At 42.6% G+C, this 72,089-nt stretch overlaps 3 protein-coding genes across 3 annotated transcripts in view; 1 reads left to right on the top strand and 2 right to left on the bottom strand.

Moving 5' to 3' along the window:
* Positions 1–33,955: 33,955 nt before the first annotated feature.
* Positions 33,956–43,023, top strand: LOC308363521 (transmembrane protease serine 9-like; the record flags this gene model as incomplete). The annotated part of the gene is made up of 12 exons (XM_080836326.1): positions 33,956–34,048; positions 37,361–37,425; positions 37,531–37,688; positions 37,977–38,045; positions 38,145–38,307; positions 38,404–38,672; positions 39,125–39,270; positions 39,460–39,763; positions 40,388–40,550; positions 40,644–40,912; positions 42,390–42,535; positions 42,799–43,023. The coding sequence occupies 12 exons, from the start codon at positions 33,956–33,958 to the stop codon at positions 43,021–43,023; spliced, it is 2,070 nt and encodes a 689-aa protein (XP_080692452.1).
* Positions 43,024–48,252: 5,229 nt separating this feature from the next.
* On the bottom strand, positions 48,253–55,509 carry LOC308363520 (IgGFc-binding protein-like; the record flags this gene model as incomplete). The annotated part of the gene is made up of 10 exons (XM_080836325.1): positions 48,253–48,408; positions 48,718–48,795; positions 49,113–49,173; positions 50,402–50,670; positions 50,824–51,201; positions 51,295–51,494; positions 52,818–53,385; positions 53,576–54,186; positions 54,408–54,987; positions 55,258–55,509. 10 exons carry the CDS (start codon positions 55,507–55,509, stop codon positions 48,253–48,255), a joined length of 3,153 nt encoding a protein of 1,050 aa, XP_080692451.1.
* An 11,027-nt stretch (positions 55,510–66,536) lies between these two features.
* The window catches only part of LOC308364317 (semaphorin-6D-like), an 83,199-nt gene continuing 77,646 nt past the window's right edge, over positions 66,537–72,089 (bottom strand). Inside the window, exon 20 of the mRNA XM_080837416.1 lies at positions 66,537–68,156. Within this exon, the coding sequence (XP_080693542.1) occupies positions 66,715–68,156 (1,442 nt within the window). The 3' untranslated portion in view covers positions 66,537–66,714. The remainder of the gene's footprint in view (positions 68,157–72,089) is intronic.

Below are 72,089 nucleotides of genomic sequence, written 5' to 3'. Positions count from 1 at the left end.
CCACACCTATGGCTGAGTAACCTCCTTTGGACCAACCCTTTTGACACTTGCGCTGGACGCAAGTGTGTTTTTTCCGCCGTTAAAATAGCAACTGCGCCATAGAGCCGCCCACACAGGTACTTGCGCTTGGCGCCGTCCTACTTGCGTTTCTGATCGGCAAGATAGGGCCCATAGTGTTTAGTTTCCTTTGCTCAGGTACACAAACATTGAACACTCTCGCCACTACATCATCAATGACAGATTAAGATCAAGACTTCCTTTTCTCTATACTCTAAAGTCATTGTCAGATTTTCAGAATATATGCTTTTTCAAGAGTTCTAATTCTTCTTCTGCCATTCCTCTTCTTTCAGACAAGGCTCAGTGATTGTGGACGTACAGCTTATCTTCAATTCTGTAGAGTCTGTTCCTGAAAGTCAAAATGTGACCGACACCCTCATTGAAGCTGCTGCCTCTGGCAACACTTCAGACTTTTCTGTACTGGGCCTCAATACCAGCAGCATAAAGGCTGAACGTAAGAACAATACTAGCAGTTTGTAAATCTTTACTAGCCTAAAAGCTGACTTGATGTCTATTTCAATCAATGTGTACAAATGTATAATAAACTATATGATACATACATAAATTAATAGAACAACTACAACAAGAATAAACTTGACCTTGTAGAGAAATCCTCATATTATGAACATCGAAATTATTATGTTTTCTTTCATGAAACAGGTGAATATAGTCCAGTTGATATAATGATGTATAACTGGATATAATTTATTATTGCAGAGGTCTTCACTGCAGTAGCAGCTGCCACAAAGCCAAGTCCAACTTTGACTACAACATCAGCATTGCAACAAACAACCTCACAGACAGCTGCTGCAACAACCTCTGCCATTACAACAGCATCAACTACAGGTGCTACAACACCTGTGACTACTAAATCTGCTCCTACCACAACAGCAGCAACATCTACAGCTGCTACAACATCTCCTCCTACCACCACGGCAGCAGCAGCAACATCTACAGCTGCTACAACATCCTCTCCTACCACCACAGCAGTTGATACTACAACATCTGCTCCTACCACCACAGCAGTTGATACTACAACATATGCTCCTACCACCACAGCTGCTGAGACTACAACATCTGCTCCTACCACCACAGCAGCTGAGACTACAACATCTGCTCCTACCACCACAGCAGCTGAGACTACAACAACTGCTCCTACCACCACAGCAGCTGATACTACAACCTCTGTTCTTACCACCACATCAGCAGCAGCAACATCTACAGCAGCTACAACATCTCTCCCTACAACGACTGCAGCTGAGACTGCAACATCTGCTCCTACCACCACAGCAGCAGCAGCAACATCTACAGCTGCTTCAATCTTTGGCCCTACCAGCACATCAGCTGATACTACAACATCTGCTCCTACCACCACAGCAGCAGCAACAACCTCAACAGCTGCTACAACTTTTGGCCATTCAACTACTGCAGCTGAGACTACAACATTTGCTCCTACCACCGCAGCAGCAGCAACATCAACAGCTGCTACAACATTTGGCCCTACAACTACAGAAGCTGAAACTACAACATCTGCTCCTACAACCACAGCAGCAGCAGCAACATCTACAGATGCTACAACATCTGCTCCTACCACCACAGCAGCTGAGACTACGACAACTGCCCCTACCACAACAGCAGCAGCAGCAACATCAACAGCTGCTACAACATTTGGCCCTACAACTACTGCAGCTGAGAAAACATCTGCTCCTACCACCAGTGGCGGTTCTGCATGGAATTACGCCCCGGGCGATATCCTCTCCGAACGCCCCCCCCCCCCCCCCCCCCCCCACCCGAAAAAAAAATCTTACTTTTTCCAATTATAACAATATAAGTGAAAGAAAAAATGAAATGTATCAATTGCACAAATCCTTCAATAGAACATTTGAATAACACACTTAAGATAATTATTGCACACATAATTTACATTAATGTTAGCTAACCAGCCATCTGCAAGTTATGTTGTGCAAGTGCAACGCTTGCTAGTCTAGTGGTGTCAAAAGGAAATCTATGGTCTAACCAGCTAGCTATCGACCTGTTAATTATTAAGATTATACTTGTACTCTGTATGCTTTTCAATTGCACAACTCTTTCAATAGAGCATTTAAATAACACACTTTAGATAATCAATGCACACATCATGTGCATTAATGTTAGCTAACACCAGCTTTTTGCAAGTTATGTTGTGCAAGCACTCAACATGCATTATAGTTAGTTGAGTTTGCTAATAGTGGCTAATGGGATTTCGCTAACGCTTGCTAGTCTAGTGGTGTCAAAAGGAAATCTGTGGTCTAACCAGCTAGCTATCGACCTGCTAATTATTAAGATTATACTAGTACTCTGTATGCTGTTACATTATGTAGTTGTGGCTAGCGGGATTTCGCTAACACTTTAGCCTAGTGTCAGATGAATGAACATGTTCATACCCTATGGTCAAATCAGCTAGCTAACGCTAGCTAGCAAACAACTCAGTTGGTGCTCAACATTAGCTGGTTGCCTTACAGTAATAGAGTATTGGTTAAGCTACACTTGATAAAATAAAACACATTTTTACCTTGTCCACTCGAGCATCCTTCAATAGCTTTATCGATAATGTAATAGACTACTCTGTTAAAGATGTATTACATTTCCCTCGGGATGAATAAAGTATCTATCTGACTATCTATCTATCTATACTCTGCTCACTATTACCTTCACCAGTTGGATAAATTGATGCAGTTAGTGGTCTCCTTCCACCAATTAACCTTGCCCTTGGTGACCACATAATCGTTCTGTATTACCTATTTTTATAAGCCATTTCACACAATTCAGAAAAACAAAAAGTATAGGGTAATTATAATGTTTATTGGGAGACCCAGAGCTGAACTGCCCGCCGCCCCCTCTCTCTTTCTCCCTTTCACCCAGGATTGCGCTGCACCTTCTTAGCGAGCAGGTGCGCCTGCAGCTGCAGGGGGCGCCAATTTGCCAATTCCTCACGCAGTGATATGATATATAGAAATAGAAAAGCGCTTCGCGGCCCAGATTATTATTACTATTTTTTTAAGTGCTCGTGCCGCCCCTCACGTGTCATGTAAAAGTGCCGCCCCGGGCGCCTGCCCGGGTCGCCCGTGCCTAAAACCGCCACTGCCTACCACCACATCAGCAGCAGCAACATCAACAGCTGCTACAACATTTGGCCCTACAACTACAGAAGCTGAAACTACAACATCTGCTCCTACAACCACAGCAGCAGCAGCAACATCTACAGCTGCTACAACATCTGCTCCTACCACCACAGCAGCTGAGACTACGACAGCTGCCCCTACCACAACAGCAGCAGCAGCAACATCAACAGCTGCTACAACATTTGGCCCTACAACTACTGCAGCTGAGACAACATCTGCTCCTACAACCACAACAGCAACAACATCACCAGCTGCTACAACATTTGGCCCTACAACTACTGCAGCTGAGACTACAACATCTCCTCCTACCACAACAGCAACAGCAACATCAACAGCTGCTACAACATTTGGCCCTACAACTACTGCAGCTGAGACAACATCTGCTCCTACAACCACAACAGCAACAACATCACCAGCTGCTACAACATTTGGCCCTACAACTACTGCAGCTGAGACTACAACATCTCCTCCTACCACAACAGCAACAGCAACATCTACAGCAGCTGAGACTACAACATCTACTCCTACCACCACAGCAGCAGCAACATCTACAGCTGCTACGACATCTGGCCCTACAACTATTGTAGCTGAGACTACAACATCTGCTCCTACCACCACAGCAGCAGCAACATCTACAGCAGCTACTACATCTCTCCCTACAACTACTGCAGCTGAGACTACAACATCTGCTCCTACCACCACAGCAGCAGCAGCAACATCTACAGTTGCTACAACCTTTGGCCCTACCACCACAGCAGCTGACACTACAACATCTGCTCCTACCACCACAGCAGCAACATCTACAGCTGCTACAACATTTGGCCCTACAACTACAGAAGCTGAAACTACAACATCTGCTCCTACCACCACAGCAGCAGCAGCAACATCAACAGCTGCTACAACTTTTGACCATTCAACTACTGCAGCTGAGACTACAACATTTGCTCCTACCACCGCAGCAGCAGCAACATCTACAGTTGCTACAACCTTTGGCCCTACCACCACAGCAGCTGACACTACAACATCTGCTCCTACCACCACAGCAGCAACATCAACAGCTGCTACAACATTTGGCCCTACAACTACAGAAGCTGAAACTACAACATCTGCTCCTACAACCACAGCAGCAGCAGCAACATCTACAGCTGCTACAACATCTGCTCCTACCACCACAGCAGCTGAGACTACGACAGCTGCCCCTACCACAACAGAAGCAGCAGCAACATCAACAGCTGCTACAACATTTGGCCCTACAACTACTGCAGCTGAGACAACATCTGCTCCTACAACCACAACAGCAACAACATCACCAGCTGCTACAACATTTGGCCCTACAACTACTGCAGCTGAGACTACAACATCTCCTCCTACCACAACAGCAACAGCAACATCAACAGCTGCTACAACATTTGGCCCTACAACTACTGCAGCTGAGACAACATCTGCTCCTACAACCACAACAGCAACAACATCACCAGCTGCTACAACATTTGGCCCTACAACTACTGCAGCTGAGACTACAACATCTCCTCCTACCACAACAGCAACAGCAACATCTACAGCAGCTGAGACTACAACATCTACTCCTACCACCACAGCAGCAGCAACATCTACAGCAGCTACTACATCTCTCCCTACAACTACTGCAGCTGAGACTACAACATCTGCTCATACCACTACAGCAGCAGCAGCAACATCTACAGCTGCTACAACCTTTGGCCCTACCACAACAGCAGCTGATACTACAACATCTGCTCCTACCACCACATCAGCAGCAGCAACATCAACAGCTGCTACAACATTTGGCCCTACAACTACAGAAGCTGAAACTACAACATCTGCTCCTACAACCACAGCAGCAGCAGCAACATCTACAGCTGCTACAACATCTGCTCCTACCACCACAGCAGCTGAGACTACGACAACTGCCCCTACCACAACAGCAGCAGCAGCAACATCAACAGCTGCTACAACATTTGGCCCTACAACTACTGCAGCTGAGACAACATCTGCTCCTACAACCACAACAGCAACAACATCACCAGCTGCTACAACATTTGGCCCTACAACTACTGCAGCTGAGACTACAACATCTCCTCCTACCACAACAGCAACAGCAACATCTACAGCAGCTGAGACTACAACATCTACTCCTACCACCACAGCAGCAGCAACATCTACAGCTGCTACGACATCTGGCCCTACAACTATGGTAACTGAGACTACAACATCTGCTCCTACCACCACAGCAGCAGCAACATCTACAGCAGCTACTACATCTCTCCCTACAACTACTGCAGCTGAGACTACAACATCTGCTCCTACCACCACAGCAGCAACATCAACAGCTGCTACAACATTTGGCCCTACAACTACAGAAGCTGAAACTACAACATCTGCTCCTACAACCACAGCAGCAGCAGCAACATCTACAGCAGCTACGACATCTCTCCCTACAACTACAGCAGCTGAGACTACACCATCCGCTCCTACCACTACAGCAGCAGCAGCAACATCTACAGCTGCTACAACCTTTGGCCCTACTACAACAGCAGCTGATACTACAACATCTGCTCCTACCACCACATCAGCAGCAGCAACATCAACAGCTGCTACAACATTTGGCCCTACAACTACAGAAGCTGAAACTACAACATCTGCTCCTACAACCACAGCAGCAGCAGCAACATCTACAGCTGCTACAACATCTGCTCCTACCACCACAGCAGCTGAGACTACGACAACTGCCCCTACCACAACAGCAGCAGCAGCAACATCAACAGCTGCAACAACATTTGGCCCTATAACTACTGCAGCTCAGACAACATCTGCTCCTACAACCACAACAGCAACAACATCACCAGCTGCTACAACATGTGGCCCTACAACTACTGCAGCTGAGACTACAACATCTCCTCCTACCACAACAGCAACAACAACATCAACAGCTGCTACAACATTTGGCCCTACAACTACTGCAGCTGAGACAACATCTGCTCCTACAACCACAACAGCAACAACATCACCAGCTGCTACAACATTTGGCCCTACAACTACTGCAGCTGAGACTACAACATCTCCTCCTACCACAACAGCAACAGCAACATCTACAGCAGCTGAGACTACAACATCTACTCCTACCACCACAGCAGCAGCAACATGTGCAGCTGCTACGACATCTGGCCCTAACACTATTGTAGCTGAGACTACAACATCTGCTCCTACCACCACAGCAGCAGCAGCAGCAACATCAACAGCTGCTACAACATTTGGCCCTACAACTACAGTAGCTGAGACTACAACATCTGCTCCTACCACCACAGCAGCAGCAACATCTACAGCAGCTACGACATCTCTCCCTACAACTACTGCAGCTGAGACTACAACATCTGCTCCTACCACCACAGCAGCAGCAGCAACATCTACAGTTGCTACAACCTTTGGCCCTACCACCACAGCAGCTGACACTACAACATCGGCTCCTACCACCACAGCAGCAACAGCAACATCAACAGCTGCTACAACCTTTTGCCCTACCACCACAGCAGCTGATACTACAACATCTGCTCCTACCACCACAGCAGCAACATCAACAGCTGCTACAACATTTGGCCCTACAACTACAGAAGCTGAAACTACAACATCTGCTCCTACAACCACAGCAGCAGCAGCAACATCAACAGCTGCTACATCTTTTGGCCATTCAACTACTGCAGCTGAAACTACAACATCTGCTCCTACAACCACAGCAGCAGCAGCAACATCTACAGCAGCTACGACATCTCTCCCTACAACTACAGCAGCTGAGACTACACCATCTGCTCCTACCACCACAGCAGCAGCAGCAACATCAACAGCTGCTACAACCTTTGGCCCTACCACAACAGCAGCTGATACTACAACATCTGCTCCTACCACCACATCAGCAGCAGCAACATCAACTGCTACTACAACATTTGGCCCTACAACTACAGAAGCTGAAACTACAACATCTGCTCCTACCACCACAGCAGCAGCAGCAACATCTACAGCTGCTACAACATCTGCTCCTACCACCACAGCAGCTGAGACTACGACAACTGCCCCTACCACAACAGCAGCAGCAGCAACATCAACAGCTGCTACAACATTTGGCCCTACAACTACTGCAGCTGAGACAACATCTGCTCCTACAACCACAACAGCAACAACATCACCAGCTGCTACAACATTTGGCCCTACAACTACTGCAGCTGAGACTACAACATCTCCTCCTACCACAACAGCAACAGCAACATCTACAGCAGCTGAGACTACAACATCTACTCCTACCACCACAGCAGCAGCAACATCTACAGCTGCTACGACATCTGGCCCTACAACTATTGTAGCTGAGACTACAACATCTGCTCCTACCACCACAGCAGCAGCAGCAGCAACATCAACAGCTGCTACAACATTTGGCCCTACAACTACAGTAGCTGAGACTACAACATCTGCTCCTACCACCACAGCAGCAGCAACATCTACAGCAGCTACTACATATCTCCCTACAACTACTGCAGCTGAGACTACAACATCTGCTCCTACAACCACAACAGCAACAACATCACCAGCTGCTACAACATGTGGCCCTACAACTACTGCAGCTGAGACTACAACATCTCCTCCTACCACAACAGCAACAACAACATCAACAGCTGCTACAACATTTGGCCCTACAACTACTGCAGCTGAGACAACATCTGCTCCTACAACCACAACAGCAACAACATCACCAGCTGCTACAACATTTGGCCCTACAACTACTGCAGCTGAGACTACAACATCTCCTCCTACCACAACAGCAACAGCAACATCTACAGCAGCTGAGACTACAACATCTACTCCTACCACCACAGCAGCAGCAACATGTACAGCTGCTACGACATCTGGCCCTAACACTATTGTAGCTGAGACTACAACATCTGCTCCTACCACCACAGCAGCAGCAGCAGCAACATCAACAGCTGCTACAACATTTGGCCCTACAACTACTGCAGCTGAGACTACAACATCTGCTCCTACCACCACAGCAGCAGCAGCAACATCTACAGTTGCTACAACCTTTGGCCCTACCACCACAGCAGCTGACACTACAACATCTGCTCCTACCACCACAGCAGCAACAGCAACATCAACAGCTGCTACAACCTTTTGCCCTACCACCACAGCAGCTGATACTACAACATCTGCTCCTACCACCACAGCAGCAACATCAACAGCTGCTACAACATTTGGCCCTACAACTACAGAAGCTGAAACTACAACATCTGCTCCTACCACCACAGCAGCAGCAGCAACATCAACAGCTGCTACATCTTTTGGCCATTCAACTACTGCAGCTGAAACTACAACATCTGCTCCTACAACCACAGCAGCAGCAGCAACATCTACAGCAGCTACGACATCTCTCCCTACAACTACAGCAGCTGAGACTACAACAGTTGCTACAACCTTTGGCCCTACCACAACAGCAGCTGATAATACAACATCTGCTCCTACCACCACATCAGCAGCAGCAACATCAACTGCTACTACAACATTTGGCCCTACAACTACAGAAGCTGAAACTACAACATCTGCTCCTACCACCACAGCAGCAGCAGCAACATCTACAGCTGCTACAACATCTGCTCCTACCACCACAGCAGCTGAGACTACGACAACTGCCCCTACCACAACAGCAGCAGCAGCAACATCAACAGCTGCTACAACATTTGGCCCTACAACTACTGCAGCTGAGACAACATCTGCTCCTACAACCACAACAGCAACAACATCACCAGCTGCTACAACATTTGGCCCTACAACTACTGCAGCTGAGACTACAACATCTCCTCCTACCACAACAGCAACAGCAACATCTACAGCAGCTGAGACTACAACATCTACTCCTACCACCACAGCAGCAGCAACATCTACAGCTGCTACGACATCTGGCCCTACAACTATTGTAGCTGAGACTACAACATCTGCTCCTACCACCACAGCAGCAGCAGCAGCAACATCAACAGCTGCTACAACATTTGGCCCTACAACTACAGTAGCTGAGACTACAACATCTGCTCCTACCACCACAGCAGCAGCAACATCTACAGCAGCTACTACATATCTCCCTACAACTACTGCAGCTGAGACTACAACATCTGCTCCTACCACCACAGCAGTAGGTGCAACATCTAAAGTTGCTACAACCTTTGGCCCTACCACCAAAGCAGCTGACACTACAACATCTGCTCCTACCACCACAGCAGCAACAGCAACATCAACAGCTGCTACAACCTTTAGCCCTATCACCAAAGCAGCTGATACTACAACATCTGCTCCTACCACCACAGCAGCAGCAGCAGCAACATCAACAGCTGCTACAACATTTGGCCCTACAACTACAGTAGCTGAGACTACAACATCTGCTCCTACCACCACAGCAGCAACATCAACAGCTGCTACAACATTTGGCCCTACAACTACAGAAGCTGAAACTACAACATCTGCTCCTACAACCACAGCAGCAGCAGCAACATCTACAGCAGCTACGACATCTCTCCCTACAACTACAGCAGCTGAGACTACACCATCTGCTCCTACCACTACAGCAGCAGCAGCAACATCTACAGCTGCTAAAACCTTTGGCCCTACCACAACAGCAGCTGATACTACAACATCTGCTCCTACCACCACATCAGCAGCAGCAACATCAACAGCTGCTACAACATTTGGCCCTACAACTACAGAAGCTGAAACTACAACATCTGCTCCTACAACCACAGCAGCAGCAGCAACATCTACAGCTGCTACAACATCTGCTCCTACCACCACAGCAGATGAGACTACGACAACTGCCCCTACCACAACAGCAGCAGCAGCAACATCAACAGCTGCTACAACATTTGGCCCTACAACTACTGCAGCTGAGACAACATCTGCTCCTACCACCACAGCAGCAACATCAACAGCTGCTACAACATTTGGCCCTACAACTACAGAAGCTGAAACTACAACATCTGCTCCTACCACCACAGCAGCAGCAGCAACATCAACAGCTGCTACAAAATCTCTCCCTACAACTACTGCAGCTGAGACTACAATCTCTGCTCCTACCACCACAGCAGCAGCAGCAACATCAACAGCTGCTACAACATTTGGCCCTAAAACTACAGAAGCTGAAACTACAACATCTGCTCCTACCACCACAGCAACAGCAGCAACATCAACAGCTGCTAAAACTTTTGGCCATTCAACTACTGCAGCTGAGACTACAACATTTGCTCCTACCACCGCAGCAGCAGCAACATCAACAGCTGCTACAACATTTGGCCCTACAACTAAAGTAGCTGAGACTAAAACATCTGCTCCTACAACCACAGCAGCAGCTGCAACATCTACAGCAGCTACAACATCTCTCCCTACAACTACAGCAGCTGAGACTACACCATCTGCTCCTACCACTACAGCAGCAGCAGCAACATCTACAGCTGCTACAACCTTTGGCCCTACCACAACAGCAGCTGATACTACAACATCTGCTCCTACCACCACATCAGCAGCAGCAACATCAACAGCTGCTACAACATTTGGCCCTACAACTACAGAAGCTGAAACTACAACATCTGCTCCTACAACCACAGCAGCAGCAGCAACATCTACAGCTGCTACAACATCTGCTCCTACCACCACAGCAGCTGAGACTACGACAACTGCCCCTACCACAACAGCAGCAGCAGCAACATCAACAGCTGCTACAACGTTTGGCCCTACAACTACTGCAGCTGAGACTACAACATCTCCTCCTACCACAACAGCAACAGCAACATCTACAGCAGCTGAGACTACAACATCTACTCCTACCACCACAGCAGCAGCCACATCTACAGCTGCTACGACATCTGGCCCTACAACTATTGTAGCTGAGACTACAACATCTGCTCCTACCACCACAGCAGCAGCAGCAGCAACATCAACAGCTGCTACAACATTTGGCCCTACAACTACAGTAGCTGAGACTACAACATCTGCTCCTACCACCACAGCAGCAGCAACATCTACAGCAGCTACTACATATCTCCCTACAACTACTGCAGCTGAGACTACAACATCTGCTCCTACCACCACAGCAGCATCAGCAACATCTACAGTTGCTACAACCTTTGGCCCTACCACCACAGCAGCTGACACTACAACATCTGCTCCTACCACCACAGCAGCAACAGCAACATCAACAGCTGCTACAACCTTTGGCCCTACCACCAAAGCAGCTGATACTACAACATCTGCTCCTACCACCACAGCAGCAGCAGCAACATCAACAGCTGCTACAACCTTTGGCCCTACCACCACAGCAGCTGATACTACAACATCTGCTCCTACCACCACAGCAGCAACATCAACAGCTGATACAACATTTGGCCCTACAACTACAGAAGTTGAAACTACAACATCTGCTCCTACAACCACAGCAGCAGCAGCAACATCTACAGCAGCTACGACATCTCTCCCTACAACTACAGCAGCTGAGACTACACCATCTGCTCCTACCACTACAGCAGCAGCAGCAACATCTACAGCTGCTACAACCTTTGGCCCTACCACAACAGCAGCTGATATTACAACATCTGCTCCTACCATCACATCAGCAGCAGCAACATCAACAGCTGCTACAACATTTGGCCCTACAACTACAGAAGCTGAAACTACAACATCTGCTCCTACAACCACAGCAGCAGCAGCAACATCTACAGCTGCTACAACATCTGCTCCTACCACCACAGCAGCTGAGACTACGACAACTGCCCCTACCACAACAGCAGCAGCAGCAACATCAACAGCTGCTACAACATTTGGCCCTACAACTACTGCAGCTGAGACAACATCTGCTCCTACCACCACAGCAGCAACATCAACAGCTGCTACAACCTTTGGCCCTACCACCACAGCAGCTGACACTACAACATCTGCTCCTACCACCACAGCAGCAGCAGCAACATCAACAGCTGCTACAACATTTGGGCCTACAACTACAGAAGCTGAAACTACAACATCTGCTCCTACCACCACAGCAGCAGCAGCAACATCAACATCTGCTACAAAATCTCTCCCTACAACTACTGCAGCTGATACTACAATCTCTGCTCCTACCACCACAGCAGCAGCAGCAACATCAACAGCTGCTACAACATTTGGCCCTACAACTACAGAAGCTGAAACTACAACATCTGCTCCTACCACCACAGCAGCAGCAGCAACATCGACAGCTGCTACAACTTTTGGCCATTCAACTACTGCAGCTGAGACTACAACATTTGCCCCCATCACCGCAGCAGCAGCAACATCAACAGCTGCTACAACTTTTGGCCCTACAACTACTGCAGCTGAGACTACAACATCTCCTCCTACCACAACAGCAACAGCAACATCTACAGCAGCTGAGACTACAACATCTACTCCTACCACCACAGCAGCAGCAACATCTACAGCTGCTACGACATCTGGCCCTACAACTATTGTAGCTGAGACTACAACATCTGCTCCTACCACCACAGCAGCAGCAGCAACATCTACAGTTGCTACAACCTTTGGCCCTACCACCACAGCAGCTGACACTACAACATCTGCTCCTACCACCACAGCAGCAGCAGCAACATCAACAGCTGCTACAACCTTTGGCCCTACCACCACAGCAGCTGATACTACAACATCTGCTCCTACCACCACAGCAGCAACATCAACAGCTGCTACAACATTTGGCCCTACAACTACAGAAGCTGAAACTACAACATCTGCTCCTACCACCACAGCAGCAGCAGCAACATCAACAGCTGCTACACAATCTCTCCCTACAACTACTGCAGTTGAGACTACAATCTCTGCTCCTACCACCACAGCAGCAGCAGCAACATCAACAGCTGCTACAACATTTGGCCCTACAACTACAGAAGCTGAAACTAAAACATCTGCTCCTACCACCACAGCAGCAGCAGCAACATCAACAGCTGCTACAACATTTGGCCCTACAACTACAGTAGCTGAGACTACAACATCTGCCCCAACCACAACAGCAGCAGCAACAACATCAGCAGCAACATCTACAGCTGCTACAACTTTTGGCCCTACAACAACTGCAGCTGAGACTACAACATCTGCCCCAACCACCACAGCAGCAGCAACAACATCAGCAGCAACATCTACAGCTGCTACAACTTTTGGCCCTACAACAACTGCAGCTGAGACTAAAACATCTCCTCCTACCACCACAGCAGCAGCAACATCTATAGCAGCTGAGACTACAACATCTCCTCCTACCACCACAGCAGCAGCAACATCTATAGCAGCTACGACATCTCTCCCTACAACTACAGCAGCTGAGACTACAACATCTGCTCCTACCTCCACAGCAGCCGCAGCAACATCTACAGCTGCTACAACATCTGGCCCTACAACTACAGTAGCTGAGACTACAACATCTGCTCCTACCACCACAGCAGCAGCAGCAACATCAACAGCTGCTACAACATTTGGCCCTACTACTACAACCATTAAGGCTAAGACTACAACTTATACAACACCAGCACCTGTGGCTCAGCCGAAGGTTAAAGTGGAATTCAAGCTTGAAAGGGAATTTACACAGGAACTGGAGAACACCTCCTCTCCAGAATTTAAAAGTCTTGCAACTACAATTTCCACCGCGGTAAGAAAAAATTCAAACAATAGTTAAAGCATTAATCCATTCATGTCTTTTACAGAGAAAATGGCATGGTGTCAAGTAGTTCTACCGTGATTGTGCAAAATGTTCTTGTGTTAGTTTTCCCTCGTTCATATAAGTTACTTCTGTTGAAGATTTCTTTCTCCTCAGAGCAGTTCCCTGAAAGAGCTTTAGCCAATAAACACTTGATGTATTTCTTTCAGATGGATTCAATATACTCTGCAAAGTTTGGCTCAAGTTTCAATCGCACCGAAGTGACAGGCTTGAGGTAAATATAGTATGTCCTTGTTCAAATAGTCCTCAATTATACTCATGGTAATCAGTAAACAATACTGTGCGGGTAACATGTCTAATAAGGTCAATGGTGATCTTAATAACAGGTACTGGTATCTCTGCGATGGGAAATCACAAAACACAGTATGAGGGTTAGCAGTGCATTAGACACATTATTTCACTGCTCCTAATCATGACCTTCAGCTGATTCTTAAAGAAACTGTAAATGGTGGCTACATTGCATATCTCTCCCCCTTGCCCCAAAGAGGAGAATAGTGCTACACAGATTGCAGACTGATTAATTTCTCTTCTGGGTTTGCTCATCATATACATTTAGGAGTTCATGAACTCATAGTGTTTAGTTTCCTTTGCTCAGGTACACAAACATTGAACACTCTCGCCACTACATCATCAATGACAGATTAAGATCAAGACTTCCTTTTCTCTATACTCTAAAGACATTGTCAGATTTTCAGAATATATGCTTTTTCAAGAGTTCTAATTCTTCTTCTGCCATTCCTCTTCTTTCAGACAAGGCTCAGTGATTGTGGACGTACAGCTTATCTTCAATTCTGTAGAGTCTGTTCCTGAAAGTCAAAATGTGACCGACACCCTCGTTGAAGCTGCTGCCTCTGGCAACACTTCAGACTTTTCTGTACTGGGCCTCAATACCAGCAGCATAAAGGCTGAACGTAAGAACAATACTAGCAGTTTGTAAATCTTTACGAGCCTAAAAGCTGACTTGATGTCTATTTCAATCAATGTGTACAAATGTATAATAAACTATATGATACATACATAAATTAATAGAACAACTACAACAAGAATAAACTTGACCTTGTAGAGAAATCCTCATATTATGAACATCGAAATTATTATGTTTTCTTTCATGAAACAGGTGAATATAGTCCAGTTGATATAATGATGTATAACTGGATATAATTTATTATTGCAGAGGTCTTCACTGCAGTAGCAGCTGCCACAAAGCCAAGTCCAACTTTGACTACAACATCAGCATTGCAACAGACAACCTCACAGACAGCTGCTGCAACAACCTCTGCCATTACAACAGCATCAACTGCAGGTGCTACAACACCTGTGACTACTAAATCTGCTCCTACCACCACAGCAGCAGGAGTAACATCAACAACAACATCTAAAGCTGCTACAACATCTTCTCCTACCACCACGGCAGCAGCAGCAACATCTACAGCAGCTACGACATCTCTCCCTACAACTACAGCAGCTGAGACTACAACATCCTCTCCTACCACCACAGCAGTTGATACTACAACATCTGCTCCTACCACCACAGCTGCTGAGACTACAACATCTGCTCCTACCACCACAGCAGCTGAGACTACAACATCTGCTCCTACCACCACAGCAGCTGAGACTACAACACCTGCTCCTACCACCACAGCAGCAGCAGCAACATCAACAGCTGCTACAACATTTGGCCCTACAACTACAGTAGCTGAGACTACAGCATCTGCCCCTACCACAACAGCAGCAGCAGCAGCAACATCTAAAGCTGCTACAACATCTGCTCCTACCACCACAGCAGCTGATACTACAACCTCTGTTCCTACCACCACATCAGCAGCAGCAACATCTACAGCAGCTACAACATCTCTCCCTACAACGACTGCAGCTGAGACTACAACATATGCTCCTACCACCACAGCAGCAGCAGCAACATCTACAGCTGCTTCAACCTTTGGCCCTACCAGCACATCAGCTGATACTACAACATCTGCTCCTACCACCACAGCAGCAGCAACAACCTCAACAGCTGCTACAACTTTTGGCCCTACAACTAAAGTAGCTGAGACTAAAACATCTGCTCCTACAACCACAGCAGCAGCAGCAACATCTACAGCAGCTACGACATCTCTCCCTACAACTACAGCAGCTGAGACTACACCATCTGCTCCTACCACTACAGCAGCAGCAGCAGCAACATCTACAGCTGCTACAACCTTTGGCCCTACAACTACAGAAGCTGAAACTACAACATCTGCTCCTACAACCACAGCAGCAGCAGCAACATCTACAGCTGCTACAACATCTGCTCCTACCACCACAGCAGCTGAGACTACGACAACTGCCCCTACCACAACAGCAGCAGCAGCAACATCAACAGCTGCTACAACATTTGGCCCTACAACTACTGCAGCTCAGACAATATCTGCTCCTACAACCACAACAGCAACAGCAGCAACATCACCAGCTGCTACAACATTTGGCCCTACAACTACTGCAGCTGAGACTACAACATCTCCTCCTACCACAACAGTAACAGCAACATCTACAGCAGCTGAGACTACAACATCTACTCCTACCACCACAGCAGCAGCAACATCTACAGCGGCTACGACATCTGGCCCTACAACTATTGTAGCTGAGACTACAACATCTGCTCCTACCACCACAGCAGCAGCAGCAACATCAACAGCTGCTACAACATTTGGCCCTACAACTACAGTAGCTGAGACTACAACATCTGCTCCTACCACCACCACAGCAGCAACATCAACAGCTGCTCCAACATTTGGCCCTACAACTACAGAAGCTGAAACTACAACATCTGCTCCTACCACCACAGCAGCAGCAGCAACATCAACAGCTGCTACAAAATCTCTCCCTACAACTACTGCAGCTGAGACTACAATATCTGCTCCCACCACCACAGCAGCAGCAGCAACATCAACAGCTGCTAAAACATTTGGCCCTACAACTACAGAAGCTGAAACTACAACATCTGCTCCTACCACCAAAGCAGCAGCAGCAACATCAACAGCTGCTACAACATTTGGCCCTACAACTACAGTAGCTGAGACTACAACATCTGCCCCAACCACCACAGCAGCAGCAACAACATCAGCAGCAACATCTAGAGCTGCTACAACTTTTGGCCCTACAACAACTGCAGCTGAGACTACAACATCTCCTCCTACAACCACAGCAGCAGGAGCAACATCTACAGCAGCTACGACATCTCTCCCTACAACTACAGCAGCTGAGACTACACCATCTGCTCCTACCACTACAGCAGCAGCAACATCTACAGCTGCTACAACCTTTGGCCCTACAGCTACAGAAGCTGAAACTACAACATCTGCTCCTACCACCACAGCAGCAGCAGCAACATCTACAGCTGCTACAACATCTGCTCCTACCACCACAGCAGCTGAGACTACGACAACTGCCCCTACCACAACAGCAGCAGCAGCAACATCAACAGCTGCTACAACATTTGGCCCTACAACTACTGCAGCTCAGACAATATCTGCTCCTACAACCACAACAGCAACATCACCAGCTGCTACAACATTTGGCCCTACAACTACAGAAGCTGAAACTACAACATCTGCTCCTACCACCACAGCAGCAGCAGCAACATCAACAGCTGCTACAAAATCTCTCCCTACAACTACTGCAGCTGAGACTACAATATCTGCTCCCACCACCACAGCAGCAGCAGCAACATCAACAGCTGCTAAAACATTTGGCCCTACAACTACAGAAGCTGAAACTACAACATCTGCTCATACCACCAAAGCAGCAGCAGCAACATCAACAGCTGCTACAACATTTGGCCCTTCAACTACAGTAGCTGAGACTACAACATCTGCCCCAACCACCACAGCAGCAGCAACAACATCAGCAGCAACATCTAGAGCTGCTACAACTTTTGGCCCTACAACAACTGCAACTGAGACTACAACATCTCCTCCTACCACAACAGCAGCAGCAACATCTACAGCTGCTACAACATCTGCTCCTACCACCACAGCAGCTGAGACTACGACAACTGCCCCTACCACAACAGCAGCAGCAGCAACATCAACAGCTGCTACAACATTTGGCCCTACAACTACTGCAGCTGAGACTACAACATCTACTCCTACCACCACAGCAGCAGCAACATCTACAGCTGCTACGACATCTGGCCCTAAAACTATTGTAGCTGAGACTACAACATCTGCTCCTACCACAGCAGCAGCAGCAACATCAACAGCTGCTACAACATTTGGCCCTACAACTACAGTAGCTGAGACTACAACATCTGCTCCTACCACCACAGCAGCAGCAACATCTACAGCAGCTACTACATCTCACCCTACAACTACTGCAGCTGAGACTACAACATTTGCTCCTACCACCACAGCAGCAGCAGCAACATCTACAGTTGCTACAACCTTTGGCCCTACCACCACAGCAGCTGACACTACAACATCTGCTCCTACCACCACAGCAGCAGCAACATCAACAGCTGCTACAACCTTTGGCCCTACCACCACAGCAGCTGACACTACAACATCTGCTCCTACAACCACAGCAGCAGCAACATCAACAGCTGCTACAACCTTTGGCCCTACCACCACAGCAGCTGACACTACAACATCTGCTCCTACCACCACAGCAGCAGCAGCAACATCAACAGCTGCTACAACATTTGGCCATTCAACTACTGCAGCTGAGACTACAACATCTGCTCCTACCACCACAGCAGCAGCAGCAACATCAACAGCTGCTACAACCTTTGGCCCTACCACCACAGCAGCTGATACTACAACATCTGCTCCTACACCCACAGCAGCAACATCAACAGCTGCTACAACATTTGGCCCTAAAACTACAGTAGCTGAGACTACAACATCTGCTCCTACCACCACAGCAGCAGCAGCAGCAACATCAACAGCTGCTACAAAATCTCTCCCTACAACTACTACAGCTGAGACTACAATCTCTGCTCCTACCACCACAGCAGCAGCAGCTGCTACAACATTTGGTCCTACAACTACAGTAGCTGAGACTACAACATCTGCCCCAACCACCACAGCAGCAGCAACAACATCAGCAGCAACATCTACAGCTGCTACAACTTTTGGCCCTACAACAACTGCAGCTGAGACTACAACATCTCCTCCTACCACAACAGCAGAAGCAACATCTACAGCAGCTGAGACTACAACATCTCCTCCTACCACCACAGCAGCAGCAACATCTACTGCAGCTACGACATCTCTCCCTACAACTACAGCAGCTGAGACTACAACATCTGCTCCTACCACCACAGCAGCTGCAGCAACATCTACAGCTGCTACAACATCTGGCCCTACAACTACAGTAGCTGAGACTACAACATCTGCTCCTACCACCACAGCAGCAGCAGCAACATCAACAGCTGCTACAACATTTGGCCCTACTACTACAACTATTAAGGCTAAGACTACAACTTATACAACACCAGCACCTGTGGCTCAGCCGAAGGTTAAAGTGGAATTCAAGCTTGAAAGGGAATTTACACAGGAACTGGAGAACACCTCCTCTCCAGAATTTAAAAGTCTTGCAACTACAATTTCCACTGCGGTAAGAAAAAATTCAAAAAAATGGCATGGTGTCAAGTAGTTCTACCGTGATTGTGCAAAATGTTCTTGTGTTAGTTTTCCCTCGTTCATATAAGTTACTTCTGTTGAATATTTCTTTCTCCTCAGAGCAGTTCCCTGAAAGAGCTTTAGCCAATAAACACTTGATGTATTTCTTTCAGATGGATTCAATATACTCTGCAAAGTTTGGCTCAAGTTTCAATCGCACCGAAGTGACAGGCTTGAGGTAAATATAGTATATCCTTGTTCAAATAGTCCTCAATTATACTCATGGTAATCAGTAAACAATACTGTGCGGGTAACATGTCTAATAAGGTCAATGGTGATCTTAATAACAGTTACTGGTATCTCTGCGATGGGAAATCACAAAACACAGTATGAGGGTTAGCAGTGCATTAGACACATTATTTCACTGCTCCTAATCATGACCTTCAGCTGATTCTTAAAGAAACTGTAAATGGTAGCTACATTGCATATCTCTCCCCCTTGCCCTAAAGAGGAGAATAGTGCTACACGGATTGCAGACTGATTCATTTCTCTTCTGGGTTTGCTCATCATATACATTTAGGAGTTCATGAACTCATAGTGTTTAGTTTCCTTTGCTCAGGTACACAAACATTGAACACTCTCGCCACTACATCATCAATGACAGATTAAGATCAAGACTTCCTTTTCTCTATACTCTAAAGACATTGTCAGATTTTCAGAATATATGCTTTTTCAAGAGTTCTAATTCTTCTTCTGCCATTCCTCTTCTTTCAGACAAGGCTCAGTGATTGTGGACGTACAGCTTATCTTCAATTCTGTAGAGTCTGTTCCTGAAAGTCAAAATGTGACCGACACCCTCATTGAAGCTGCTGCCTCTGGCAACACTTCAGACTTTTCTGTACTGGGCCTCAATACCAGCAGCATAAAGGCTGAACGTAAGAACAATACTAGCAGTTTGTAAATCTTTACGAGCCTAAAAGCTGACTTGATGTCTATTTCAATCAATGTGTACAAATGTATAATAAACTATATGATACATACATAAATTAATAGAACAACTACAACAAGAATAAACTTGACCTTGTAGAGAAATCCTCATATTATGAACATCGAAATTATTATGTTTTCTTTCATGAAACAGGTGAATATAGTCCAGTTGATATAATGATGTATAACTGGATATAATTTATTATTGCAGAGGTCTTCACTGCAGTAGCAGCTGCCACAAAGCCAAGTCCAACTTTGACTACAACATCAGCATTGCAACAAACAACATCACAGACAGCTGCTGCAACAACCTCTGCCATTACAACAGCATCAACTGCAGGTGCTACAACACCTGTGACTACTAAATCTGCTCCTACCACCACAGCAGCAGGAGTAACATCAACAACAACATCTACAGCTGCTCCAACATTTGCTCCAACATCTGCTCCTACCACAACAGCAGCAACATCTACAGCTGCTACAACATCTCCTCCTACCACCACGGCAGCAGCAGCAACATCTACAGCAGCTACGACATCTCTCCCTACAACTACAGCAGCTGAGACTACAACATCCTCTCCTACCAACTACAGCAGCTGAGACTACAACATCCTCTCCTACCAACACAGCAGCTGAGACCACAACATCTGCTCCTACCACCACAGCAGCTGATACTACAACATCTGCTCCTACCACCACTGCAGCTGATACTACAACATCTGCTCCTACCACCACAGCGCCAGCAGCAACATCAACAGCTGCTACAACATTTGGCCCTACAACGACTGCAGCTGAAACTACAACATCTGCTCCTACAACCACAGCAGCAGCAGCAACATCTACAGCTGCTACAACATTTGGCCCTACAACTACAGTACCTGAGACTACAACATCTGCTCCTACCACCACAGCAGCAGCAGCAACATCTACAGCAGCTACGACATCTCTCCCTACAACTACTGCAGCTGAGACAACATCTGCTCCTACCACCACAGCAGCAGCAACATCTACAGCTGCTACGACATCTCTCCTTACAACTACAGCAGCTGAGACTACAACATCTGCTCCTACCACCACAGCAGCAGCAACATCTACAGCTGCTACGACATCTCTCCCTACAACTACTGCAGCTGAGACTACAACATCTGCTCCTACCACCACAGTAGCAGCAACATCTACAGCAGCTACGACATCTCTCCTTACAACTACAGCAGCTGAGACTACAACATCTGCCTCTACCACCACGGCAGCAGCAGCAACATCTACAGCTGCTACAACATTTGGCCCTACAACTACAGCAGCTGAGACTACAACATCTACTCCTACCACCACAGCAGCAGCAACATCTACAGCAGCTACGACATCTCTCCCTACAACTACAGCAGCTGAGACTACAACATCTGCCCCAACCACCACAGCAGCAACAACATCTACAGCAGCTGAGACTACAACATCTGCTCCTACCACCACAGCAGCAGCAACATCTACAGCAGCTACGACATCTCTCCCTACAACTACAGTAGCTGAGACTACAACATCTGCTCCTACCACCACAGCAGCAGCAGCAACATCTACAGCTGCTACAACATTTGGCCCTACAACTACAGAAGCTGAGACTACAACATCTGCTCCTACCACAACAGCAGCAGCAACATCTGCAGCTGCTACAACATTTGGCCTTACAACCACATCCACAGCTCTTCCCCGTTCAACAACCCCTACAATTACAGAAGCGTTGCCAGTTTCTCTCTCCTCAACTATAAACCCTGTAGATAACTTGCCTCAGCCAAATGTTAATTTGGAATTTAAGTTGAACTTGCAGTTTTCAGATGATCTGCAAAACACTTCTTCTCCAGCTTATCAGCAACTGGCAAATTCCATCTCCTCTGCGGTACACACACTCACTCTCACACATACACCCAGAAGCATATTAATTTATGTCTAATTGTTATAAGAGTAATGAAGAGCACTCTCTGAATGTATTTTAATATACTTCTTCACCTGATCACAATTAAATGTTATGGTGCCAAGCAGGGGCGGAGTGGCCATCGGGAGCACCGGGATTTTTCCCGGTGGGCCTGTCGGCCAATTATCTCTCGAGAACTGGCCTGCAGGCTGGCCTTCGCAGCCGTTGAGTCAAAGCCATGAGCGGCCCATCGAATTTGCATGTACATGTCATGGTCCCGTGAAAATCTCTAAATTCTCCGAGAGTTACATAAATGGGTAGTCCAACTACTTTTTATAGCACTATTTGTCTCTGTACATCACACCTATGGTGTCTGTCAAACTCACTCCCATTAATCCAACCTTCTGATTTTTGTTTAGCCTCCTATATTGATGTAATTCTTTCTATTCAGACGCTCCATTACTTTCATGACCACAAATATAAATTGGCCAGCGATTTAATTCGTTTTTTTGTTGAATGTAGAATGGTCGAGCAAAGCATCATGGGAAATGCGTATCGTTCTGCCTTTATCAAGTGAACCTAGGGAGATAAATTAGCGGCTATCAGGGAGAGAGAGCAGGTGAAGCGGACCTGATGGAGGGACATAAGAGAAAGGAGAAAGGAGGGGGCAAAAAGGCCAGACTGAAAAAGAGGCGGATGCAGGAGGAAAGTGCATCAAAATGTACAAGAATTACGGATTTATTCAACCAGCCGTCAACTAGATGCGAGTGAGTTGACAGGACACATTGTTGCGAATTAGCATAACATTTGAGCCAATACGGGAGTCGATTTGTTCCGTATTTCCATAAATGTATATATACAAATACACTGTCACTGTCACTGTCATGTCTGTCACCCACACATCAACTCTAAATCTAACAATAATGATCAAAAGCCGCCCGTTTGTTTCTGTAGTTGATATATGGGAGGTGGAGGGGATGCGGGTTGGGCCAGTTGTGGGCACGTTGTGGGCACGTTGTGGGCCGGTGGTGGGCCGGTGCAGTCAGAATTGTCCCGGTGGATTTTTGTGTCCCACTCCGCCCCTGGTGCCAAGTGCTTGTAACAGATCTTTTTAATACAAGTTTCCTTTCTCAGGGCTGTTGTCGAAAAAAACTTTCTAAATATAACTGTTCATTCATCTTTTTTTCAGTTGAATAAATTATATGCAGAAACATTTGGCTCAGATTTCAACCGGACTCAGGTGATACGCTTCAGGTAGGCACTGTCTCGTACATTAGTAGAAAGACTCTCAGATGTACAGTACACTCTGATATATGTACACATACAGCCGCGGAAAAAATTAAGAGACCACTTCAAAATTATCAGTTTCTCTGGTTTTACTATTTATTGGTATGTGTTAAAGTAAAATGTACATTTTTGTTTTATTCTATAACCTACTGGCAACATTCCTACCAAATTTCAAATAAAAATATTGTCATTTAGATCATTTATTTGCAGAAAAATGACAATTGGTCAAAATAGCAAAAAAGATGCAAGGCCTGATTTACTAACAGGATTGCGCCCATTTCTGGCGTAAAATAGCGGTCGTAAACAAAAACGGTATTTACTAAGGGGCCGCAGCGCATATTAACGCCTGTGGGTGTGAACAGGGGAGGTAACGTGGAGGTGGGTGGTAACGTAGGCGTGTGAGGCGCAATTTACATGGGAGGAGACAAGGTAAGTGCGCCTAATGATGTCATGCGTGGTATTTACTAAACTGCCTGTCGAGCGCACGTCTCCAATTTGCAGGATAATTCTCCGCCTCATAAAAGCACGTCTTAACAAGGAAGCGCATTTCCACTGAGTCTGAATACGTTGATATGGCAGCAGTAATAAGAGCAAGGCGAAGACATAGACAGAGGCAGCGCACAGAAATAATTTTTTCAACTCGTATAACACTTTTTCAATTAAGCGAACCAGAAATCATTAGACGGTACAGGTTAACCAGCCACGCAATACTTCAATTACTGGACCAGATCAGAGACGACATCTAACCCTCCAACCGGAGATCACATTCCATTCAATCAGTTGGTAAACATTGCAAATATTGGCACCGGATCATTTCAAACAGTTATAGTATCAGCAGTTGATATATCTAAGCCTTCACAAATATCCACACAGGTACTCGAAGCATTGCTATGGCGCACTGGTCAATACATTTCCCCACTGCCACAGCTGAAATTATAGACATCAAACAGGACTTTTTTTGAAATCGCAAACTTTTCGAACGTAATATGAACCATTAATTGCACCCACGTCCATATATATTGTAGTGAACCCATGTCCCTTGTAGAAATAATTAATCTCGCCATGTACACATCTATATTGTTATAATAGACAGTTTATGCATTAATGCCACCAATAGCATATTCTTTATAATCATGTTCTTTTAAACATCTTGCTGTAGCTGATGGCGGGCAGAACAACAATATAGCAGCACATTGAATCAGGTTCAGTGATTGAGCGAACGTGAATCTATCTCCAATTCGCTGAAGCTTCATTTTCTCTTCCTAAATAAATACCACGGAAAATGCGGGAAAACACTGTGCGTTAATGTGCGAACGCAGTTTAAGCAGCGGTCGCAATGTTAGTAAATCAGGCCCTATATAGGGCGGAGTAAACACAGTTTGCCCAGCGCAGATCTGGTTTGATAAATACCAAGTAAAATGCGCAAAAACACTGTGCGTTAATTTGCGAACGCAGATTAAGAAGCGCTCGCATATTAGTAAATCAGGCCCGCAGTGTCTTCAGATCTCGAATAATGCAAAGAAAACAAGCTCATATTCATTTTTAAACTACACAATACTAATGCTTTAACTTAGGAAGAGTTCAGAAATCAATATTTGGTGGAATAACCTTGATTTAAAATCACAATTTTCATGTGTCTTGGCATGCTCTCAACCAGTCTTTCACATTGCGGTTGGGTGACTTTATGCTACTCCTGGCGCAAGAATTCAAGCAGCTCGGCTTCTTTTCATGGCTTGTGACCATCCATCTTCCTCTTGATCACATTTCAGAGGTTTTTTATGGGATTCAGGTCTCGAAATTGGGCTGGCCATGACAGGGTCCTGATCTGGTGGTACTCCATCCACACCTTTACTGGCCTGGCTGTGTGGCATGGAGCATTGCCCTGCTGGAAAAAACACTTCTCAGAGTTGGGGAACATTGTCAGAGCAAAAGGAAGCAAGTTTTTCTTCCGGGACAACGTTGTACTTTGCCTGGCTGAGGTTTGTAAAAGACCATAAGGATTGAACCAAAGCGGACTGGAGGTTCTTCTAAGTTTATCTTCTCTGATGAGTCCAATTTCACAGTAGGTGCAAGACTCTGTGGCTTGTAGGCCTCTCCAGGTCTCTGTCTAACCATCAGACGACCATGTGTTGGGCAAAGCTGAAGAGAAGACTAACTTAGAAGAACCTCCAGTCCGCTTTGGTTCAATCCTTATGGTCTTTTACAAACCTCAGCCAGGCAAAGTACAATGTTGTCCCGGAAGAAAAACTTGCTTCCTTTTGCTCTGACAATGTTCCCCAACTCTGAGAAGTGTTTTTTTCCAGCAGGGCAATGCTCCATGCCACACAGCCAGGCCAGTAAAGGTGTGGATGGAGTACCACCAGATCAGGACCCTGTCATGGCCAGCCCAATTACGAGACCTAAATCCCATAAAAAAACCTCTGAAATGTGATCAAGAGGAAGATGGATGGTCACGAGCCATGAAAAGAAGCCGAGCTGCTTGAATTCTTGCGCCAGGAGTAGCATAAAGTCACCCAACGGCAATGTGAAAGACTGGTGGAGAGCATGCCAAGACACATGAAAGTTGTGATTTTAAATCAAGGTTATTCCACCAAATATTGATTTCTGAACTCTTCCTAAGTTAAAGCATTAGTATTGTGTAGTTTAAAAATGAATATGAGGTTGCTTTCTTTGCATTATTCGAGATCTGAAGACACTGCATCTTTTTTGCTATTTTGACCAATTGTCATTTTTCTGCAAATAAATGATCTAAATGACAATATTTTTATTTGAAATTTGGTAGGAATGTTGCCAGGAGGTTATAGAATAAAACAAAAATGTACATTTTACTTTAACACATACCAATAAATAGTAAAACCAGAGAAACTGATAATTTTGAAGTGGTCTCTTAATTTTTTCTGCGGCTGTATGTGTACATGTATGTGTGAATGAATTAGCGCTCTCAAACATTTAAAAAGTGTACAAATAATTTGTGGAGCAGTTGAAAGAACTCTCATCCACTTGCATGTACACTGTCACATATTTAAAAGGCTTAACCAAACTGATTCAATTCTCTACATCAGTGTGGTCTCCTTGGCATTCTGGATTTTACAGTGTTATGAATTGCTACCATGGAAAGGGTGTTTTTTGCATTGTAAACCAATCATCTGCCATCAGTCTCCATGTGCTTAACTTTGTGCACTTTTCCTCTAAATCCTCATATTACAGACAAGGGTCACTGATTGTGGAATCCGAGCTGTTAATCAACGATGTGGAATACAGTCCTAACATTCAAAATGTGGTGGACACACTGGTAGAAGCAGTTATTGCCAACACTACAGACTTCTCCGAGTTTCACCTCAATACCAACAGTGTGAAAGCTAAACGTAAGAACACTGTTTTATACGTCTTCATAAGATGGACAACAAGTTTATGACTGATAATGTCCTTGTGCCTAAATGTACAGGTGCCTAATGTGTGATATATGTAAACATGAATGGAATTTCTTCAGAAAAGCAGGAGGAGCTTGAAAATGTTATAGAATCTAATTGCATATTATTGGTCTATTACAGATGTCTTCACAGTAGGTCCGACGTACCATCCCAGAATAATGCAACATCAACCTTTAGCCCAACCACCAAAATTAGCACAAGATGGCTATCAGACTACCAGTACTACTGATACAGAAACGGAATTTGACAATAATCTCTTCAACCTAACAGAGGATGATACAGTGCAACATCTGCCAATATCATAACCACAGTGAAGAAAAAGTTTCTGTCCTGTTGTCACACAACATGTTTATACTTCAGTGTTTCTTTGCATAATTACTTGTGACAAGGTTTATTGATTTGATATATTTACACAGTGAAATATAAACCTAAATGGGTCAAATTATTATTACTGGCTTCAGTAATTATTATTATTACTATTATTGTTGTGGTTTTTACTAACTGTTTTTAAATTGATCATTTGAATCAGTGATGAATGTGGCATAGTTGAAGGAATTCTCCATATAATTCTTGGCCAGTATTTTTGTCACAGGACTTTTTTATTTTGTTTATTTTGATACATTAAAATGTGACTGATTTACATTGAGATATTTTCTTGTATGGCTTAGATTATGTAGTGTTTGCTTCCATGTACAGTGTGTGTGTGTTGCGGTTTCGACCCATAATGCATGTGAAAGTGAATGTTAAATTATTATCTTATTTTCCATTTTAGAAACTACTTATGATTCTCTGCATGTGTATTTATATTATGTGTTACGTGTAATTGCCTGTGTCCCTGTCTTTTTAGGGTATTTGTCCACCCTTACCCAATGTGGGATGTGGATTTGCGCCCCCTAGTGTTTCCGTCCATCCGTAATTCGGTGATTTCCCTATGTGTCCTTCAATAAATGGAAAAGAGCTGAAAACAAGCTTGTGCATTGCTCCATTCGGTACGATATTTCAAAATGACAAACTTTTCCACAGACATTTAGATGATACATTTATAGTGTTTCCCAAACTGGGGTACGCAAAGAGACGCACATTTTCGAAGTGAAACAGGCAGCCCATTACATTTTCAAACTGACCTATAAATAGACATGACATCCTAAATAGTCTGAATAGCCCAGTGCCCTGATGCCCTGTGTAGAGAAGCGGGAGCTCATCTCGGTTGCCGCACGAAAATGGATAAATGGAAAAAAGTTAATCCCCGGTCTAGAGAGACACCAACCGCTACTTCTAGTTACTAGAATCTAGTAGAAGGCCTACAATCGAGGATACACCTACCGGCGACAGCAACCCAGGTTGCTCTTCCAAGTCTATTTCGGATCAGGATGTTAGCAGCAGCACAGTTGTTGCTAGCCAAGCTACTAGCTTTTTTGTGACATCGTCAAACGCGACATAACAACATACCTCAGTGAAAAGAACTTGATTCCCTTTGCCACAACGTAGGCCTACTGATGTGAGATTGTGTTCTCAGCTCTGACGAGCATAAAAACTAAATACTGACGCAGACTGTGTGGAAAAAAAAAATACTTTTTTCAAATTCAGCCAGACATCGCATAGTTAATCCTCTCAAGCACCTTCTCAATTACCTGTGGATATGTGTGTGTGTTTGAGGGAGGGCTCACAAACATAAAAAAAATACATAGCCTATATGAGTGCGGGGAGGGTACGTAGCTGGAGATTGAATGTATGAAGGGGTACGGGACTAAAAAGTTTGGGAAACACTGATAGACGAACATTACCATCAGCTATACTCCGACAGGAATGATCGTGCATCTGATTTGTTTCATGTCTGTCTATGCTGTCCGGAAGTGCTGTAATGTGGGCTATGCAACTGTCTGCTGTAGTAAACTGACAAAAACGAGTGATGCCCTGACCCTTGTTTGTACTTGCCAGTGGTCCCTGGAACAGTCCCTGACAGCTCAATTCTGAACTAGTCACAGCACAGCGCTGATGGCAGGTGACACCATAGGCGCGGTGAAGTTAGTTTCAGGTTCCATATTCGACAGATTCGCATATTTGCACGCTTAGGGACCGTCATTAAATTACCACTCTAACAGCAGCACAAATGCTTTGGCTGAATTGCTTTCATGCTTTGGCTGCATTTGACACACCAGAATGCCAAATGGTTAGAACTACCAAAATACATCCGTTTTTTCTACGAGGAAATGTTTTTGTTATTGTGATTTACTACCAAAATACATCTGTATTTTTTTTCTATGAGGATTTTTTTTATTTTTTTATTTATTTTTTAGCTTTCACATGAAGTGACATTGGAATGCTTTGGCTGCATTAGGCACAACAGAAATTATTGTGATTTTAAGCACCCTTCAATGTATGTCCACATCAAATGTAAGTATTATTGTTGCCTATGGGGAAAAGGAAATATTGCTATTCACATTACAGTTTTTCTCAATCGTTTTGTTACCTGTGTCAACTCTGACATCACATTCTCAAAACAGTTAACACCTGTGTCTGAACAAAAGCACTCTGGACAAAATGACACATTTGCAAAAGGCTGTTACTCTCTCAAAACACTTAAACCATGCAGCAAAAGCAAATCTTGCCTTCAAACACTACAACTTGTTGCCAATTGAAAATTTAATTTAATTTAATCTTTAATCAATCATTTCACACTGGACAACAAAATAAAAAATGATGGCCATCAATATGAACCAGTGCAGCCTTACATGTCCTGTTGACATGCCAGTGGCATTTCCTTGCTTTACATAGTTATACTTTACACAGAAATACTCAAAATCAGAAACAATTCCATGCCACTATTCTCAAAACTTTAGCTGAAAGCTGAAATACAGAGAAAAATATGAAAAATATGGGAATATACAGTAACAACTGTGTTCAAATTAGTAATTGTCTATTCGTTTACGGCAAAAGAGCCATGGTTCTCTGAAGACAGGTTCTCTGATCCATGCTTGCAAAGAGACGTGGCACCTATATAGGTGGAGAGTGACTGTTTGCTAATTGAAGAATTGTGCAAAGGAGTTTCATACAGGTGATTCAGACTTATGCAAGGAATCTATACGACCTGTGAAAAGATGTTTTCCTTTTGTTTAGCACGGGAAAACCAATAGAGTTTGGGGTTTTTGAATGACATCTATGTTAACTGTTTTGCAAAATGGTGTGAGAAATGTGTGAACCCAATGAAAATGTATGAACACATTTGCAAGAGATGACTTCTGCTGTGCAAAGAAAGTAGTCATGAAGACCAAGTGGGTTCTAGTTTACCTAAGCAGGTAAAATCAATCGAGAAAAACTGTATGTGTCACGTGGAGCCCAAACTTTGTATAAGGCATAGTTTACATGGGGGTAACAAGATACGGAACAATTCATTTTGATCTTTAGCCCACTTCAATGTATCCACATTCATCAAAATACCTATTGTATCCTATGAGGAAAATTAATTTTTTCAACAGCTTTCATATTAATTTACCTTTTGGGCCCAAATTTGGTATAAGGCTTTGGTTACATGGGAGGAACAAGATACGGCACCATTTATTTGGATCTTTAGCCCTTTTCAATGTATATCCACATTGACTATAAATACCATTGTTTCCTATGTGGAAAATGACTTTTTTCAATACCTTTCAAATGAAGTGACCTTTTGGGCCCAAACTATGTATAAGGCTTTGGTTACATGGGAGGAACAAGATACGGCACCATTTATATGTATCTTGAGCCCTTTTCAATGTATATCCACATTGACTATAAATACCATTGTTTCCTATGTGGAAAATTACTTTTTTTTCAATAGCTTTCAAATTAAGTGACCTTTTGGGCCCAAACTATGTATGCGGCTTTGGTTACATGGGAGGAACAAGATACGGCACCCTTTGTTTGGATCTTAAGCCCTTTTCAATGTCTATCCTCATTCACCAAGAATACCATTGTTTCCCATGTGGAAAATTACTTTTTAAAAATAGCTTTCACATTAAGTGACCTTTTGGGCCCAAACTATTTATAAGGCTTTGGTTACATGGGAGGAACAAGATACGGCACCATTTTCTTGAAAAATTGATGTATTTTGGTATTTCTGACCATTTTGCATGGAAGCGCTGCTCTTAGAGTGGTAATTTAATGACGGTCCCTAAGCGCATTAGCGCCCCTGGTGTCCTCTCAATTGTTACTGCATGGTTTTGGCGAATATGCTAATCTGTCGAATATGGAACCTGAAACTAACTTCACCGCAGTGACACCATAGACATCCTATTACGTAATAGGATGTCTATGGGTAACACAACAACTTAAGCATCACGTCATCACTTGCAGTCAGCTGGCTGAAGGCATGTGCAGCTGCAAACATGTCATATAAACATCACCAGATGCAGACCTTTGAACAATACATGGTTTTGATTATGAATGAATTCTGTTTACATAGAACAGACAGTTGCAGTCAGTAAGATATTACCAAAGACAGCCTGTGTTATACATTGCTGTGTAAATACATTGATCTGGGGACCATAGTACTGTGGAGGACAGACAGTTTGTCAGTGAGTTTCAGTCTTGATAGCAAATATTATAATACTGATCAGGCAGTCCCAGGAAGATCATGCATGGCTCTATTGCTCTAGGTGACACAGGAACTTAAACCTCACACCATCTCTTTCAAATCAGTTGGCTGAAGGCATGTGCAGCTGCTTAATAATATCACACGATGCAGAACAATACATGGTTTTGAGGATAAATGAATGCTGCTGATGTGGAACAGCCGGTTGCAGTCAGTTAGGTAATACCAGAGATATGTTGACCTGGGGACACAGCACTGTTTATCAGAAGGACAGACCGTTTTCAGCCTTGATAACAAAAAGTATGACCATGGATGGCTGTATCATTCTATGAAAGCACATCATGACTAATGTTATCCCAGGCTCATAATATTGTTCTAAGGCAAAAATGTTATTTTCACAGAAACATTTGACATAAAGATACCATGCTAGCAGCTGCAATCAGTAACTAGCCTACTGAGAGCAGTGTTTTTTCCCCCACAAAGGTTAAGATTTCTGCCACAGTATGTGTGCTTTTCATTTCAACAATTGAACCTGCAAATACTTTGAAGATTCTAACTGATACTTACTAGATCACTCTTGGTCTTTATCTGTAATGCTATTTCTTGACTTCTGGTTAGATCCTAACTCTATTGCATTGTCTTTGTTGTACTCTGCACAGTGACAACAACATTTCATCGGTTTTATTATCTACTGAAAGAAACAAATGACATGTAAATTCAAACAAACTTCAATTCAGCTCGTTGCTTTCAGTTGACATTACAAAATATAAAATGATTGTTTAAATTAAAGCACACATATATAGTAACTTTCTCTTTTTTTATCTCAAAATCTTTCACTATTCTGTTCACGGCAAGTATATTTCCCTCTCCTCTCCTCGAAAAAGGCCCAAACATTTGTGCTGTGATGGTCCTCTGGTGACACCCTAAATCCACTTCCTGTTTTGACTTCACAAGATTAGATCTGGCACACTCTGCATCTTAACTGGTGTACACTAGAGACTGTTCATATATGGCTCAGCTCTGCTATTGTTATAGACAGAACCATACAAGTCTCCTGCAGGAGCTCTAGCTCTATGAACCAAGACTTTTTTCTTTATCTATATATATATATATATATATTTAAAAAAAAAACATGGTTAGACACAACGATTTGCCAAAGTTTCATATAGTGGTGCTGGTTTTGAAAGGAATCTTCTTAAACCAAGTGTTTGGTATGCTCACCAGTGTGATGGAACCGATCAGTATATCAAATACATGGGAGGCATCAGTGGAATTCAATCGCTCTTCCTTTTTATGGGATCTATGGCATGAATTTAATATTTACAACCAAAAGATGTTTTCAGAAGGGAATGTGCAGCATGATAACTGGATGGAAACCTTTCTAAGACAACAAAGCACCTGGGAACACCTACAGGGTGAGTGTCTATTTATTTTGTCTATCACATTTTCAGAGGAGTTTGCATGCGTGTCAGGATCTGGGACCTGGTTAAAGTACCCTAAAGGCCAAGCGAATTAACTGCTATGATATCAAGGCCCATGCATCTCCATGACATGCCATGACATTCAATCTTTCACAACAGTTAAATGTTTAATGTTAAAAACAAAGCAACCTTTTGGAAAACTGACGTTTGTTTGTTTGAGTGTTAACATGGCATGCGACAGAACAAGTGCTGAAAGAATATATTATCTACATAGAGACTGCCCGCATATCAGTCACTAAATATCACATTTACTGAATGTACTGCATGTCCAAATTGTTCAGTTATATAAATATGTAAGTAACTTCTACATCTCCTGGAGCCACTACAGTCTTAAGTACAGGTGTTTTATGCAGTCAAGGCAAAGACATTGCTATACCGTAACCACTCCTTTTTGAATTACTTCTATATTCATAATATGTCAAATGTATTTGTTTTTGTAATCAACAACCTGTCAGAGACCACACATTTCTACCAGGGGCCAACAAACTCTTCTCACTGGATGGCACCTCTTCCCCAAGTGCAGCGGAAGTTGCTCTCTGCAGATGGTGAGAAACATTATCGCACATTCTCGTATGGCGCATTCAAGGGGGGTACAGCAAGCTTTTGCCCACAAACTAAATCCAACAATTTTTGCCTCAACATCAGCAAAATCTTTTAAACTTTCAGGTTCAGACACTGCAGGGCATCAGCTCAGGTTTAGGATGGAATTCAAGCTGGAGAGGAAATTCACACTGGATCTCAAGAACACCTCTTCACCCGCCTTCAAATGTTTAGCAGCTGAGGTTTCCACAGTGGTACTGTTAACTGTTCGAAGTGTTTGTCTAACAAGCTCAATTTAAATACAGTATATATATATATTATGGCATGCCGTTCAGGAAATTAACACTGGATCTCAAGAACACCTCTTCACCCGCCTTCAAATGTTTGGCAGCTGAGGTTTCCACAGTGGTACTGTTAACTGTTCGAAGTGTTTGTCTAACAAGCTCAATTTAAATACAGTATATATATATATTATGGCATGCCGTTCAGGAAATTAACATTTGAATATATATATATATACAAAAGTCTGAATATATATAAAAACTCTGAATATATATACAAAAGTCTGAATATATATACAAAGTCTGAATATATATATACAAAAGTCTGAGTATACATACAAAAGTCTGAATATATATATAAAAGTCTGAATATACATACAAAACTCTGAATATATATACAAAACGAAGTCTGAATATATACAAAATGAAGTCTGAATATATATATACAAAACGAAGTCTGAATATATAAACAAAACTCTGAACTCTGAAGCACTCAATCCGTCTGTGTCCGCCATATTGGATTGAGCGCTTCCTATTAAATCAATGGTATAAAAATTTTGTAATTACGTATTTTCTGCAAAATGAAATACTGTTTTTCTGTTATATTGTAAAATTTAGACATTGATTTCTCACTAGAAATGCAATAATAACACGTTTATTTTACACCGTTTGACTTCACAAAGGATATTTTTAGAGGCAATTCTCCCCATTGAGTTTGACTGGGGTCTCGTCAAAATCTTCGTAATTCCTTGTTTTCTGCTTCATGAAATACTGTTTTTCTGTTATATGGCTCAAATTAAACATTGATTTCTCGCTAAAATTGCAATAATAACACGTTCATTTTGCATCGTTTGACTTAACGAAGGACATTTTTACGAGGCAAGCTCCCCATTGAGTTTGACTGGGGTCTCGTCATGGTAGCCTACTGGTGTGATTGAGGGCTGTGGGGATGGTACGATGATTGATGGTTTGATGGATTGATTGATTGATTGGGATGAGCACCCAGGCAATCAGTGGACACACCTGGGAGAGAGGTGATTTGGGCTGCGAGGTGGAATGGACGAGAGAGCCGGCAGTACGCTGAACACCAGGGGCGGAGTGGCCATCGGGCCCATAGACATATAGAATTACTAGATGATTCACGGCGAAGTCTAAAACGTCCGCAGAGGTCGGCCATCTTACTCCAGGAGGATCGCTCACCGTAACATTGTGTTGATAAATGTACTTTTTAAATAACCGTAGCTTGCTCAATTTTCAACCGATTTTTAAACGTGTTGGTTTGTTATAAACGTCAGAGATGTAGTTATGACACTGTATACGTATGCATACTTATGTAATGTTCTAAAAAATAGAATAATGTCTAATAAATCTAAAGTAGGTACAATATTTCCCTGACCAGAACAGTTTCCGGGGACAGTCCCCGTTTTTTGGTAGCCTGTCCCCGGCTGGCGCTGCCCCCGGTTTTTATTGTGACCAATAACAAAGCCGGAACACAAGTTAAACATTTTAAAAAGAGAGAAAAGAAAACAATAACCATATACAGTTGAATAGAGAGGGACAGAGAGAAGAGGAGCCTTGGAACCTTAGCGCATGTGTCAGTTGCAAGCCAGTTTAAAGACGCTTTTATGATGTCATAATGGCCCAATGTAAGTCAATGGGAGAAATTGTATTAGTTTTTCTTTAATATTTTAAAAAGTATAAAGTTTAGAAAAATGATGTGTCCTTCACAAGACCTACACAACAAATTGAGTTTCTACGTTAAGTGGTTCGAGCTGAATTAAGCACAGAAGTCGGTACAGAGAAAAATAAGTATAAGAAACGAAGGAAAAACAATATGGGGCATTCCATGCACTGTAAGTATTCATAATCATGCAGTGTCATAACTACAGCTCTGACGTTTATAGCAAACCAAAAAATCGGTTGAAAATTGAGCAAGTAATGGTTATTTAAAAAGTACATTTATCACTACCAACACAATGGTACGGTGAGCGATCCTCCTGGAGTAAGATGGCCGACCTCTGCGGACGTTCGACTCCGTTGGCCGGCAACACGGATAAGATATCTAGTTATATTCATATCTATGATCGGGACGACCGGAAGATTTCTCGGTCGGCCAAACGGCCAAAGAGCTCACGAGAAGCAGCCTGCAGACTGCCCTGCGCAGCCGTGTGAAGTTCATGAGCGGTCCATTGAGTTAAAACTAATAAAATAGGGTATTGTTCCCGTGAAACTCTACAAGTTCCATACGACTATGATGTTCTGTAGTCCAACCAATATATAAAGCACTTGTTGTCTCTTTACACCTCACTTATGGTGTGTGTCGAATTCACTTAATCCAGCCTACTGATTTTTGCTTAGCCTCTTATATTGATCTAATTCTTTTTATTCAGACTTTACATAACTTTCATGACCAAAAATATAAATTGGCCAGCGATTTAATTTGTTTTTGTTTTTTAAATTAATGTAGAATGGTCGGAGCAAAGCCTCATGGGAAATGCCTTTATCCAGTGAATGTATAGGGAGATGAATGTTGGACTACACTCACATAGTGGCAGAAATTTTTAGCGAGAAATCACTGTTTAATTTCAGCCATATAACAGAAAAACCGCATTTCATGAAGCAGAAAACAAGGAATTACGAAGATTTGGATGAGACCCCAGTCAAACTCAATGGGGAGAATTGCCTCTAAAAATATCCTTTGTGAAGTCAAACGGTATAAAATAAACGTGTTATTATTGCATTTCTAGTGAGAAATCAATGTCTTAATTTGACAATATAACAGAAAAACAGTATTTCATGAAGCAGAAAAAACGTAATTACAAACATTTTGGTACCATTGATTTAATGGGAAGCGCTCAATCCAATATGGCGGACACAGACGGATTGAGCGCTTCAGAGTTCAGAGTTTTGTATATATTCAGACTTCGTTTTGTATATATATTCAGACTTCGTTTTGTATATATATTCAGACCTCGTTTTGTATATTCAGACTTTTGTATATATATTCAGACTTTTGTATATATATTCAGAGTTTCGTATATACAGTATATTCAGACTTTTGTATACCTATATTCAAATGTTAATTTCCTGAACGGCATGCCATAATATATATATATATATATATATATATATATTTAGAGGTACTCATACAGAAAATCTTATATATATATATCTTAGAAAATCAAATTGAGAGCTATCAACTGTCAATCTATAATTGCTCATCTAGAATATTGTCTCATAGAGTACCATGTGTGTTGTCAATGTGTTGGAATTATTTTATTTCAGATGAATAAAGTATACTCTCAGAAGTTTAGCTCACGCTTTAACCAGACTGAAGTGAAAGCCTTCCGGTAGGTCCAGAATGTGTTCTGGTACAGCATAGAGTACAGTTCCTACAAACATACTTTAACCAAACTTTAATTTAGCTTTATCTTTTTTCATTCCACAAATTTAAGAGAGGGATCAGTGGTTGTGAATTCATTCCTTATATTCAATGATATGGTGTCAACTCCAGACATTGAAGATTTGATCAACACCCTGCTGGAGGCTGTCTCTATCAACACTTCAGCCTTGTATCAGTTCGGCCTCAATAGCAGCAGTCTAGACATAGCAGGTAAGAATGTTCTCTGAAAACCCTTTAGTGGCACAGTTGTCTTCTTGATATTATCTGACAACTGATAGATCTGATTTCTATCTGATTCTATTTCTATATAACGGTTTAGTATAGCACAAATACTTCTGCTATCTGCACTACACTGACATAATTTCTTTCTAATTCAAAACTACAGCCATGATGGGAAATGATGTTCTTTAGATTAACAATCCGCAACCTCGAAAACCATTACTTTCAGGCATAACATGTACATGTGACATTAATGCATGTTCTACTCCATCCTCACAGTTGTAGAAATCCCTACCACAACAGTACCGATAGCAACATCCGGGTCAACAGAGATTCGCTCCTCTGATGGTGGGTGACAGAACCTACAAGATGCACTATCTTTCAATTTCTTTCACTATCTGTCAAGCGCTAAAGATGTGATAGTTCACCACAGTCTCCTTCTCGCAGTGTGTGGTAGGCCTCCCCTCAACAACCGAATAGTTGGTGGACAGAACAGCCCTTCAGGAAACTGGCCATGGCAGGCAAGCCTGCTGTATACTGGCTACCATTTCTGTGGAGGCACCCTCATCAACAAGGAATGGGTGTTAACAGCCGCACACTGCCTTTTTGGGTCAGCTTGGGTTCGTTAGTGTGGATTGTCAATGTGTTTATTCTCATTGTGCCTCTTGACATTTAAATACCTACACTTTCTCGTCCTTATTTTTAGGTTTGATATTTCGAAGGTGAGGGTCGCCCTTGGTCGTCAGTACCTGGACATTAACAACCCTAACATTGTGATCAGGCCCATACAACAGACCATCAAGCATCCACTTTATGATACTAGTGGAGTTGACAATGACATCGGTCTGCTTCATCTTAGCTCTCCAGTTACTTTCAATGCGTACATCCTGCCTGTTTGTTTGGCAGACAGCAATAGTGTTTTTCATAATGGCACTGACAGCTGGATCACTGGTTGGGGAGACGTTGCTGAAGACGGTACATTTTGAGTGCACAAATTCTCATGATGATACAAATAACGCTGTAAATCACAGTCCAACTGTGCTCTAATCTAGTCACTGAATCAACTGTGTTGCCTAGGAGAAGAAGCCAGTTTCTAAAGAGAGTTACTCTCTAGACATTGATACACACCGTTCTTTCTTAATCCTCTCCACAGAAAACTTAATCACAGCTTCTACAAGTCTGTAGAGGCATAGATCAGTTTTGAGTGACGTACCTTTGACAATGTCGTGACAAAACAAAACAATCCGTTCAAGATACCGTACTGGCTGATTAAGTATGTGTAATCTTCATGTTTTAGTATTCTTACCATGGCCTTGGAGCCTTTGTAGAAGTGTTTGCCTTCAATGTTTCAACAACATTTAGGCACAAAGCAGCACTTGTAGAAGTCTGGGTTATTAACATGTTTGCTTTCTTTTTGTCTTTCCTAGTAATACTTCCATATCCTGGTATTCTGCAGGAAGTTGAGATGCCTGTGATTGGGAACAGACAGTGTAAATGTGCCATCGGAGTTAGACTAATCACAGATAACATGATCTGTGCAGGTGTACTAGCAGGAGGCAAAGACTCCTGTCAGGTAATATTAAGCATGAAACGATTTTTTTCTACAAGAAAGACTCCTACAACAACATTCAGCAATCCTACAACAATATTTTACAATAAAGATTCACTTGTTTCAGTACAAAAGAAAATAGAGTTAATGGTGACTGAAGGTGCAGGGTCAGTTTGATTCAGATTGTAAAGATTTTTGACCATTTAATTCCAGGGAGACTCGGGTGGTCCAATGGTGAACCAACAAAACTCTGTGTGGATCCAGTCTGGTATTGTCAGTTTTGGCTTTGGATGTGCTCGCCCAAATTATCCTGGAGTCTACTCAAGGGTGTCCCAGTACAAGTCTTGGATCTTGTCACTCATAAATAGTGATCATCCTGGCTTCGTTCAGTTCTCCTCCACCGGAGTGGATGCTGACCATAGTGTTTCCTGCTCGGGGCTTCCACCACTAGATACAAACGATCACATAGCACCTGCACCTACAGACTCGGGGAAGTCTGACATGGACGCAGCCCAAAGTAAGTTCCTCCATGTTGATAATAGTAAAATGTACAGTGAGCTTTGTTGTGGGTACAATGTCACAGAAAAGACATACATGTGTCCATTTCCATTGCCCCAGTTCCCGAAGCCACAACACCAGCCTTTTCAGAGAGAATCTCTGCTGATTGTGAGTAACTTAACCTTCGTTTATCTCTTTTAAAGCACAGCAAAAAAAAAAGATAAACTCAAGCACATATTTTTTTTTAATAATTCTGTACTTTTTATAAAAGTTTGTTTCAACTTAGAGTGTATTTGAAGCCAATAATAAAATCAAAATGCGTTGATAATACATTATAAATATATTCATTTTAAAATACACTTTATTTTTTTTCACCTGGGAACACCTATTTCATACATTCCCCATGTTAATATTCAAAACGATAGGCCTTCCAAAAGGTTGCCTTGTCAGTCTGTCACAAAAGGAATTACCTCACAGTTATCAGACAGAACATCATTCACATCCACGACTCAAAAAAAAAATGGTTTTGGAAAAGGGACTCATCACACTCCATTTGATTTGTTCCAGAACAGTATAGTGTTCTCTTTGTATTACAATTAGCAGATAAAAAGATAAGTGTGGATGAACTGTCCTCTTCTCTCAGTTTGTGGTAGGCCTCCCCTCATTGACCGAATTGTTGGGGGAAATGACAGCCTTCCAGGAAACTGGCCGTGGCAGGCAAGCCTGCAGATCTCTGGCAATCATTTCTGTGGAGGCTCCCTCATCAACACGCAATGGGTGTTAACAGCCGCACACTGCATTTATGGGTCAGATTGGCTTCGTTTGTGTGGATTGCAGTGTGTCTATTCTCATCATGTCTTCTGATATTCACATGCTCTCTATTCCCTCACTGTGTCCAGGTTCAGCTTATCGAAGTTAGTTGTTATCATTGGACTTCAGGACCTAGATGGCCCTAATCCCCAGAAGAATACAAGGGGGGTGATAAAGATGATCAAGCATCCAGGCTATAATGCCAATAAAGTTCACAATGACATTGCACTGCTTCTCCTTTGGTCTCGGGTTGTTTTCAGTGACTACATCAGACCTGTCTGTCTGGCAGCCAGTGAGAGTGTTTTCCACAGTGGTACTGAGAGCTGGGTCACTGGCTGGGGAAGGACAAGTGAAGAAGGTAAGTCTTTAAAAGCACATTGGGCCTCATTCTCGACAGCAGTTGGGAAGACTTTCCGAAGGATTTCAGAAGGAACTCCACTTCGGAAACATTTATGAAAACATTTGCATTCTCCATAGTTTTTTCTTCTGTGCTTTCTTCTGAACTTCAGACAACTTTCAGAACTCGAAATAGCAGTCGTAACTCTGCCGGAATCTTCTCTAATGCGATTCCACGGGCCATCTTGTGGTTATTACAGGAATCGCGTTGAGGAATGACATTTGAAAAAACTCCATATTACAGTAAAAGGGTTAACGGTTGAATTTGTGAGAACCCGTTGGTGATTGCGTTCACGTCAACTCTACAGACATCCTCGGATTAAAATAATTATGATAATAATAAATACGAGAATATTTGTATCATTAACAATTACGTTTCACATTTATAGTCATAATTATACGAGGTAGTATTTATTGTTACACTAGGTCTATATGGCTCGTAGCTTGACTGTTCTCTCCCTTGTACGTCACTTTGGACAAAGGCCGCGTCTGCTAACTGAATGTGAATGACATGAACACTGCAAATGTAAGTGAATAAATAAATAAACACTAAACCCAGTCTATTCGGGAGATTGCGACAGAACACGTTTCTAAAATTGCGTCTCCTAATAAGGAGCTGGCAGGGCGTGTATGTATGCAAATCCACTTTCACGAGAACGCGCATCAATCTAAGAAACTAATCGGAAGGAACCCAGCTGAGAAGACTTCGGCTGCTTATGAACACATTTTCAAGCGTGCGGGAATGCAGCGGAAGCGTTTCTCTTACGTTGTTTTTGCGAAGTCGTGTAAGAAACATTTCTGAAGAATTACAGAAAAAGGTTGAGAATGAGGCCCATTGTTTTTACCCTTACATGTTGTTTATATACTTGAGATGCATGTACCTACAATAAGTCATGTCTGTGGAAATGTGTACATTTTTTTTTAGTATTCAATAAAATAAATGTACACATTCTCATGATGATACAAATAACGCTGTCAATCACAGTCCTACTGTGCTCTAGTCACTGAATATACTGTGTTGCTTAGAAAATATTTAGTTACAACACGCCTTTATAATACAGAGTTACTCTCTAGAAATTGATACACACCGTTCTTTCTAAATCCTCTCCACAGAAAACGTAAAGTCTGTAGATACAAAGGTCCATTTTGAGTGACGTACCTTGTCAATGTCGTGACAAAACAAAACAATCAGTTCATGATACCATACTGGCTGATTAAGTATGTGTACTCTTGTCTTGATGTTTTAGTATTCTTATCATGGCCTTGGAGCCTTTGTAGAGTTTCCTTTGTAAGTGTTTGCATTCAATGTTTCAACACCATTTAGGCACAAAGCAGCACTTGTAGAAGTCTGGGATATTAATATTAGCCGTTTTGCTTTCTTTTGGCCAAACATAGTTTGGGGTTGCTATTTAATTTTGTTTATATTTGGTCACTCCTAGAACAACTTCCATTTCCTAGGACCCTGCAGGAAGTTGAGATGCCTGTGGTTGGGAACAAACAGTGCCAGCGCGTCTATGGAACCAGTGTAGTCAGTGACAACATGATCTGTGCAGGTGTGAAAGAAGGGGGCAAAGATTCTTGTCAGGTACTGTAAAGTCCAAAATCAATCTAAACCTTACCAATAACTGTATTGGTAGTAATTCCTTTAGTGTCTGAATTCCTCATAATAATTCAGATCATTCTTTCAAAAGAGAGAGATTTAATGATGATTTCCCATGATTTCTGTGCAATAAAATAAAAAGGTCTTGCATTCCCGATTCATAGTCAAAACGGTTGAAAGACTTTGAAAGACACAGGAATAACCCTTCTGTTTGATTATAATGCTATCGTCTGCATTATTCATTCCAGGGAGACTCGGGTGGTCCAATGGTGAGCCAACAGAACTCTGTGTGGATCCAGTCTGGTATTGTCAGTTTTGGCTACGGCTGTGCTCGCCCCAATTATCCTGGAGTCTACACCAGGGTGTCCCAGTATCAGTCTTGGATCATTTCCCACGTTGGTCAAGACCGACCAGGCTTCGTCCAGTTCTCCTCCACCGGAGTGGATGAAGACAAAGTCTGCTCATGCCCTTAACCTTCAGTAGTAACTGCAACCCCATTAAGCTGCAACTAAACATTGATGACTGAATATAAGATGAAAGAATATGAATATACAGTGGGGAAAATAAGTATAATGGTATGGTGTTATTGAAACTTACTACATGTAAAAAAAGAAAAACGTTTATTATTCGAGTATCAAGCCTCTAATGTTGCCTCGGGCGCCTTTAAGAAGGACTTTTTTCTTAACTCCACTTCGGTGGATTAAGGAAAACATTTGCCATTCTCCTAGTTTTCTCATCTGGGATTTCTTCTGAACTTCAGAAGACTTTCAGAATGCGAAATAGCAGTCGTAACTCTGCCGGAATCTTCTCAAATGCGATCCCCGTCGGCCATCTTGTGGTTATTTGAGGAATCGCATTGAGGAATGACATTTGAAAAAACTGTCCGTGTTAAAAGGGTTAACGGTTGAATTTGTGAGAACCCGTTGGAGATTGCGTTCACGTCAACTCCACAGACATCCTCGGATTAAAATAATTATAATAATAATAAATACGAGAATATTTGTATCATTAACAATTACGTTTCACATTTATAGTCATGATTCTACGAGGTAGTATTTATTGTTACACTAGGTCTATATGGCTTGTAGCTTGACTGTTCTCTCCCTTGTACGTCACTTTGGACAAAGGCCGCGTCTGCTAACTGAGTGTGGATGACATGAACACTGCAAATGTAAGTGAATAAATAAATAAACACTAAACCCAATCTATTCGGGAGATTGCGACAGCACACGTTTCTAAAATTGCGTCTCCTAATAAGGAGCTGGCAGGGCGTGTAGCTTGACCATTCTCTCCCTTGCACGTCACTTTGGACAAAGGCTAAATGACTGAATGTGAATGCAAATGTAAACGAACACTGCAAATGTAAGTGAATAAATAAATAAACACTAAACCCAATCACGTTTAAGTAGCCATAGTGGAATAGAATAGACACATATCCTGCAGTACCTCCATGTCTGCACCGGTTAAGTTAAATCTGCGTTTTTTGCTCGCTTTCCGCTTGACTTGCCTTACGAGGTGCTTTCGTGGGGATCCGGGAGATTCCGACAGCACACATTTCTACGATTACGTGCCCTTATAAGGAGCTGGCGGGGCGTGTTTGTAGGCAAATCCACGTTCACCAGAACGCGCATCAATTTAAGAAACTAATCTGGAGGAACACAGCTGAGAAGACTTTGGCTGCTTATGAACGCATTTTCAAGCGTGCGGGAATGCAGCGGAAGCGTTTCCCTTACGTTGTTTTTACGAAGTCTCGTAAGTAACATTTCAGAAGAATTTCAGAAAAATGAACGAGAATGAGGCCCAATGTTTCCACCTCCATGCTTGACGGTGGGGATGGTGTTCTTGGAGTCATATTCAGCATTCTTCGCCCTCCAAACGCGGCAAGTCGAGTGCAAGTGAAGTATGATTCTTTGGACAGGTTTCTTTTATACACGTCACCAGTTGAGATCAGGTACACCTTGTTAGACCTAATGAGGACTAATCTGTGTGCTTCTTGGGCACATAACTGGTCATTGGGAGCCAGAATTCTTGCTGTTTGCTTGGGGGTTCAAATACTTATTTTCTGCATCAAATGCAAATAAAGTCATAAATGTTGTAAAATGCAGTTTTCTGGATTTCTTTGTTGATATTCTGTTTTTCACTATTAAAATACACCTACCATTCCAATAATAGATCACATATTTCTTTGCAAGTGGCCAAACTTGCGAAATCAGCAGGGGGTTCAAATACTTATTTTTCCCACTGTATATATTATAACAGGAAATATAAATTGTATCCTGTTGCAATCTGTTTCTAATTGTTTTTTTAATTATGCCGAAGAATGGGAACACATGACAATTGTATGGGTTGATTTCAAACTAAATACTTTTTACAATGACAGTCAAGTAGGACTCTTTTTTGATTCAACATTTTTTTTGTATCGTGATATTACTGAATAAATGCAAATTTTCGTTATTGCTATATCCATGAAGTGTAAATAAATCTGTATAAAATAATATTTTATAGTTTCTAATTGAATGGCACCCAAAACCCTATCCTCCAGCTCCAGACTCATTAAAGCATAACTGCACGACCCTGTTAGGTTTGATTCTAAAATATATTGGCTTAATTAATTTCAGGCAACATTCTAACCAGTGGTGGACGAAGTACACTAACTACGTACTTAAGTGAAAGTATAGATACCTGGTGTAAAATATTACTCCAGTAAAAGTAGAAGTATGCACTTTGAATTTCCACTTAAGTAGAAGTATAAAAGTATTTGCCTTTAAATATACTTAAGTATTAAAAGTAAAAGTACCTTAATGAATTATGGTTTTAATGGCCTTTTATCATTTTCACATCAAAGCTCGGGCTCAATCAACTGATATAAGATGAAAATACTAATGCCAATCTTTAAATAGTGTCTTACATTTGTCTATTTGAAAGTGTATAAGCACAAAACATTGAAAGCTATCTATTGCCATTAGGTAAGACAAAGTGGTTATGAAATACAAGAGAACAATTATTTAATTTTACATTTATTTGTAACCTAGTTGCACATTTAGTTATAAACAATGTGGAGTTAAACATAAGCTCCTTTACTATATCACATCTGTCTGCCTATGTTACCCTTAAACTCATAATTCCTGATTTATGTTTGAATAATACCATTACAGGAACTAGTTCCACAAAATCAGAGAATGCATGTGGTGTTGTAATAGTTTGTGCTGAATAGTAATAGCAGTGATATTCCCTACACAACTTAACAACAACACTTGACCTAGTTATACTAGTTTGTGCTGAAGACTAGTGTTAGCAGTGATATTCCCTACACAACCCTAGGTACAAAAACAAAACACTTGACCTCAGATAAAACGTGAAGAAAAAAAATGTCATTAGAGGAACTAGTCTTTGCATAAATTGCTCAAAACTGCAGCGCATACCAGTCTGCACCGAAGACTGTAAAGAAGTATGTAGTGATACCTTTACCAAGGGAGTTTGTCAAGAACTGCATGATAAAAGTTTGCGACATCTTGTGCCCTTATAAAAGGCAAGCATTTTTAAATGTGAGCCTGAGCAGAAACTCCGTTGATTGTGTATGTTTCTTCCATCATTTATGTAGCGTTGCGTAGGCTAAGCTTGAGCATAAAACAGCCTCAAAATGCTGCAGAATTCAACGTAGCTCACGCTCAACGAACGAACGAAACTGACAAAACTGAAAGAACTTCATAGCAAATAGCGCTTATCCCTGATTGGTGTGATTGTGAACTCACTTTGACCTCTCATTATTTGATTCGCTTTGGTAAAAAGGAACGAGGGGCTTTACTAAATGTAATGGAGTAAAAAGTACGAATTTTCAATTTGAAATGTAGTGGAGTGAAAGTATAAAGTCTCACCAAATAGAAATACTTGAGTAAAGTATAGATAGATAGATATGTTACTTAAGTACAGGAACGAATTACATCTACTTCGCTACTGTCCACCACTGATTCTAACTCATACGGTCAATGGTCATATTTGAGCCAGTGGTCATCTTTGGGTGTTAGAAAGATATGCAGTTTTGTGTACAGATTTGAAGGGGACTTGGCTCTCACTGAATAATTGAGTGAAATTAAACACATTAAGTTCCTAAGTTCCTGTGTAAACAATGGGCCTCATTCTCGAGCGCAGTTGAGAAGAATTTAAGAAGGAATTTCTTCTGAACTCCAGTTCCGGTGGATTTATGAACAAACTAAGCATTCATGAAAGTTTTCTTATCTGGGATTGGTTCTGAACTTCAGAAGACTTTCAAAACGCAAAATAGCAGTTGTAAATCGGCCAGAGTTTTCTCAAAAAACAACAAGATGCCCCACTGGGCCGCTCCATGTTAGAAGTGTTAAGGGCTGAATTTGTGAGAAATCGTTGGTGATTGTGTTCACATCAACTGTATTAAAATAGTTATAATAATAATAAATACAAGAATATTTGTATAATGAACAATTACGCTTCACATTTATAGTCATGATTCTACGAGGCATCATGATAAATAAATAAATGGACCACACGAACATAAATAAATAAAAGGACTACACAAACACTGCAAATGTAAGTAAAGAAATAAATAAGCACCAAACTCAATCGTCATTGAATATATATATTGTGGAATAGAATGGACACACCTACATCCTGCAACAGTATCTCCACCTCTGCACCAGTGAAGTTAGTTCTGCGTTTACTCGTCCAGTACTCGCTTTCCACTTTGACATGACTCACTCTCAAGTTGTTTTCGGGTGGATTCGGTAGATTCCGACTGCACATGTCACAACGGTTGCATGCCCTTATAAGGCGCTGGCTGGGCGTTTATGTATGCATATCCAGGTGCACGAGAACGCGCCTTCAATTTAAGAGACCTCTTCCGGGTGAGCACAGCTCAGAACACTTCTGCTGCTTATGAACACATTCATAACTCTTGTCTCTTAACTTTATTATACGGTCACTACCCCGATTGGAACATATTAAATTGACAATTATCACAGACCAACGCAACCAGATTGGACCTGCATAGAGGTGTTAAACTTTATTTGAAGAAAAGTCATCTACTGTATATTAAAGTTATAATTATTACTCTAAAGAAGTCTGTTTGGAGAAACATGAAAATAATCTTTTAAGTGAAGACCACATTTGAAGTCCTTAAATGGAAACCTTAGTGAATGTAATTATATATTAGAATTTAAACAAGAAAGTATTTATTATTTAATATCATTTTGAAATAATAAAATGTTATCATAAAATATGCCAAAACATAATTGTCTATTCAGAGGCAGTCATGGATAGTCACAGACTTCAGGCCAGTGCTACTGAGGCCCGTAACACAGTACGAAAGTCGTAACACCTGGCCAACACACACTGGACTGACTGTATGTCATTTTCATTTAGGTAAAACCAGTGACAGTGCCAGGATAAACCTTGGCTGATATCTTAACTTTTACCAATACTATGTGACCATGCACAAAAAATGTATGTGGACTGCACAAACTATTTGCCCACTGTTTGAATGTCATGCCTGAACTAAAGATTGGATTTATTTATTTCAAAAGGAGCTTGTTTTCTTAGTGTGCTGCCTCTTCACTAATGAAGAGATATATTGAGGAACACATCCTTAAGCTTGTATACACAGAGAGAGAGAACGAATAAGAGAGAGAAATGTTGAGTAATTTAAGTCACAGTCATGGTGCCCGACAGCTTTAAAGGCAAGACCTGCGGCCTCTGCGAAAACCTCTGCGATAACGACGACCTGCAGCCAGTTTGTCGGTGCTGGGGAAGAGCTGGAGGGTGGCAGGTGCGGCTGGTGATGCCATGGCCTCAAACGAGTTGCGACAGTCGACATCTTCTTTGAGGACCTGGTCATCATCATAAATCAGGAAGCATGAGACCTGGGTGACTACTATTTATCTTTATGAAATAATTAAGCTTCAAAATGCTTGCTTTTGTTCTCAGTGCCAACACCCATGTTTTAAGTTTTTTTTTTTTTTTTATCATTTTTTGTTGTAGGTCAATGGCAGGAGGGTCACCCTACCCAGCCTGCTTAAAAACGAGATATCAGTAAGAAAAACTCTGAGAAGACAGTCGTAATTGAGAAGGTGACACAGGAGTTCACCGTGACTGTGAGTGACCACTGAAAAGATTTGCCGAGCTTGTGGGAAACTCACTGGAGACGCCAGCATCACTATTGACAGCAAATCTGTCAGGAAGTGGATGGACACCTGGAGAGCACCTGACTTCCCAAGCTGGTGAGTTGGATACCAAAAACCCTATTAATCACCGCATATTCTTACTGTTTTGATGGCAATATGATATATTTTCTTTTTCCATTCCCCAGTGACACGTAAAGATCCTCAGGCACAATAAACTGGCACATGAAAGACACTGGGAGAAGACATTGACATAATTTTGTCTGTTTGGCCTTAAATTGAATCAAACTTACAATTGTTTTGATTGTGTAAACTACTGGCAAATAAAAACACGTTGCATTACAATCTTTAGCATGGTTGGTATATTCCTCAATAAGTAAGTAGGTTAGTAAGTTAGTTAGTTACTTACTTACTTCCTTTGTGAACATGTTGAACACGAGTGTAAATGTAGTTGCTTTGTCAATCCACATACAACTGTGGGCGGAGGTACAGTATGTCATTGTGTGTGACTGTTTCAAAAGGTTTTTAAAAGCAAGCAAACACAATAACACAGCTTCATGGATGGCTACCAATCTTCTTTTTGGTGTTGTTTGTTGGACCCACATAAAAAGGAAGAAAGTGACGTGAGCTTGACACAGTGATCAGATGTCAATGTGGACACTGGAGACACATGGTGCTTAAAATCTGGTTACAATTACATCATACAATCTGGATACGAAACACATTTTAATGCCAGATGTAAAAAGCCTTACATCATTTTGGACCTGGAGAGTCTTCTAGTAGTCTATGAACTTATGTTTAGTGGCTGATATTTCAAATTGATTATGCAAAGGATATGATAGAAATGTTTCTTGCATTTTATGTTATTTTCTTAATGTGCAAACCCAGTTACACTAAATATTATGGTGGTCTGAGAGCAGACCAGAAGAAGCATACCACCAGTAAGGTGCCAACCAAAATCCACTGGTGGACCGTCACATGCCTGCTCTCTGGGAGAGGTGATATGCTGCCCTAATTTTTGTATTAAATTATTTTGCATATCTTGTTTCTGTTCGTACTTAATTTACAGTGTGTGTCTTGTTTTATTTTTGAATAAATTGCACTTGTTTTTTATAATTATGTGTTTTTTCTTTTTGAATATACACTTTGAATGCGCATTTATTATTGAATTAATTTTACTGAGCATTTATCTCCACTTTCATAACGTTTTCAAAAAATGTGATTTTTTTTTGTCTATTCATGCCAGTTGAGACACGATTGCATGAAATAAAAAGCTCTGTTATTCATTTCGTATTAATGTACTTGTGGAAAGGACACAATGCCAACCAAATGATTGCTTCATGCAGATATATTTTATTATATCATATTCTATACTTAAGCGACTGAGATGAAAGCCAGTGGCATATATTTTACAGTGAAATAGCTTGTTAAGTGAAAGCAACTATTGCAATGGCATTTACAGCAGAAATAAACAAGTGATTCATGTCATTGTTGAATGATGAAAACATAACCGATGTTCAGTAAGTACTGGTGATCAGTGTGAGGCTGGGTCCCATTCCATCACTCACTAAAAGAAACAGAACAGTTACATAATGAATTGATTAATTCATGTATTAATTCATTAACATTAATTAATAAAAAGATACATATTACAAATTATAATTAAATTGTGTGATGAAGCTATCCTCAACATCCAACTCACCAGCTTGGGAAGTCAGGTGCTCTCCAGGTGTCCATCCACTTCCTGACAGATTTGCTGTCAATAGTGATGCTGGCGTCTCCGTTGAGTTTCCCACAAGCTCCGCAAACCTTGTCAGCAAAGTGGTCACTCACAGTCACGGTGATCTCCTGTGTCACGCTGTAGGTCACACGCAGGGCTGACACCTTCTCAATAACCACTGTCTTCTCAGAGATTTTCATTGATATCTCGTTTTTAAGCAGGCTGGGTAGGGTGACCCTCTTGCCATTGACCTATAAAATAAAATAAAATAATTAGTTTACAACCAGAGAATATTAGCATTAAGTAAAAGCAAGCATCTGGTGATATTTAAATTGCATTAAGCTCTCAAATGTTACTCAAGGTCCAGGAAAACTGACACAAGAAGAAGAAAAAAGATTACATACCCAAGTCTCATGCTTTGCGTTAACAATAATGACCACATCGTCAAAGAAGGCATAGACACCCTCAACACGTCTCAAGCCAGAGTGTCCACATTCCTGGAGCTTCACAACGACGCGGAACCACTCCTTCACCATAGCTCCATCACACACTTTCACAACCTCAAAGGCCCCCACGACATCAATGGTGCCCCCCATCTCACCAAACGTGCTAAGGGCTCCATCGGATTCAATCAAGCACTGACGGGGGTAGCATTTGCGGACACCGTGCTTCACCTTGCAAACTTCATCGCTGTTGCAGTGGATATGTTCTCGCTTCACTGTGCCAGAGGGCAGGCAGGTGTAGCGCTCACTGCAGTGCTCGTTGATCACAGACTCGCCAATCTGAGGGAGAGAGAGTGAACACCTGAGTATGTGTTGAGATGATCAACGAGATGATTGATACAGCCCTTTGCAGTAAGCACATCATCATCTCACCTTGTATGTACGTCCGTCGTAGTAGCAGCCGCACTCATCCCATTTAATGCAGCCTGTCCCGTTGAAGTAAGAATCAGAGTCACAGGCACATCCCTCTGCACAGGTAACGGGGCAGCTGACGATACTTGTGAGGCCAGGACAGGGTGCGTCACAGGTCTGTGCACAGATTTGATAGTGGCTGTTGGCAGGGCAGGCCAAGGCTGAAAAAGAAGATGTGGAGTTGATTTAAGCTCCATGGAAGGTTACAGAAATAAATATAGCTGCAAGCAGCGATGGCGGTTTCCTCCTCCAGACATTGCGAACCAGGGAAAAATTTATTTTTGTGACAATTTGTCATTGTATAGAAAGATCCATGCTGCAGACTTGCCAATGGGATATTACATTTCAAATGCATTACTTTGAAGATCCTCAAGGGCCATGGCTTCAAGCTAAGAGTGAGAAGGGGTGTGGTCATCCCTACATTTCCTTTAATGTTGTGTGTGTGTGTGCTTGCGCGTGTCAAAGGAGCCTGTCTGTGTGTGTGTGTGTGTGTGTGTGTGTGTGTGTGTGTGTGTGTGTGTGTGTGTGTGTGTGTGTGTGTGTGTGAGAGAGAGAATCTGGAGCACACACGCGCAAAGGAGCAGAGAGAGAGAGACCTTCTACTGAAAATCACCCTAGAAATTAGCCAAGCATGCATGTTTCAAATATTCACCAAAAATCCACTTTTCATCTTACAGTCAACTTTTTTTCAGATTTGCGTACTTAACACTCTCAAGTGTCTTCACATGAACTTGTGATTGAATAAGAGTATCACTTTTTGACCTGTTGATGTGTAAAGCATTATTTTAGCGTTAACAATGTATCCAATTTGCTTTATATCAATCATTTTTTAAGATATGAAGTTGCCTTTGCACATGGGAACATGTTGTAGTGTCTTCCAGTGACATATCAAGTTTGGTGTTGATTTCACAAAGATTTGCCAAGATATGACTTCACTTCCTGTTTGGCGACTTTTCAGCTGAATTTGAGTGGCTGTACCGGACAAACGGTTGTGAGGATCAAAATTCTTTCCATAACTTTTGTGAGGCTAGGTCTGAAGATCATCTCTGGTGATTTTGAAGGAGATTTGCCAAAAATTGTAGGAGGAGAAGGCTTTCAAAGGTTTTTGATAAAACCGGAAATAGCGGAAAATCTATATAACCGGAAATTGACGCCATGGGGTGGGTTTAATTCGTCTTGATCCAGGGAATCCAATGGTACCTCATTTTTGAAAATCGGTCATACGGTTCAAAAGTTGTGTGTGTTACAAAAGTCCAACTTTGACCTGTTGGTGGCGCTAGAGTGGTGTAATGAGAGCCATGAAACTTGGTGAGAATGAAGAAGGGACTGTCCTTAATGAGTGTGCCAAATTTCACAAAAAGTTACCATATGGTTCTAGGGGCTGCCATTGACTCCCATGGCAGGAGAATAATAATACCTACGATAACAATAGGTTACCTAATTACAAGTATCAGCCAACACATTTCATTCTACTAGACACTTACGACAGAAGGTTGGGGTCCTCCAATCCTTAATGGCAATTCCAAAGTCCTGGCAGTCAGACACATATGCAGCAATGCTGTGGCAGAGCATGTGGCGGTCTCCCTCACCCATGCAAACGTCATAAACACAATCTCTGAAATAGGACTCAGGATCAATGACACTGAGGCAGGCAGCAAAGGGGCCACTTGGATTTCTGATGATGCTGCAGTCGGCCTCAAAGATGCGTTTCTTATCTTCAGCACACTTGGGGCAGTAGTCACCGGTGCAGCCATCGTCACACACCAAACCCTGCACAGCCTCCTTCCAGGCCACACCGAAGTCCCTGATGCTTTTTGTCTCTTTACCATCTGGCAGTTGGTACTCATCATTCTTGTTGCCGTTGAAATTGCCACACAGACCACAGGTCTTGCCATGATATGAAGCAGGAACAGTTATGGTGACGCGGTATACAAGGTCATATGTCACTTTCAGGCCAAAGTCGGTTTTGATAACGACATGTGTGCCATCTTGATAAACTTGCACCTGGCCATCATTCAGATTGAATGGCACAGTCGTAAGAACACCATCCACCTAAAAATGAAATGATAAATACATAAATCAATTAATTAGTCAGAAAGAGACAATAACAATAAACTTGTGATGTTTTTAGCAACTTAAGAAATATTGATATTTAAAGTTTTGGCTCACAATTTGTCTTAAATTAGGCACAATTTTCTGAAGATTAGAAAAAAACCTCTTTAGAAGTTAGTTGTCCCCTTACCATGACCACTCCAACTTGGTTCTTCCTCAGCACCAATGTTTGTCCGTAAACCTCCACAGCCACTGCCTTGGCCACTGAAAACTTTGGATTATTATTCCACTTCTCGTTCTCCACCACCACAGAGAATGGCTGGAGGTGTGTGCCCTCAATGTGGCAGGCCTTGGCAGCAGAGTAGGTGCAGGTGCCTTGGAAGGAGTAGGTGTGCTTGTCAAATGTGCTATAGTGGGGGTCTCCTGAGATGGTGCAAGTGGCGTAAGATGTGGGGAAGCAGCCTCTGATCCCCTTCACCACTTTGCACTCTTTACCGCCCGGACATCCGGATTTCACACAGCGCACTTTGCTGCCGCTGGACTCACAGGTACACAACTCCCCGCAGCTTTCTGTCCAGAAGGACGTTCCAGGTGCCAGATAGCTTCCTGTCTTGTCATAGAAGCATCCACACTGGGACTTAGGAACACATTTGTTGCCTCTGCGGACGAAGCCTTCATCACACATACAACCCTCCACACATGGACCATCACAGTTTGATTGAACTGTTGGGTTCTCACAGGTGGCCTGGCAGGCACTGCCACAGTGCTCATAGTGGCTGTTCTTGGGGCACTGAGGATCAGCTGACATAAAAAAGCAGAAAGACACTCAAATTAGTTTGCTGTCAAGGAACAAGCTACCGAGATTTCCTATACTTCTGAGCCATGCAGGTATATAGCATTACAGTTATATTTCAAGTTCTATTTACTTTTGTAACCAGTAAGATGGTCTTCAGTGACTGAAACAATGCCCCACAATATTATTTTTCTGTGTTATTATCACTTCTAGTTCCTAGTCTACTTACGACAACCAGCCAGTCCTCTCCAGTTGAGGACTTGGAAGTTGGCTCTCTGGCAGGCATCAGTGTACACCTGCAGCGTGTCACAGAGGAACTTCTTCATGCCCTTGCCCATGCAGACGTCATACATGCAGTAGTCATGGTAGATGTTCTTGGGGATGACAGCACTGCACTCTCCCAGCGGCCCGTTCATCACCTGCGCCAGGAGACCGCAGAAAACTTTCCCGGCAAGGCGCTCCAGGAAGGAGCCCTCGCATTGGCCACACTCGCCATCACACTCTTCCCGACAGGTGGCATCGGCAGCCACGCCCGACGCCCTCCAGCTCTTCCCCAGCACTGACACACTGGCTGCAGGGCTGCCTTTGGGCAGGAGCAGGTCGTCGTCATCCCTGCCGTTGAAGTTTCCGCAGAGGCCGCAGGTCTTACCTTTGAAGCTGTCGGGCACCATGACCACCAGGTACTGCTCCCAGTCATACTGCACTGTCAGGCCAAAGTCTGTCTCCAGCAGGACGGACATGCCACTGGAAACCAGCCACACTTTATCATTGACCAGTCTCATTGGGAGATTCCAGTAGTTATCCTCAAACTGAAATAAACCAAGAGGAATAACATGACCATTTCAAGTCTTAATCTAAAACAAACACAAACGCACAACACAAACAGAATTTCCACTCATCAGTTATGTTGTAAAATACACAGAAAGCACATGTAAAATGCAGAGTAATTATGATCACAACAAAGTGATCAGCAAAGCTGAAATAAGCAAATAAAACAGATACATGTATGAACATAACTGTTCATGACCTCTACAGTAAAAATGCCAAGCAATAATAATCAGAACATCAATTTTACTTACCCTCACTATTCCATGTTCTGTCCGGTAAATAGTGAAGGTGTAATCATAGACCTTGATGATGACCATCTCAACAGCAGGGATCTCTGACTTTGGGTGGTTCTCATTTCTGACCTCCACTTCAAAGAAAGGGAGGTTACCACCATTCTGGCAATGACTGGAAGCCATGACATAGGTACAGTTCCCCATGAAGTTGTAATAGTGGCTGTCAAAGGTGCGGTAGTGGGGATTGCCCATTATCCAGCAGATGCCCATGTTTTTGTAGATGTTTTTGTGGCGCCATAAGGACAGAGGCTGCTCGTTCTCTCCCTCAGCAGCACAGAACCCTGGAACAAAGAAACCTAACTGTGAGACCCAGACAGTGCTCGAGGACAACAAAAGAGAAACAAAAGATGACCGTTTTGAAACAAAAAACAACATAGGTAGTTATGTAAGCAGATATTTAATATCGATGATTTGATATTTGACGATTTTTCTTGGTCAAACAAAGCTTAACTATTCTAAGCCCCACTCAACATTATGCCTGATTAAGAGCATCAAAAATATATACCATTCGGGCTACAATGTCTCAGCTCATAGTGAACCTGAACCAGCCATCAGTTCCTGACTATGAGTGAGTCAATCTGGGCCTTACCACAAAGCAGCAAAACAGCCAAGCACGAAAGTTTCCTCATCATCTTCATGGCTGTTTAAAGCAAACCTGACAAAATAACATCTCTAGTAAGAAGTTGTTGTACAAACACAATTTTACAGAGTGAAATATTATTACTGGAATTACAGGATTTGCTGAAGAAATAATGGTGCATACAAAATAAGATAAGATAAACTTGTATTAATCCTGTGAGGGAAATTCAAATTATAATAAATGATAAATATACACCATGATTAAGTCATATTAGAATCTCAAGACTTTCCATGTTGCGTATTTTCCCCTTACCTTAGTCCTAGTCCCAGAGGCTTAACAGCTCGATGGTGTGCTGGTGCGCTGGGCTTAAATCCTCTGGGAGAGATGATGTGGCTGGCAGTGGTGGCCAATCAGCAGTAAGGTACCACCTTTGCCCTGGCATTGCAGTGGGGCACATGGGCTTGCTTCCTGAGGGCATATTTACAGATCAAATATTGGTATTGGTAGGGCACTGGCATGCATGGGCATCCTGTGCCTTATCTTGTATCTGACAATTTTGGCAAGATGGAAATGTCATGGTGTTTTGGCAATTTCTTTTATTGGTATGAGTTGCATATAGTTCAAGAATAATGAAGAAAACTACTTATATATTAATTTGAAACTACATTTGTGAATATTTTTTGTGTGCAAAGAAAAAGTATATATTTTGTGGTATTTACATGGAAATTATGTCTAAAACATGGCTTTTAAAGCAATATACTTGTATTTACATCCATCTTTTTAACCAAGTTGAACAATCTGTTTTCATCTTAGTGAATGGACCTATGAAACAGGATTCATGTGAGTGTTTGTGTGTGTGTGTGTGTGTGTGTGTGTGTGTGTGTGTGTGTGTGTGTGTGTGTGTGTGTGTGTGTGTGTGTATAAACTCCTTTTGTCTCTGTGAGATAATGATAGTGTAAGAACTTAATGAGATTTCATTTGTAGACTGTTCCCCTCCTTTGGATCATCTAGGTCCACACTCCTTCACAGTGCTGGTCTGAGACGAGGGGCCTGAATGGGGGATGGAGTGAACCCGAGGCCTGCTTGTCCACCTTTCTCTCATTTGGGAGTATGCCGAAGAGTGACTCATCTGACATTACACAGCCCTACCTACGCCCATGAAAAGGCCTTGGGCAGAGTCTTAGACATAGGTGCAGACAGGATCACACACTTTGCGTATTGTGTAGCGACGAAATAGCTGTCTACTTAGTGACGGGGTAAAATTCGAAATCCACAATGGTCTTTCACTTCAAACTTCATCATAATGCTTGATGAGAGTGTCTTTGAATCTTCCCATGTTAAGCACCGTCCGATACAATCCAAAGTACTGGAGGCACTGAAGACAGACTCAGTCATTTAATTTTGTTATCACATGTTCTTGATAAATTAAACTGAACTTAGGGTGACTGAGGATTAATTAATAACACTTAATTTCATGACTAATTACCTAAGTAAGAACTCGTATCTGTTGCAGCACACCCTTCCCTCTCATTTGTCAATGACTTATAGGCTGGTAGGTTCCTTTTATATGAGATGATTTCTGACAGTTTATTTTCTAACCTGCAAGTATTTTACTTGTACGTGTCAATAATGATGCAGACTAAATAAAGATATCAACAGGTTTTGAAAACACAAAGAGATGATACAAAAAAGAATCAGACACTGAACGACACAAAAATGCTAAAAGAATTCAGACACACTTGAATCAATCTGAAGTAAGTTGAAGAACTACAGTTACCTCAGTCCTTGATGTTTACAGATATTTTAGCCTGATATGACGTTTAAAAGAGTCAAATTTCACAAGCAGCCAAACTTATTTTTTCAATAAAAAACTGGTAGGTGGGGATGTGATAATTCATATCACAGCTAGATGTCAGTGTATTACAAGTGCATAACTGCATGAAAAACATCACACTGGTTTGTGTTTTTCTGTCATGGTGTTTCTGTAGCGAGATATTTTGCATCAGCATTGCATGACAATGTTGTAACATCTTCTTAAGGTACGAAGTAAAGATATACCTCTGTGTTTCGCTGAATCTATCTAAGAGAGGCACTAGTTTTCATGCTACCTCAAGATTGCATGTCTCCTTCTTCTGGGTCCAGGGTGTCGTTTGTCTGCAGCATAAGGCTGTTATCGTCCTTGTGCCGTACTATAAGTACTCAGCATTAGGCTTAGGTGGACATGTGAAGAACTGCCCTATTGTTAGATAAATCAAACATGTCCAATATACTTCTTTTAGTACTTTTTCTTCCATATCAAATACTTTATAATAGCCACTAAAACAGGATTTATATTAGGCTTTCATAATCAGCATTTCGATGTTTCAGAATGTATAAGCAAAGCCTCAAGAGTTCAGCTTAGCTGACAGAAGCACATTTTCCCACAGCCTAATACCCAAATAGAACCTGTCCATTAAAAATCCCTCTCAATCTTTCAAGGTGCAGTCTATTAAACATTGTGAACACTGGAGACCATGCCTATTCAAAATAAATAGTGTGACAGGCCACAAGCCAACTCATATGACTTGTGTTGGTCATTTGTGTTTGACTTGCCTGAAATCATTTTTACCAACCTTTCATGAACACCATAACGCATTGTTCATTAAAAGCCCGCTTTTGATTTCTAGCAGTTTTATTTGATAAGCTGGCTATTGATAAGAGTGACATCCAGATGGCAGCTGGAAGCATAGAAAGAGAGTGTCTCCTCTCATTCATAGCCCGTCACCACCCTAAATATACACACACTAACTCTCTAATCACAGTGTTCCTTTCCTCCTTTCCTCCGTCAGAAGAAATGTGCTTTCATCCGCTCATTATCCAGACGTGACAGAGAGCTGTGTTAGTGCCACTGGGTTGACACCAAACAATGACGAATAAGAAAGTGAGCTAAAATAAATAAATGACAGTGAGATAATAAGTGATTGTTATCTTAAGTGCCGCCCTGTCCTTTCTTCACATCACGAAGCTGAAGGATTTGATGTCAATTGGAAAGCACAGGCCATCTAGGCAATTATTGTTGACTTAGAAAACAAATGCTTTACATATATTGTTATTAATATCAAACACACACATGTAAGGTGGAAATTGTACTTCCTTGTTAATGTATATTATATGTTTATGTCACTATGGTAACCACATTGCATTTACAATGAAAGCATTTCCCATTATGTTTGACACAGGAAATGTTGTCATATTTTAAGTTGCATTTTACTGTCAGAATTTTTCTTTACAGTCATGACACAAAATAGGGTCTGAAGATATCCTAAAATCTTGCTTGTGTTAGAACATCAGTGTCGACATGGAGCTGTACCTGACACTGAGTAGGTCAAAACATCATGGAGTGCATCTAGCCTACTACAAGAGCAAAGCTGTTTTCGCCAGAAAATTCACCAGATCATGTTGTGCTGTGCTGACCAGTTCAGCATGACCTCTGAAAAACACGTTCAGAGGAGTGAGATACTTCCCAAAGGAATCTGGGTTCACACTATTTCCATTTCTTTCAGATTGACTTGAAATGATTTCTACTTCTCGACTATTCAGTTTCCTCTGGATAGAGCTCGGTCCTGTGTTTGATCCATTCCATCAGTCTTTTCACTTGAAAAATGGACAATGCCAGTATTGAAACTCCACTATGCAGTGACCTATTTGAGTTATTGTGTTGTCAGCAAAACAGAAAATAGCAAATCACGGGGAAAAAAAATCTATCTTGAAAGAAGGTAGTGTAACCGGTGTAAACCTCTGTGTTGTGTAATATATTTGATTTGTGAACAACTGTTGCTGAGATGGATATTTATTCACCTGTATAAAGCACACCAACAGAACACTGAGTCTCCAGCTTGTTAGCTCCACTTATCAATGCTCATTGCAGCATACATCAGGCAATTAAACAGGCAATAAAAACAGACATGTAATATATACATTAAGAAAGATAAGTAAAAACGGTATTACACCTGAATAAAGCACACCAACAGAAACAGTTTGGTCTCCAGCTCGCTAGCTTCACTTTACATGCTAGCCCCCACATGCAGCAAAAAGGAAAATCCTAAATAATATGTCAGAAGGATATTTCTTATACATAGGAAATACATTCATTTTAGTTTGGCTTTTAAAATTCATCTTACATGAAAAATAAATGGTTAAATAGCTGGTATCTTTTTTAAATTCTTTGGCAGGCACAATTTTCTCCTGTCTTGTCCTTGACCAGTGATGCTTACAGGCCTTACAGTCAGCTCCCACTCAACAACACTGAATGTCTCAGAACATTCTGGAAATAAACAGAGATAAGGGTGAGGTTGGTCTTACTGAAAATTACGCTTTGAGGAAAGCCAATCTGGCATGACTTCTGACCAAAAACAATCTGAGTCAGTTTGACATCACCTTTAACCACACGAATAATGCATTAATTGCATAAAAGTGACTCCAAATTGACAAACTGCCATCAAATTACGCTTGAATTATCACTAATGTTTATGATTAACTGATAAACTGTCTTTATTATTAAAAAATTATAAATATGAAACATAAAATAACCAACAGGCTGCTGTGTTCACTATAATAGTTCAGTGAATGTAATACCATACATTGCATCTGCTTTTGAATTTCTTCAGTGATTCCCTGTTTCTTGTAATTGATTTATGAGTCCAGTACTGCCTTGATCTACCTGTGCACTAGAATTATTAGACAAGTTCCAAATCAATCACTCCATTCAACAGCAACTTTCCGTCACAAACCAGGTGAGGGAATCGGGAGTCAACCTGTACATACAGTACTGTCACATAGAGTGCAAAACAGTTTGTGTTGTGGTCTTATTTTCCACGCTTGAGTAATCCTATTTTGACTCAGTAAGCTGGAAAATGTCAGCTGTTTTCCTTTTTGGTTATCTGTTAGTATACCGCACTAGTGGAGCCCACACACTCCCACAGCTTGCCTCCATGACCCCCTGAGATTTAAAAAGAGGGTCCTGGTCTCCCAGCAGCCAGACAGAAAAAAGAATCAGAACTTAAAGTTGAAAGCATTTGCTGAGTTCCCAGCCAAACGCCAGCGTAGTGGTTGTGTTGAAGGAGAAGGAAAGGCAGAGGGGTAGAAAGACAAACATGTTTATTTTTGGTGTGATTCTGGCTTCAATGGCAATCGGAGGTAAGGATATGTGCTGAAGATTACTAAACATAAATGGCATGCTTGTACTTTAGCTGCAGTTATTTGGTGTAAATCCATTATTCATTGATCAATTTATTGAGTATATAGTTGATTTATTTATTTAGTATTTTTTTTCACTGTCTGGTTTGAATTCGAGTCTAACGATATCTGTTTGCCTACATCGGCTATAAAACTCCATGTCTCCCTGACGGTAGATTTTTCTCTCCATATCTGGCACTTTTGCAGGCTCCCTTGGTTACAACTCGGAGCCCGATGTTGCCTTTCCCCCTGCTCAGCCCTCTCTGGACAACCTGCATGCTCTCTGTACCCAGGGAGGCAGTCGCCCACGCTACCCGAGCAGCTTCTTTCCTAGATCGGGCCATGGCCACCTGCGTCGCTGTGGCTCTGCGGTGAACCGCGTGGAGGCCTGGTACAGCCTGTGCTGTGTGGAGGGGAAAACACAAGGCCAGACACTGTGCTGTACCAAGCAAGCAGTGAGTTGTCAATGTGTGTGTGTGTGTGTGTGTGTGTGAGTGTGTGTGTGTGTGTGAGAGTGTGTGTGTGTGTGAGAGTGTGTGTGTGTGTGTGGGTGAGGCAGGGAGACTGCTAATGGTTGTGTGAATATGCACATGGTTGTGTACATGTGTGTGTGTGTGTGTGCTTGTGTGTTTGTGGGATAGAACGTGCATGTGTTTGTATATGGGTGTGTGTAGGAGAGATTATGTTGTTGTGCACGTGTGTGTGTTTTCACCAGAATGGGTGTGGGTGGGTGTAGAAGTTGTGCCGCTGCAATTCAAGCTGAAGGCTTCCGTATAGGGTATTCAAGCTCAGCTGTCATGAACAAGTCTAGCAAATATACCAACTAATCTGCCTTTTCTTTTATGGCATTACCCAAATAGATTCGAATTTGAAGTAAAAAAAATAACAAGCACAGTTAAGACCTGCAAAAACTTAATTTTAGTAGATTATCTCGTGCCTGGCTCTACATTTCACCAGTGCCTATGATGTTTAGATGCCATGACATGAAAACATTTTTTTTATCTGAAAATGTTTTATTTTATTTTTGTGTTCTTGACCACAGTGGGAGTATGCACTCAAAGTATTCTGCAGAGAAGAGTATGGGGTAAAGGGCCTGCCCCACGAGTGCTGTGAGGAGAGCGGGGCAAGCAGGTTGAGCTGTTTTGAGAGGGAGGCCCCTAACGCCTCTTACCAGCCCAAACCTGGCTACACAGCCCCACATGTTCCAGTGGACCTAGCATTCGCCTGGGACCCAAATACCTGCTAGAGGTGAGAATGGCACTGGACTCTTTTGTTACAAATGCCATTTTTTAAAAACCAGACCAAATTCATATTTATTTAAATTTGATTGATTTAATTTAGAATGAATAATCATGACCTTGCAGAATCCTACTGAGACAGAAACATGACAATTAACTGATGATTTTTAGATTTTTAGACCTGGCAAATATGACCTTAAACCTGATACACTTGGTAGACTCAGTTGAATCTGTAGTCATTCATCTATGCATTTTGAGTTTCATTGTTTTCCAGTATAATAGAGCTGTGATTGTATGCCAAGGGTCATGTCATAATCAAATTAAATGCAAAATGTGGTCACATGTTTACATACAGTACTTTCACTAGGATCAGAATATAGGTGAGGAGATTTGATACTAATGTAAGATATAAACAACAAAATTTGAGAGAGCAATTCACTTTTTCAAATCTGAGTAAGTGTAGAATATACCCAAACCAAGATGCTCAACGTTTAGAGTACTGGTTTCTTACCTGACACTGTTTTTCCTGCTCCACAGGAGAAATGAAAGCAGAACCTAATCTTGGGCTGGGTGAACCACCTCCATCTATAGCAAGAATAACTAATCAATCACAATCCCAATAAATAAATTACCTATAGTATATATATTGGCATTTATACATATTATTATTCTGTATTTGTATTCGGTACCAATACTGGCATTGTCAACCATTATTTACCCAATATCATTAAACAAACTGAATTTATACTGCATTTGGTGTATTGTTTTCTTCTGATTTCAATAAATTGACCTGACCCTTTCATTTTCTGATTTTGCACTGACACACACACACACACACACACACACGACACAAACATGGTATGTTTGCTAAGTTGAAAGACATTTCTGTATGAAGTGCTTTTAGATTGCATGATAAAAAAGAAGAACACATATTCCTGATACTTGCTGAGAGAAACAGCACATTAACAGAGTCAGTCTGACGTCCAACACTTGGATGCCATAAAATAACCCTATCATCAGCATTCTGACACGCACCTACACAAGATGGCATTTAAGGACAATACCTTTCCCACATAAATGATTGGCATTCCAGTGACTGTCAACACCCTACGTGCAAATAATACACAATTACTATGAGTTGAAGTCAGCATGTTTACTATTCAATATTATCCATATAGCGCCAATAACAATTAAAATTGTCTCTAGGAGGTTTACAGAGACCAGAACCCGAACTACTTTTTCCAGGTGATCTACATTTTAAAACTTCTAATAAGAAGACAAGGGGGCCTACATTTGAACATGTTGGTGGATGTTTGGGATGTAATGGGGTATATTTTGAGGGCTGATTCTTCCCACATGTATCAAAGTAAGTATTCCTAAAAAACAAAGTTGGGAATCAGCAGGATTGCACACCCCCACCTAATAATAAACATAAATTAGTTAATAAGATCAATTTCACTTACCCCAAGAATATTTGGATATCTGAATAATTTCATTGACATTTCAATGGGTCATAGTTTAAAAGGTAAGATATCAAATACAGAATGAAGTTCTATCAGAAACATGTTCATGTCTGAGGTTGTACTACTAAATATTTATAAAAGTGAAAATATTCCAAAATATGCAGTGACAGTGGTAGAAACATTGGATAGCTATGCTGTTCAAGTTATTTTGTCCTTTCAATTGCAAATGCCTTAAATGCTGAGAGATGATTCACTGGAATAGCAATTAATTGAAATGACAATGAATTTGTTTCCTGTGATTAAGAATGTAATTCCCCACCGTCTTGGATGATTTCTCTTCTCTCGAACTGCAGCAAATGGGACAAGGAGTAGGTCTGATACATTTTGTCTTCATAAATGTTTATACATAGCCCATGATTTTTTTGTATATCTTAAACATGGCTTGAAATGCAGAGAGCAGACACATTATATTTCATAAATATATAATGTAGTTGTTTTCTTTGAGTCAGTGCATGGAAAAAAAGACATGTCTACACTCAGTCAAAATGGATGCCTCTTCCTCAGTGGTGTCCTACTCTCCTCCCTCACTACATGGAATCACTGGGACACAGCACTGGCTAGGCTTCTAGGATATGGACTCAGCACGGGGAAAAGCACAGGGATGCCACATCATCGTCCAAGTCACCTGACAAGATTAAGTGTGGAGGTGGAGATATTTAACAAACACGATATTGGATCAGCTTGTGGAAATTTACTGTGATTTGACCCACGTATATCTTATGTATAATGTGTGCCTGTGTGTGTGTGCGTGTCTTGTAATATCATACATGAGATATTTTCTAGGCTATATGACTAGACTGCTGAACATTAAATGCACAGGAGTTCTTCTAAGATTAATGATTCACACACACACACACACACACACACACACACACACACACACACACACACACACACACACACACACACACACACACACACACACAACCCACCTCTCTCCCGACCCTACTCCTGCTTATCAGCATGTTCCACAAATCTAGTGGAAATGTTGCCCGTGCCAACTTTCCTCAGAAAATAATTGTGCAATGGTGCCGGTACAAGCTACAATGCTTCCATCTCCTGGCTGTGGGGATAAATCACATTTGTCTCACCACAAGAATGAAATCCACAATCCTACACATCAACATAGTACAAAAATAATAAAAAACAAGTCACACACAAGTCTTTTTAATATGACGACTTTATGACCATTTTTCAATACCAGTGTGGACTACACCCCTGTGCATGCTATTGGTTGCCTTTGTGACTAAGTGGATTTCTTTTACAAAAAAAAAAAACGTAAAACACTAAATGGAAATAAGATGAAGGACAACACTGTATAGAATGAAACTTTAAAAATGAACAGTGGTTTCACTTCATTGAACACCTCAATACTCAAACTCATGCATTCTGACTCATACCAAGCCTGCCCTGAATGCTCACACCTTACACCTACAATGTTGGTCATATATTTGCCGGCGTAATATTCTAGAAGGTGTCATATAAAGTGCTAACACAACAGCCTTTACACACTGCTTGGGAATGAGGGGGTGAGGACTAAGAAAACATAGCAGTGCCCATTATGCAAACACATACTCATTGCCCTTTTCCATATTACATAATATTAAATAAGGCACACATTTACACATACAGAAATGTTTGGCTAGTAGTTATTACACAGTATCTTTATGTACACTATTGTTCACAAAATATATAGCAATGGTACAGTAATGACAAGGGGTGTATCACAGGCAAAACCACATGTTCCCTGTCTGGGTTGTGTTGCTGATCTTGTCCACAAGGGGGTACTGTGGTACCTCTACATGAGCTGATTGTAGGGAACTTAAGCCAAAGGTGCACATAATTATGGGATACAATAGTTTTTGGATGGGGGGGATTGGGGTCTTCTTTCTTACCAGGTCTTCATGAGATTTGGATCTGTATATCCTATCTCAAGCCATCTTAACCTGACCTATGGTGTTCCAATCAGTGCACTACTGCAAGTGACTAAAGCTGGGTCTGCAGTGACAAACACCAACCGTGGTTAAGACTCACTCTGTCCAGTTGACATCACCATCCAGACTGTTCTGGTTGTGACGCAAAAGTTTAACGTACAGGGGCTCTGCTCGAAGGGATACGACTGAAATATTGAGGTGTTTTAGATGTGTGTTGGTCACCGGCTATTGGGTTATTGCTTAATACCATCAAAGAAGTCTGTCTGTGGCTGGACGGGCGCTGCAGGATTTCTTGTATTCTATGGGGCGGGACGACAAGCAGTCCGAGTCTTCTCCAGACAGCTTGCACAGCTGCTGTGGACTGACGGCACTGTGCTACTCACACGTATGCTGTACATATGCAGTGTGTACACGTGTGGGAGCGGTGACAGTGGCTGTGTAGAGATTTTGAACGTGGTATCGCTTGCCTCTTGGCATTAGACCGAAGCCCAAGGGGATGCAAAGGCTGTTGTTTTACATTCCTGGGCCTCTAGTGGGAGACTACCAGTGAGCGCAACTTACGACTTAGCGTGACATCTTGATCTGTGACTTTCATTCCCTACTGTGAGCCTCGGCGTGGACTGTGATAATGATAACCAATACCAATATGGTACAAGAACATTCATTCTGTTGCAGGTTAAGCACTGACAAGGGTTTGAGCCTCCTCCATAGAGCAGAGCCATCTTGGTCATGACCTGTTGCCACCAGGTAGATGTGCTTCACACAAAGAGTGTCTCTCCTCTCTGCCAAGCATGGCTAAGAGTCACAGAGGATAAGTCAGTGTGAGGATTGCACTGGAGCAAGTGTCAAAGGTTCATTTCGGTACAGCTTCGTGCATCCTCAGAGAGGAGGGAGAGTGGAGGAGGGGTCGGTCCAGGAGGGGGAGCTCAGTAGTTAAACTTGCCCTGCTGGCTGAGGGGTGAGGAGGCGGGCAGCAGGAGGGGTTTGGGCGGCAGCTGGGGCTTGAGCGAGGCGGTGCGCCTCACGAGGGCGGCGCGGTGCATGTGAGGCGGCTCGCTGTAGCTGTGCTTCCGCGTCAGGCAGGTGCCGCCTCCAGCGCCAGCGCCGGGGATGAGTGGCCGGCTCACCTCTGTGATCTCGTACCCCATGCCACCACCGCCGCCTCCTGCTCCCGATCCCATCCCTGAGCCGGAGCTCACCCGCACCAGCCGCTGCTGCGCCGGCCACTGACTCATGCTGCTACGCTGCCGGGGGATGGCGCCCCCTCCGCCACTGCCCATGCGGATCAGGGACTGGCGCTGCGACGGCTGCCGGGACACGGACCTCTCCGGGACGGGCTGCAGCTGCTGGAGCTGCTGCTGTGGGTGCTGCTGGAGATGTGGGTGGGAGTGGGGGTGGGGGTGTGAGCCAGAATGCGCCTCCGGGGGAATGTCCAGCCGCCGCGTCAGCCCGTCGCGGGGCAGTGTGGACGAGCTGTAGTAGGACGCCGTCTCCGTCTCGGGGATCTGGGGGTGAAGCGCGAAGCCAGGGCTGGCCGAGCCGGGCAGGAGGGCGGAGGTGAGAACGGCGATGCCGCCCCCACCCGCCCCACTGACACTCGCCTCCTGAATGTGCTTCAGGAGCTCATCGAGGGTGGAGACGTCCACCACCGACTGTGGACCCAGGGAGTACGGCTGAGCAGGTGAGGGGGTGGCTGCGGCAGATGCTCCAGCTCCCACCATGGCGGCCCGCTCGTCATTGGAGATCTTCCTCTCCTCGGGCAGGTGCAGGGACAGCCCAAGGCCCTGTCCGTTGGGCAGGCTGTGGGAGAAGGGGTACACCTGCTGGGTCAACCCCGAGCAGGGCCTGGAGGTGCCACTACCCAGGGACGCCACATTGGGCTCCTTGGCGTTGTTGCAGTTTTGATTCCTCTCCCACTGGTTCCGGAAGCCCTTCATGCTCTTGATGGGCAGCTCAGGGGTTGAGTCTGGGGTAGGGAGGCCAGACAGGTCCTCCCCCTGGTGCAGGCTCAGGTCCCGGCTCTCTGCGCCCGGGGTGCTGTGACTGATGGGAGTGCAGTGCTCCTTCCCATTGGGGATGTAGGAGTTGTAGACTTTGGGCGAGGAGACGTCCATCTTGCCGTCCTTGGGTTGAGTGTCCAGCAGGCCATTGAGCTTGGCCAGGCTGCGTAGGGAGAGGGCATGGGGGAGGGGTGTCTCTGGGTCCTTGTCCAGCTGCTGGGCGCGGTGGGCATTGTGGCTGCAGTAGCAGGACACCATGAAGGCCGACAGGAAGGCGCCGAGCACAAAGGCGACCAGGACGCAGGCAATCAGGAGGGTGTAGTGGACACTGTGGCTGGCCTTGTCCAGTTCTGGGGATCCTTTGACACCTGAGGACAGAAAGAAAGGAAGAGTGATATATGTGTGGGGTCCTGAAGCTTGACAATGTCTAATACAAAGCCTAAAATCTCCTTGTCCAGGCAAAGACATCTAGTCTAGCATCTAGATTTGTTTTACACTTCTTTAGGTTATATTTTATAGTCAGTTTCTCTGGTATTCATAGTAGAGTCCCAAGTGTAACAGCCCACACGGTAGAGCATATTTGATAATATGAGGCTCAATGTACTGGCAAATGGTCTCTGTGAAGCTTTGTGGAAAAGAAACGGATCAGAATTCTGGATCTGGATATTCATGAAAGCTGCGTGGCTGCAGGCACAACTGTTGCTTATTTTGGTACAAAAAACACCCAGGCAAAGCAACAGAAGTGGCTTAGCAGATTGACCACACAGAGACACACACACACACAAACACACACACCCACGCACACTTTTACACCCACTTAAACATGCACAAACATTATGTCCCAGTGCTGCACTCTGCCTTGTGAACCAAATAACATTTTCGTCTCGCTTTCATCTCATTGTTTCTCTTTGTGGTGTAAAAATAGACGAAGGGCGAAACAGAGCTGAGATAGTAATTAGACTCAAAAGAGATTTGAGTTTTTTCTTCTTTTCTCACTTTCTCTCTCTCTCTCTTTTTCTCTGTTTCTCCGTGTCTTGTTTCTCAAGCTCGCTGTTGAGCAGGACCCTCCTGTGTGGGCCTAATAGGCACTTTTATGTAGGTCATGAAGTTTCTGCAGACAGTTGGTCTCGGAGGACACGAGTGGCACTAATGGGACCACAGCGCCCTGGCACAAAGGGCCAGCCTATCAGTGCCACCTCCAGCAGGAACTGGTACATTGATAGAGCTGTTTGGCACAAACTCTAGCTAAACCAGAAGAGACTGGTATCGATGATTGAATTGACTTTAGGTGCCAGTTTGGTTCATTTTCGTCTTTTTTTTCCAAATAAAAGCTACATATCAAACCTTCATAAAAGCATGTAAAAATGAATAACAGTACAAGATTAGTTAAAAAGCTATAATGTAATGAAATATGTTTGGATTCCTCTGAACGCTGTCCGGTATTCACATTCAAAAGACCCACTGCTAAAGGTCTTAAGGTTACTTTTGTGATGGACCACCAAACACCGCCGACCTTCTCCTGGCCGTCTGGAAAGGTCACGGACAGAAACCCCACACCTGTGGAGGCTTTCTCCTGAGGTATCTGTCTTGTTTTTTTTTTTACAGTCAGACATAAAACTTTATTATGGCCTCATGACCCTACATTTTTTGAAGTGAATTTTGTTAAATAATTTAGCAGCTCAAAAAGATGCATGAGACAAGCAAAAGAATGAGGATGAGAGAAAAACATACTGGGGCAGTGAGAATATGTGTTGTATACAATTTAATTGACAGTAAATTGGTATTATTATTAGTAGTAGAACTATTGACTAGCTAGGCCAACTGGTCAAATCCAGCTAATTTCGCTAACTCTGAAGTTGTGGCTGTACGTACTAAGGTAATTTTCAGGGCTGCAGAATATAAGGTTTTTTACAGCCATGAACCAGCCAAGAGATATGGAAGATCATTTCAGATCACTTTAAGGCTGAGTAATTAAGATAAATGAACCGTTGTCATGTGTGAACATTACAAAATATTTAGAGATGTCAATTCAAACAGCCCATACACAAATTCACAAATAGATATGAGAATCTATAAGTGTTTTGTTTACAAAATAGGGTGTTGACAGAATAGGACCAAATACAGTCACTCATCCCTTTGGAGATTACCAATGACCTTTAGAGGGATCCCATCACATGCCATCCTTTTGGAGAAAGACACATCCAAAAAGGCTTTATGCAACATGCTTTAATATTGACCCGAACTGCTTGATGGTCCCTCCAAAAAGAGCATCTGTTCTATCAGCTCACCCAATGTTATACAACAGTTTGACCTCTGATGTTGTTGACCTTTACAGCTTTTTTTTTAAATAGCCCACATCTTTTTTTTGCGACTACATTTTTTGAAGCACTCATGCAATAGTGTCTCAACCCTTCAAACTGACAGTGGTGTTGAAAAATAACAGGCTGAATCACCAGCATTACTTAGCATAACAGGTTCAACATAGGTTAAAAGCAGAGTTCTGCTAGGGCAGCTCAATATGAAATTTGTCTTAGCGGCGTTTGACTAATATAAGAGTGCTGATGAAATTGAATGCCTTCATGGAAATTACTGAGAAGGGACAAAATGAAAAAACTATCAGCCTTATCATACAAGCTTCAACTGAATGTATGGGTTCTTGTTTTAAAATTTGTAAAACAACGGCGCCAACAAGCAGTTTAGTTTTAATTGCATTTGAATTTTCAATATGAAACTGACAACCAGAGGAATAAAAGAAAACTGGTCCATTTTTCAGTAGCTTGCATGCATGTTTTCAGGTCAAACAAGTATGCAGACACATACAGGCACACACACACAGACACACAGACACACAGACACACAGACACACACACACACACACACAAACACAAAGGAAAACGTAATCGCTTTCATGCCTGACCCCTTTTTCAAGATCAGCCCCATAAGTAACAAATAGCGTCCTCCGCTCTAGTGAAAGACAGGTTCACAGGTTCACATCCAACATGTCTATCAGTAGCAGAGGTTTCCCCACACCAACATCTGGTTGTTTCGTTTGTTTCGGAACGGTGATCAATTCACCATTTGTTGCAAGGGGAGAGAACATTGATTCATTGACACGGTTCTCCCATAATGCAATTCACCGATGGGAAAAATAAGTGGAATCCCTGATGTGGGGGTGGTGGAATGGCAAGAGGCTAGAATGCCACATGGGTGGAAGGCAAACACTTCCATTTACTTTGTCTGCCAAATGTGGTTTATTGATAGAGCCATACACAGCTGTTGGGCGACCCACGGTGTGCAGAATGGAGGGTGATAAACGACAGTAGTCTGACGGGAAATATGTTAAGCTGTTGTAAATGTAATTTAGAAGGTGATCTCAGCAAGAGTGTCTACCCAATGCATGCAAATGAAGAGCATTAAAGGCAATTTCAGTGACTCTGACTTCTGTAATTGGATGCCACCACCGGTGACGATAATTCAGTGAAGTGTCTAAAGTACTTTTTAATGAGTTGAAACACTCGGTAATATGGAGTGCAGTCCCCCTTTTTTGAATACATGAAGAGGAGTTTAACAACATCCTTGGCCACCAAGTTAGCCTTAGATTGCAGTTCATTATATTAATTTACAGTGGTCCCTTCTTACTCATGTGGTTTACATTAATACCAAAAGTTTTTCACCCCACTATTGTTCTTTGATAAAGATTAGTATAGGGGGCAAATATTCATAAATTAAATAATGTTGTGGAGCGTATTTATTAGATGTGACACTGTGGTTAAATTGCATGATAAAAGTGGCAATCTCTGAACATGGAAAGAGAAAGAAACTACAGATCTGTGAAAATGGCCTACAGCTATTCACCGCAAGGAGCCATCAAAGAAGGAGTTCTGCACAAAGGCCAGCTAAATACATTGAACCAAAGATCATGATGAAATGACAACAAACAAATGTCTTCACTGCAGCACCAGACAGCTCTGAGACTTCGGGTTCAGATTATGCCCACATGCAAAAAAAGACAGACTGAGAGCCCTGGGAGGTTGGACTAATACCACCCTGTAAACACAGGCACCATATTTCATAGAGATTCAGATCAGCTAAACATTGTGTTTATTGCCGCACTCAACTCCATTCTCAGGAGTAGGGATTTGAAGCTCTGTTATCACCTCGTAACAGTCACAAACAATAATTAAGGTGCCTGCTTCCAAGGGATTGATACATTTATCAGACTCGAAGCCCTTTCTGTTAGGCCTGCCCTAAAGCGAGCAGTCACTCAACACCACACTGTATGGTATATCTTGGTGCGGTAA

This window comes from Sprattus sprattus (genome assembly GCF_963457725.1).
Source record: "Sprattus sprattus genome assembly, chromosome: 4".
In the NCBI taxonomy this organism is placed as follows: Eukaryota; Metazoa; Chordata; class Actinopteri; order Clupeiformes; family Clupeidae; genus Sprattus; species Sprattus sprattus.
Note: the sequence above shows the minus strand (reverse complement) of the source record. Positions and strands in the feature narration are given on the sequence as shown.